Source organism: Rhododendron vialii, chromosome 11a (assembly GCF_030253575.1).
Source record: "Rhododendron vialii isolate Sample 1 chromosome 11a, ASM3025357v1".
Classification (NCBI taxonomy): domain Eukaryota; kingdom Viridiplantae; phylum Streptophyta; class Magnoliopsida; order Ericales; family Ericaceae; genus Rhododendron; species Rhododendron vialii.
Window position 1 is genome coordinate 1,539,949 of NC_080567.1, and position 66,305 is coordinate 1,606,253.

Genomic DNA, 66,305 nt, shown 5'->3' on the forward strand with positions numbered 1-66,305 from the left:
ATTCTCCCCTATGAAGGTCCCTTGGGAAAAGGCTCTCCGTCAACCTCTTCCGTATGGAGCTTCCTATACATGGGTCTGCCCACAGGCCTGAATCCAGGTGTAACGCCCCGAAATTTGGGTACGTTAAAAAGACATTTTATTGATAAAACCAAATGGAGTCTGGCTCTTTTTACATCATAATACTCACAAGAGTACTTTTTATTACACAAGGAAGGGAACTAAGGTTCCTAACTACGTCTTCGCCTGCTCCTCCATCTGAGCCAGCTCTTCAGCTCCAAAGGCCTCCAAGGTGTACAACTTACCTTGTTCATCTACAAAGTCTGACACATTATACCAGCGTCGCCACCGATATAATATGTGAGGGTCACCAAAGGTAACACCATGAGCTACGAAAGCTCAATAGAAAACATCCCATACCCACTAACCCATAACTTACAAAAAATAGGTTATAATAAAACATCGATTTCCACATGATACGTGTATACAGCTAACAATGACACATCCACATTCGTTAATCAACTATCGTTGGTGTCCTTGATTCTCTTTGTTTCTCTTACGCGACTCATTGTAGACCGTGTCAACATTTTCACATTTCATAAACGTATCACCTTTTCAGAAACTCGTTTTTAACACACCCAACCTCGGTTCCGCCGTTTCGGTCTCCCGAGTATCCTCACAATGGTTCCGCCGTCCCGGGTTCCCATTGGCACACAAAACTTGCATTGGCTCCTCTCCGCGGATAACCAAGCCACATTACCAATGAGGCTACCACGTCCGGCCGCATTGGCAATCTTCACAATGGGCTACCAAGTCCGGCCACATTGTGGTTTTCACAATCCACGCAATGGGCTACCAAGTCCGGCCACATTACAAGTTTTCATACACACAACGGGCTACCAAGTCCAGCCATGTTGCGGTTTTCACAATCCACACGATGGGCTACCACGTCCGGCCGCATCGTGGGTTTCCATACACACAATGGGCTACCAAGTCCGGCCACATTGCGGTTTCAAAACACAACTCATCACTATCCACACCCTAGGTGTCATGTTTCTACTTTCTCGGTTCTCGTGTCTCGTTTACATGCAAAGACTCCGCGGTAGGACAAAGTAAGCATGAATCATTCATTGTAATCTAACAAGATCATCCATCTATAATACATCACAAGTAACACAATCGATTTATGTATGCAAGCTCATACTTCTTGAAATGCGAATACTTCGATTCACATGGTAACGTTTTAACTTTTAAAAACCGTTCTTTCTTAAAGATCAAACAACATATGTTTTACTTGAAATAAGTAAGTAAGTGAGTAAGGATAAACTTAGAGTTAGGGGTAAGAAGAATCTACCTTGATCCGAAACTAGTCGGGGCCGAATAAGCTAGTTGGAAGATTCTACGGGTGGTGAAACTCGCAAATCTGGACCGAACTTTGGATGGCCGTAACTCAGTTAATCTTTGGCCGAATATGATTGTTCTTGGGTCGAAATCGAAGCTCTAGAAGCGCTCTACAACTTTTGTGAAGGAAGTTGATCCTAGAAACTACTTTAGGTAGGAGAAAAATGGGGATAAAAGAAGGGACAGTAAGCTGTCTGGATATGGAAATCCGAGATTTTTACTGAACTTTGGATGACAATATCTTTGTCATTTCTTCACCGATTGGGGTGGTTCTTGGGTCTAACTTCAAGCTCTCGAAGTGCTCTACAACTTTCCCGAAGGGAGTTGGTTCTAAAAATTAGCCTAAGCAGGGGAAAACTGAGGATTTACAAAGGGCAGTAGGCTGCCTGGAAAAACAGAAATGGTTTCTAGAGAGAAGTGAGAGCAAGAAGTGAAGGTGTGAGTTGAAATGCTTGGAATGGCTTGCTATTTATAGGCAAAACCTTGGCTCTCTCCTCTCTCTCAAGGCCGGCCCCCCACCCCACCCCCCCCCCCCCCCCCCCCCTCTCTCTCCATACTTCAAACTTTGACACTTGTCATGCACTCATGGAAGATCAAAGGCTAGTTGCTAGGCTTGCATGGCTAGGTTAGGCTAAATGGTAGGCTTGCATGGCTAGGTTAGTCCTTGGATGGGATTTTGGAAGATTTGTTGGAAGATTTGGAGACAATGGTACAAGATTCTTGTGTTAAACAATTGAAAGTTGTACAAAGGAGGATGATGGAGTTAAGATTTGGCTAGGAAGAATAACCACCAAAGATTTGAAGTACAAGGGAGATCAATGTCAAGGCATACATCACATCCTTCTTTCTCCTCCTCTCTCTCTCTCCCTCTCTCCCTCTCGGCTCACTCTCTCCTCTCTCTCGGCCTCTCTCTCCTCTCTCTTGCATGGTACACATACACATATATATATGTACTACTACTTCAAGAACACAAAATAAAATAATGGGTACTTTGGTACTTTGAAATCCAAAATGACTTAGGGTCAAGATTCACCTAATAAACAATTAAAAGGTACTAGTACTTTAATTAATATAGTAATGTACTTTTGTACTCTTGGGAATCTTAACAAAATATTAGTTTAATGGGTTAAGTACTTAGTTGAAAGATGAGCTTATTACCCAATGGATAATAAAATCCCTAACGGTTAATAACCAAAGGATAATAAGGTACGAGTACTTTAAATACTAAACTAAGTCTTTTAAAAGACTACATGTCCTTTTGAAATTTACACATGTGTTTATATATATGTACTTAGCCAAATATAATAAAGGAAAAGCTTTTGTCCAATGGGTAAAGATTACCCTAACAGTTATCGTCCAATGGTCCATAGCTACTAGGGTACTTTTATTAGTAAAATAATCGAAAAGTACCTTTAAAGTAATTATAAAAGTTCATTTTTAAAAGATCATAGTACTTTGTTCAAATCTTTCATTTTATTATAAAGAATTGGGTTTCTATTATCCAATGGATAATAGTTCCCCTAACATTTATCGTCCAAAGGATAAAGAATAAAATCAAAACAATAAAAGAAATAATTAAACAATTTCTAGTCTAGGGTTTGAAAAGGTTCAAAAGGTTCAAGATGGGCAAAACGGTCCATCTATGGTTAGGGAAAAGTAACTAGGTGACTTTCTAGTGTGGTTTCTCTAACAAGCCGGTTAGAAGCTAACTAGACTTGCTAAGTAGGGCTTAAGAGTCAAGAAATGATCTTTGAAGGGCTAAAGTGTAATTACGACAAGTTATGGAAATTTAAAAGGAAATATTAAAAGCAATCTAAGTAATAAAAAGAAAAATTCAAATATTTAACGAAATTTTTATTGACCAAAATTCAGGGGCGTTACACCAGGCCCTAACTGTTCCTGAAGCAAATCTAGGACTTCATCTCTCCCAATCATATTTGGCATTGGAAGCGGCCGTGGGCTTGCCTCCTGTGCTCGCAAATTCATGCCTGGGTTTGCCCCCCGAGTCTCTGGGGCTGAATGGGCATGAGACACATTCTTGTCTTTAGCAATACCCTGTCCTCCGTGAGGAGGCCTTTTGTCTGCCTTTTCAGGCCTGTTTTGGTGCTCCGCCAAAACGGCCCTTTGTTCCTTGTTCATTGGAGGAGTCGGTTCTCTTCCAATAACCACTCCTTTAGCCTTTTCTCCTGCCGGTGCAGGACTGTTTGACGAAGAATCCTGATAGAACACTTGTCGTGGTGGTGGTATTGGGTCCTTCAGACCTGTCTATTCATGGTCGTTGCCATAAACTCCGAACTGTGGTAGAACTTGTTGCTGAGGGACGAGTGGCAGCCTCTCCGTCATTGTGGCAATCATGTTATTGATTGCTAGAATCAAAGGCTCTATGGACTGAGACATCGTTTGTGACACGGTGTGAGAAATCTCCTGTCCTGCAAAAAACATGTCATTCTTGACACTATCCGTAGCGTCATGGAGATCTTGTGCATTGAGTTGAGGAGCAGCCTCCTTGAGCAGCGAAACGTCAAAAGCAACTCCTTCAGGACTGCCTGGAGGATTAGGCAGTGTTGGATCTGACGGTGGTGGATCTGATTGCGGCTGCTGATTCTTCTTTGGCGGCATGATTGAACCTTTGAACGACTAGGGTCCCACCAGGCATGCCAATGAAAACTCTCATTTTTGGCAAAGGCGTGAATGCGTTGAGCGCGGGCATGCCAAGACTTGTAGCGCCTAACTTTTGATGAAGATTCCCGTGAATCTTGACTTCTTACGTAAGAACGATTGCGTGTGACCCAAAGGTGTGAGACCTAGTTCTTTAAAAAAAAACGAGTAAAAATAAAAAAAATAAAAGGAAAAGTGAGTCTATTTTTTTTATGTGGACCCTTAATGTGATTTCCTAGAACTATTGGGTGTAGTTGTAAAAAAAAATGACTTTGTTGTGCTGTGTGTGCACGTGGCTTATATTGGATGAGTTAGTGTGCATATAGGATATGCATGGGTGAGGAGAGAGAGAACAAAACAAAAAAAAAGAAACAAACCTAGGACCAGAAAATTTGCCCAAGAGAAGAGGAAGTGAAGACTGAATTTCTAACTCTCAGATTGGTAAGTCATGTTTAAATTCTACTCGTAAATGTTTCTTTTTATGCTATCGAACTAAGCCCTAATACCCTGTTTTGTACATGGAAAGGAAATGAGAGATTCAAAATAAAAAAAAATGTTCTTTAAAGCTGAAAATGGTTGTGCTTCAGTTGAAATATCATCTAGGGATGCTGTAATTGAAGTTCTAACTGCTGTAAATAAACGTTAAGTGCTGAATTTCCTTGTAATCTGCTAGGGCGTTAGCCGAGATGCTAAATAATTGCCCAAGTGCTGAAACTGAGTTTATAGTTGCTGGAAATAAGAATTAGATGATGAATTTGACTAAGTTAGGGGATATGCTGTTGGATTTCTGTGATGTCTTGTGAAAATTGGACCAAAGAAGTCGTTCAAAGAAGAAGGGAATTTGGGTTGGTGTGAGGAGCAGGGAACGTGATTCTCCCATGGCTATTAGATGGGAATTTTATAATGTGTGGCAAGTGTACAAAAGTATATTGTAATACTAAGTTGTAGTTTGTTTAATCTGGTGGCTTTTGAGTCATGCAAACTGACTTGTTTTACTTCTTTTTCTTTCCTGTTCTTAAATGTGCTAAATGTTGTCTTGGGGTCTGTTTGGAAGGAGCATGATGCTAGAGTGATGGTTGCAATCCTTTCATTTTTATGAGTATCTTTATAATAATACTCATATGTGTTGAGTTATGTGTTGTACGCCAGGTTCAGAGGCGACGACGAGTACCGTGACTCCACGTAGGGAGTGAGCTCGTGTCGATACTTTTTTTGGCTGGACCTCGAGGTGGGTGTTCTTATTTTTAATAGCGGAAGATGAGACACTGTGTAGAGTTATTTTTCGTATTGAAATGGTTAACTTTTGGCTTTAGCTCCTAAGCGAGAATATAATCGTAGCCTTAGTGGCGTGGCCTTAGTGGCATTATTGAATATTGCCTTAGTGGCGTGAATAAATATTGCCTTAGTGGCGTGACGACTATTGCCTTAGTGGCGAAAAGAGTATTGCCTTAGTGGCGTTGATATGGAAATTGCCTTAGTGGCGTTATGAATATTACATAATGGAACGTTATTGTGGGCTGAATATTCTTGTTTAAATTGTTGATAGCACTTGTCTTTATTGCTTCTCTTATTACGGATAAGAACATTCACTGAGCGTGTTGATAGCTCACACCCCCACAGTGATTTCTTTTCAGGTGCGTGACGGCACGCGAGTCCACTGCAGAGTCTAGACAGGAGTTGTGTATATAGAAGTCTAGCTTTTTGACTCTTTTGATTATGTGCCTATTTTTGGAGCTTGTATATGTTGTAAATATATGTGGGCACGTCTTGTATGACAGTTGTTTCCATATATATGCAAGTTAAGTTTTTTTTTTATGAGTTGGATGCTTGGCTGGTGTTTTATTTACTGTATGAGTAGGGCCAAGGTGTGGGTCCATCCCATTTGGAAAATAATTTTAGTGTGGTGTTTTCCGGGATGGGGTGTGACAATTTTTGGTATCAGAGCCTATGGTTATTAGGTTCTGTAGACATTTTTGAGTCTAGAACTTGTAGTGGACCATAGGGAGTCAGTTGAGTTAGAGGTTAGTTTATCTTTGCTAGCATGATAAATATTGAACTGCAATGATATTTATTGCTTATCTTGAGTTCAATGGCAGATAAAGTTATGGATGGTCAGGAGAAAGATTCAGGGGGTCAAGCGGGTCAAGGTGAACTTAATACTCAAAGTCAATCAGATATCTTGCAGGCTCTTGCATGGATTATTGAGTTTCAAACGGGTGCACAAGCAAGCTCATCAAATCAGCCACGTAGTACCGTTTATGAACAGTTTATGAAACTTCAACCTCCAACATTCTCTGGTGGTGTGGAACCATTGGAAGCAGAGGAATGGCTAAAGAGGATGGAGTCTATTTTTGATGTCATGAGTGTTTCTGATGATCAAAAAGTTACTCTAGCCCCTTTCATGTTAAAAGATCAAGCTCGATTTTGGTGGGAAGCTACTAAAGGATTGTTGACTACACCAGCAATTGGGGAACCGGAGCCTTCAGTGCCGAAAAAGGTTACGTGGAAAGAATTTATTGCGGCCTTTAATGAGCAATACTTTCCTCTATTGTATCGCTATGATATGGAGCACGAGTTTTCAAGTTTGAGGCAAGGAAGTATGTCTGTTGCTGAATATGATGTTAAATTCATCAAATTATCTCGGTTTGCACCAGACTTAATCCGTACAGAGGATGCTAAGTGTAGAAGATTTCAGTTTGGTTTGGATCCCGACATTCGAGCTGGAGTTGCTACTCATGAAGCAAAAAGATATTCTGACTTGGTACACAAATCAAAGATTTCAGAAAAGAGTGTTAATGAAAAGAAAGAAAGGCAAGCACAATATAGGAGGGGTCGATTTGAGGCTGGATCATATAGACAGAGGTTTCAGGGATCTCAATTGAGCGGAGTGTAGGGTAGGCCACAACAGAATGTTCCATTTGGTGGTCACCAAGGTCAGAGTTCGCAGAAGCAACAACCTAGACAGCAAACCAGTGTTTCCTCAAGTAGTGGTACACGAGATATTACTTGTTTCAGTTGTGGAGCGAGTGGACATATGGCACGAGACTGTAAGGGAAAACAACAAGAGAGATGTTATCGTTGCAACCAACCTGGGCACAAGATTCGTGATTGTCCAGTGACATCTGTTTCTTCTCCATCGGTGGGTAGTGTGGCTGGTGGCAGTACAGCTTCATCTAGAACTCCTCAGAGAGGTGGAGGATCTTCCAGTGGACCTCGCACTCAGGCCAGAGTATTTGCTATGACTCGGCAAGATGCTCAGGCGACACCTGATGTTGTTATAGGTACACTTAATGTTTCTAGTAGGGATGCACATATTTTAATTGATCCTGGCTCTACTCATTCATATGTGTCCCTATCATTTGGCATGCATTTAAATCAGCCCCTTACATTATTAGATCATTGCTTATTTGTGTCTACTCCTATTGGGGAAGTGGTGTTGGTAGATGTGACATATAGGGGTCGTGTGGTACGTGTGGGTGAAAAAGAATTACTTGTGAATTTAGTGCCTCTTGACATACATGATTTTGATATAATATTGGGCATGGATTGGCTGGCGTCATATCATGCTTCTATAGATTGTTTCAAGAAAGAGGTAATATTTCAGGTTCCTAATGAATCTGAGGTTAAATTTTGTGGCGAGCGCAATGTTACTCCTACTTGTCTTATATCAGCAACTGAAGCCAGGAAATTGCTCAGGAAGGGTTGTGAATGTTATTTGGCGCATGTAATAGATACAGCAAAATTAGAGATTAAATTGGAGGATATTCCAGTGGTATGGGAATTTACAGATGTGTTTCCAGAGGAGTTGCCGGGAATTGTGCCGGATAGAGAGGTAGAGTTTTCTATTGAGTTACTTCCTGAGACTGCTCCTATATCTATAGCACCGTACCGAATGGCTCCTACCGAGTTGAAAGAATTAAAAATTCAGCTACAAGATTTGCTTGACCGAGGTTTTATTCAACCTAGTGTGTCGCCCTGGGGAGCTCCAGTGTTGTTTGTTAAAAAGAAGGATGGTACATTGAGATTGTGTATTGATTATCGTCAGCTCAATAAGGTAACAGTTCGCAACAAGTATCCCTTACCTCGGATTGATGATTTATTTGATCAGTTACAGGGAGCTACAGTGTTTTCAAAAATTGATCTCCGATCGGGGTATCACCAACTAAAAGTGAAAGATAGTGATGTTCCAAAGACTGCTTTTCGTACGAGATACGGGCACTATGAATTCCTGGTTATGCCTTTCGGGTTGACTAATGCTCCAGCCGTGTTTATGGACTTAATGAATCGGGTATTTCAGCCTTATCTTGACTCATTCATTATTGTCTTTATTGATGATATCTTGATATACTCACGAAGCAAGGAGGAACATGTGAAGCACCTACGCATTGCATTGCAGACTCTACGAGAAAAGCGATTGTTTGCAAAGTTTAGCAAATGTGAGTTCTGGTTGGATAGAGTGGTTTTCTTGGGACATGTGATATCTGGAGATGGAATTTGTGTTGACCCTGCGAAGGTGGAGGCTGTAGTTAAATGGGAATGCCCAACGAATGTCTCTGAGATTCGAAGTTTCTTGGGTTTGGCAGGTTATTATCGTCGATTTATTAAAGGTTTCTCAGCGATTGCTAGACCATTGACTAGATTGACTTAGAAAGCAGTGAAGTTTGAGTGGACTGACGCTTGTGAGCAGAGTTTTCAAGAGCTAAAGGCTAGATTGGTTTTAGCTCCAGTTTTGACTATTCCTTCTGGTGCGGGAGACTTTGTTATCTATAGCAATGCTTCACACCAGGGTTTGGGATGCGTGTTGATGCAGCGTGGAAAGGTTATTGCTTATGCTTCAAGACAATTAAAGAACCATGAACGTAATTATCCAACTCATGATTTGGAGTTAGCGGCAGTTGTGTTTGCACTAAAGTTGTGGAGACATTACTTATATGGCGAAGCTTGTGAGATTTTTACCGACCATCAGAGTTTGAAATATTTGTTTACACAGAAGGACTTGAACTTGAGACAAAGACGATGGATAGAGTTAATTAACGATTATGATTGCAGTATTCACTACCATCCTGGAAAAGCAAATGTTGTGGCAGATGCTTTGAGCAGAAAATCTTCAGGTAGATTGGCATGTGTTCAATGTACTCGTGTTGATATTTTTACCGAGTTAACTTTGATGGGTGTGCAATTAGCCATGACAAATACTAATGCTTTGGTAGCTCATTTTAGAGTGAGACCTCTATTGATTGATTGGATTCGGGAGACTCAATATCGAGATCGAAAATTGAAGAAGTTTATCGATGGAGTGAGAGATGGGACGCGGACAGACTTTGTTATTCGGGATGGGTTATTGTTATTTGAAAATCGATTGTGTGTACCTAGGGACCAAGCTTTGAAGAGAGAGATTTTGGAAGAGGCACATAGTTCAGCTTATACTATGCATCCGGGTAGTACCAAAATGTATCGTGATCTTAGAGAGCACTATTGGTGGATTGGGATGAAGAGGGAGATAGCTCAGTTTGTAGCTCGATGTTTAGTATGTCAATAAGTAAAGGCCGAGCATCAACGACCTGCAGGTTTATTGCAACCTATTCCTATTCCTGTATGGAAGTGGGAGCATATTACAATGGATTTTGTTACTGGACTTCCTCATTCTCAAAAAGGCTATGATTCTATTTGGGTGATTGATCGATTGACTAAGTCCGCGCATTTTCTACCTATTAATACCACATATACAGTTGATAAGTATGCTAAATTGTATGTTGATGAGATTATCCGTTTGCATGGGGCTCCAGTGTCGATTGTTGCCGATCGAGATCCTAGATTTACTTCCAGATTTTGGCCGAGTTTGCAACAAGCTATGGGTACTACTCTGAAGTTTAGTACAGCTTTTCACCCTCAGACTGACGGGCAATCTGAGCGGACTATTCAAACTTTGGAGGATATTTTGCGTGCTTGTGTATTGGACTTCAAAGGCAGCTGGGACGCTCATATGTCGTTGATGGAATTTGCTTATAATAATAGCTATCAATCTAGCATTGGTATGGCACCTTACGAGGCTTTATATGGTCGGAGGTGTAGAACTCCTGTATGTTGGAGTGAGGTTGGAGAAAGGTGGTTGTCGAAACCAGAGTTGGTTCAAGTCACTGTCGATAAAATTAAAGTGGTTCGTGATCGCTTGAAAATTGCACAAAGTCGCCAGAAAAGCTATGCAGATAAGCGGAGGAGAGACTTAGAGTTTGCAGTGGGTGATTGGGTGTTTCTTCGAGTATCACCATGGAAAGGGGTTATGAGATTCAAAAAGAAAGGCAAGTTGAGTCCACGATATATTGGGCCGTATGAGATCATTGAGCGGATTGGGTCTATGGCGTATCGCTTAGTATTGCCACTGGAGTTGAGTCGACTCCATGATGTGTTTCATGTGTCCATGTTACGAAAGTATATTGCGGATCCGTCTCATGTATTGACTTCTGAGCCAATAGAGCTAAAAGAGGATTTAACTTACGTAGAGCAACCGGTGGAAATTTTAGATCGCAGAGATCAAGTTTTGCGCAATACGACTATTCCATTGGTGAAAGTCTTATGGAAGAGTCACGCGATCGAGGAGGCAACTTGGGAGACTGAGGAAAGTATGAGAGCTCAATATCCACATCTATTTCCATAAGGTAAGTGAATTTCGGGGCGAAATTCTTTTAACGGGAGGATAATTGTGAGACCTAGTTCTTTAAAAAAAAACGAGTAAAAATAAAAAAAATAAAAGGAAAAGTGAGTCTATTTTTTTTATGTGGACCCTTAATGTGATTTCCTAGAACTATTGGGTGTAGTTGTAAAAAAAAATGACTTTGTTGTGCTGTGTGTGCACGTGGCTTATATTGGATGAGTTAGTGTGCATATAGGATATACATGGGTGAGGAGAGAGAGAACAAAACAAAAAAAAAGAAACAAACCTAGGACCAGAAAATTCGCCCAAGAGAAGAGGAAGTGAAGACTGAATTTCTATGTAACGCCCCGAATTTTGGGTACGTTAAAAAGGACATTTTATTGATAACATCAAATGGAGTCTGGCTCTTATTACAACAAAACTCCTACAAGAGTTCAATATTTACAAAAAATGAAGGGGGTTCTACGGTTCCTAACTACAGCTCCTCAGCTCCTCCATTCTTGCCAGCTCCTCAGCTCCAAAAGCCTCCACGGTGAACTGCTTACCCAGATCATCTACAAAATCTGACACATTATACCGGCGTCGCCACCCATATAATATGTCAGGGTCACCAAAAAGGCAACACCGTGAGCTACAAAGCTCAGTAGAGTAATCCCATACCCGCTAACCCATAACTTAAAACAAAGCTATAATACAACATCAATTTCCACATGATACATATATACGCAGCTAATCAATGACACATCCACATTCGTTAATCAACTATCGTTGGTGTCCAAGATTTTCTGTGTATCTCCTACGCGACTCGTCGTAGACCGTGTCATCATTATCATTTACAAAACAATCTTTCAAAAGCCATTTGTTTAACACAAAACATTTGCATTGGCTCCGTACCGCGGATAACCAAGCTACACACCCAACCTTTTTAAAATCATTTGCATTGGCTCCGTACCGCGGATAACCAAGCTACACACCCAACCTTGGTTCCGCCGCGCCGGGTTCCCAAGTATCCTCACAATGGTTCCGCCGCGCCGGGTTCCCATTGGCACACAAAAATATTTGCATTGGCTCCGTACCGCGGATAACCAAGCTACACACCCAAACCTTGGTTCCGCTGCGCCGAGTTCCCAAGTATCCTCACAATGGTTCCGCCGCGCCGAGTTCCCATTGGCACACAAAAATATTTGCATTGGCTCCGTACCGCGGATAACCAAGCTACACACCCAACCTTGGTTCCGCCGCGCCGGGTTCCCAAGTATCCTCACAATGGTTCCACCGCGCCGGGTTCCCATTGGCACACAAAAATATTTGCATTGGCTCCGTACCGCGGATAACCAAGCTACACACCCAACCTTGGTTCCGCCGCGCCGGGTTCCCAAGTATCCTCACAATGGTTCCGCCGCGCCGGGTTCCCATTGGCACACAAAAATATTTGCATTGGCTCCGTACCGCGGATAACCAAGCTATACCTCACCATGGTTCCGCCGCTCCGGGTTCCCATGGGAACGCACACAATTTAAAACCCTCGGTTCCGCCGCTCCGGGTTCCCGAGTATTCCCACAATGATTCCGCCGCTCCGGGTTCTCATTGGGTTTTTCAAAACACACCACACAATGGGCTACCATGTCCGGCCACATTGCGGTTTCCAAAACATCTCATTCTTTTCAAAACACGCCTTTTTATTAACCACACCCTAGGTGTCATGTTTCTACTTTCTTGGTTCTCGTGTCTCGTTTACATATAAAGACTCCGCGGTAGGACAAACGTAAGCAAGAATCATCCTAACAAGATCATCCAATTCTATATTACTCATTACGCTCAATTACTACTTATAGCATAACGCCACATGTACGGACGCCTTTGGAGTGTATCACTTATGCTTTATTCAAAGCACAACGCCACATGTACGGGGACGTCTTTGGAGTGAAATCACTTATGCTTTATCACATACCACAAGTAATACAAGCAACTCATATACGCATACTCATAATTATCTTAAAGATCAAAATACGAATACTTGGTTTCACATGGTAAATAACCTACGTATTCATCAAGTAAAAATGGTACCTACATTATACTTAGAGATAGTGTATATGGGATTCTACATATACGTAGAGATAGTGGACAAGGAATCCTACCTTACTTCTTGGCGGTAGTCGGCTACAGAAGGTTAGTCGGCTACGGAAAGTACGTCGGTGGTCGGGCGGAGTAACTTCCTACGGTGGTCTCAGGTAGCTTCGAAAGAGAAAGGTTTCTCTCGAAACTTCTACTTGACTATCACTACTCTACTTTATGGATCGAGAGGGTGGTCGAGTGGCGGTTTAGTGGCGGCCTAGGTTGAGTTTCTTGAAGAACTCAAGAACTACTCAAGAACATGAAGAACAAAAGAAAGAACAAAGAAAGAACATAATTTTTCTAGAGAGAGAAGTTGCTAGGTGAAGGTGTGAGTTCAATGCTTGGAATGGGGTCCTATTTATAGGAAAAATCTTGGCTCCCTCTCCCTCTCTAAGGCCGCCCCCCCCCCCCCCCCCCCCTCTCTCTCTCTCTCATTCTTCAATTTTTGACACTTGTCAAGCACTCATGGAAGGTCAAAGGCTAACCCTAGGCTTGCATGGCTAAATGGTAGGCTTGCATGGCTAGGATTTGTCCTTGGATTGGACTATGGGAGATTTGTTGCAAGGAAAGGAGACAAGAGTACAAGATTTGGTTTTAAACAAAGCATGGAGGTACAAATGGGGAGTTAAGTTTGGTTAGGGGAAAGATTCACCCATGGATTTGAAAGGACAATGGAAGATCAACCAATCTTCCTCTCACTTTCCTCCTCTCTCTCTCTCCTCTCTCCCTCCTCTCTCTCGGCACCTCTCTCTCTCTCTCGGCATCTCTCTCTCTCTCTCTCTCTCTCTCTCCTAGTACACTACACACATACATACATATATATATATATATAAATGCAAGAAAGAATAAGAAAGGTACAAAGTACAAGATTTACAAAATCAAGTAAGAATCTTAATTAAACACATGTTTCCAATAAATAAATAAACTAGTGTACTAATGTACTCTAGGAAGATCAACTCCCCAATAATTAATCCAATTGGGTACAAAACCCCAATACAAAATAATATTAAGGGTACTTTGGAAAATTTAGGCTTTAAAGGCTACTAAGTACTTTCAAAATAAAATATTGGTACTTCATCCCATGGGGTTTTTGAAAAAGACTAGTTTATTAAGCCCATGTACTTGGTTGAAAGAATAAGGCCATTACCCAATGGATAATAAATCCCCTAACATTTATTGTCCAATGGTCAATAGCTACTAGGAAACTTTTATTAGAAAAAATAATTAAAAGTACTTTTCAAAATATTTATAAATGTCAATCATAGTACTTTGTTTAAATCTTTCATTAAACCTTTTTAATATAAAGAATTGGATTTCTATTATCCAATGGATAATAGTTCTCCTAACTTTTATTGTCCAAAGGACCAAGAATAAAATCAAATTAATAAAAGGAAATAAATAAGTAATTTCTAGGGTTGAAAAAGGTTGACTAGTCAAATCAACTTTATTGGAAGGTTCCCTAGTCACATCGGTACTTTATTTGGTCAAAAGATTCTATTATCCAAGGGTTACTAACTTCCCTAGCGGTTATTACCCAATGGATAATAATTTCCCTTGCGGTTAATAACCATTGGACAAAAGAGTACAAGTACCTTTTATTTTAAAATAAGATTTTAAAAGACTACATGTACTTTTATAATAAAAAGTTTATTATGCAATGGACAAAAATTACCCTTGTGGTTATTAACCAATGGATAATGGAGGGGTGGAAGAATCCCCAATAAACAAAGAATAAATGTACTTTGCACATGTGTTTATAAACCCATTAAAATACTATATCTTGTACTTTACCAAAATATTTAAATGGGGGGCCTATTGTCCAATGGACAAAGATTACCCTAACCATTATGGACCAATGGGTAAAGGCAAAAGGTTCAAAAGTTTCAAAAGGTCCAAAAGGGTAAAAAGGTTCATCTAGTAACTAGGTGAGATGGTTGCTTGGTTCCCCCAACGAGTCGGTTGGAAATTAACTAAATTGGTCACGTAGGTTTTTCTAGTCAAGAGTTTAACCAAGGACCAAAATCTAACTACGACGAATATTAACAAGAAATCATATAGCCATTCAAGAGAAAATAAGTAATTTAAATAAAATTCAAATTTTTAACGAAATTTTTACTGACCAAAATTCAGGGTCGTTACATTCTAACTCTCAGATTGGTAAGTCATGTTTAAATTCTACTCGTAAATGTTTCTTTTTATGCTGTCGAACTAAGCCCTAATACCCTGTTTTGTACATGGAAAGGAAATGAGAGATTCAAAAAAAAAAAATGTTCTTTAAAGCTGAAAATGGTTGTGCTTCAGTTGAAATATCATCTAGGGATGCTGTAATTGAAGTTCTAACTGCTGTAAATAAACGTTAAGTGCTGAATTTCCTTGTAATCTGCTAGGGTGTTAGCCGAGATGCTAAATAATTGCCCAAGTGCTGAAACTGAGTTTATAGTTGCTGGAAATAAGAATTAGATGATGAATTTGACTAAGTTAGGGGATATGCTGTTGGATTTCTGTGATGTCTTGTGAAAATTGGACCAAAGAAGTCGTTCAAAGAAGAAGGGAATTTGGGTTGGTGTGAGGAGCAGGGAACGTGATTCTCCCATGGCTATTAGATGGGAATTTTATCATGTGTGGCAAGTGTACAAAAGTATATTGTAATACTAAGTTGTGGTTTGTTTAATCTGGTGGCTTTTGAGTCATGCAAACTGACTTGTTTTACTTCTTTTTCTTTCCTGTTCTTAAATGTGCTAAATGTTGTCTTGGGGTCTGTTTGGAAGGAGCATGATGCTAGAGTGATGGTTGCAATCCTTTCATTTTTATGAGTATCTTTATAATAATACTCATATGTGTTGAGTTATGTGTTGTACGCCAGGTTCAGAGGCGACGACGAGTACCGTGACTCCACGTAGGGAGTGAGCTCGTGTCGATACTTTTTTTGGCTGGACCTCGAGGTGGGTGTTCTTATTTTTAATAGCGGAAGATGAGACACTGTGTAGAGTTATTTTTCGTATTGAAATGGTTAACTTTTGGCTTTAGCTCCTAAGCGAGAATATAATTGTAGCCTTAGTGGCGTGGCCTTAGTGGCGTTATTGAATATTGCCTTAGTGGCGTGAATAAATATTGCCTTAGTGGCGTGACGACTATTGCCTTAGTGGCGTTGATATGGAAATTGCCTTAGTGGCGTTATGAATATTACATAATGGAACGTTATTGTGGGCTGAATATTCTTGTTTAAATTGTTGATAGCACTTGTCTTTATTGCTTCTCTTATTACGGATAAGAACATTCACTGAGCGTGTTGATAGCTCACACCCCAACAGTGATTTCTTTTCAGGTGCGTGACGGCACGCGGGTCCACTGCAGAGTCTAGACAGGAGTTGTGTATATAGAAGTCTAGCTTTTTGACTCTTTTGATTATGTGCCTATTTTTGGAGCTTGTATATGTTGTAAATATATGTGGGCACGTCTTGTATGACAGTTGTTTCCATATATATGCAAGTTAAGTTTTTTTTTATGAGTTGGACGCTTGGCTGGTGTTTTATTTACTGTATGAGTAGGGCCAAGGTGTGGGTCCATCCCATTTGGAAAATAATTTTAGTGTGGTGTTTTCCGGGATGGGGTGTGACAAAAGGTTAAAGATCACAATGTGGTTCGTTGCTTGCCACACGGTCGTGGACTTAAAATTTCCCAGTCGTATAGGAAATGGACGTAGAAACGTGAATTTTATTACTCCGGGATAATAAAGTTTGGTTACAAGAAAAGTAAAAATCCAAACTACTTGAAAAAGTGAGTTTGAATGGGGTTTGAGCACGAGGTACTCGATAAACTACTTTGCTGAAAGTAGGAAAGTATGCTTCGCTGGGAAGGCTTTGGTTGTAAGCATTGAGCTTTGATTGGTGTTGGACCATTTTTTCATCTTCGATTCTGCTATAAATAGGCGCTGCAACATGCTGATTCAGGCCTAAATCCGAATTCTTCATTGCACCATTAGCTGACATGTGTCCCATGATGCTCCACTTTTCATGCATGTTTGATCATGGGTAGTTTCTGGCAATTTGGAAGATCATGAGTGACATGGCAAGCAACTCCCCACTATCCCTCTTTTCATGCATTTGACACATGGCCAATTGACTTGGTCAATTGGCCTTTGAACTTGGAGGGAAATAACCACCTCGGCAGCAACCAAACCCCTAAAAACGTGGGCCGCACCTCATGGATCAGATCTGCTCCTTTCTTCATGGGCCCAACTGTGGGCTACCTTCCCAAAAAATCATGGGCCGTGCTCTTCTCATGGGCTGCGTTCTTCTTGGGCCCAAATGGGAAAAGCTCATGGCCCAATACTTAATCGCCAATCAATTACCTAGCTTCGGCCCAATTTAATCAAAGAATTAATTAAATGGCCAATCACGGCTAGCCCGATCCGTGGTGCCAAAAATGGGCATAAACAGGAGGACACTACGACACCTATCTATACCTGCCACGAGCGGATTAGACTTAAGAGTCCCGGTCCCTAGGGATTCCTCCCAAAATGCCTATATAAAGATCACACCTCCACTGTAACGACCCGGATTTTCGACCCAATTTTTTTTAATACAAATTTATATTGTTAAATTCCTAATTCAATAACTGATTAGATTGAATAATTAAAATATATTATTATGTGTACAATTGATATTATTTGCACTATTGTATAAGATATATATTTAAACTTTAGATATACAGGGAATCAGGGATTCATATTCATCTCTTATCTTTCCTATCTAAACCCTAACTAGAACTCTATTCAAACTAACACTCCACTTCTCTCTCTCACATCCTATACATACACGCGTCTATATACATTCTCACCCTATACATACACGTGTCCACATACATTCTCACCCCATACATACACGCGTCCACATACATTAGAATTAAAGAAAATCCCACCAAATGTGGCACTTGTCCCATATCCCTCTTATCATTATCAGTATTCCTCTCCTTCAATCTCCTTCCTTATTCCACCACGTCCATACTTATCCTCTCACCTTCTCACTACCTTATTCTCTCTCATTATACATACCCACATAAATCCAAAAATTGAACACCAGTATATTATTTCACTCCCAATTCTATTGTTGAGTCTAGAAGAGAGAGAGAGAGAGAGAGAGAGAGAGAGAGTTGTGGCCATGGGTGTGTGCGCACCGTGAGTTTCGTGGGCACACCGACGCTGCGGGCCCTATCGGAGTGCCGCCAGACGCCGCCTCGAGATTTCAGAACCAATACGGCGATCTACGAACACCGTACAACACTTATCCGGATTTAGAATCACGTTTGAGGTAGTTTTCCGGAAACCCGAAACCTTAATCTGCATTTTAATGGAGTTAGGACTTAGATTTAAAATTTATTGAAGATAATGACTTGCTGTTAAATTGTCAATTTATTTTTAGTCATATTTATATTAAAATTTAGTCCGATTGTGCTGGAATGATTAGTGTTATACCCTGTGAAAATTTATGATCGTTTAACAAATGTTTGATTGTGAAATTACTATTAATGATGCATTGTTGATTTGTATTTGAGTGGACTTTTACGTGTTTAATAAATTATTGGGGTAGATAAATGTTTATGAAATATTAACAAGAATATTTTATTAGTAAAAATTTATTTAGATTGTAAACAAAAAATATTTTAGATTATATATTAGTTCATCTTTAACTCTAATAAATATGCACTAGAATAGCCTCGCATAATTTTGTTGTTATGAAAATCTCATATTAATATTTAATATAGTTAGTAAATACTAAATTTAGAAATAAGTATTTTCCAATAAAAAATTAGTTTGTAAAATCTATGAATAATATGAGAGTTAAAGATAATGTTTAAATAGTAGAAATGTTTTATAAAATTTCTAAACGAGAGAAATAGACTTAATTTTAAGTGTAGTAATTAATTGTTTGACTGAATATTATTTTGTTACTCGAATGATTAGTTCTATGACAGGATTAATTTTATCGCATAGTTATGTGTTGTTAGCATGTTAGTACTTTTAGTTGAAATGTTGAACCGTGTGATATTTTTGTTGTGGGTGTAGATTGGACAAATAGGTTCCCTGGGTGGTTACGAGTAGTGATTCACGTAGACGATGTTAAGTAATGGAAATTGGTAAAGTGTTGAAAGTGTGATTGTGTGGATTGTGATTTGAGCCATGGTGATGGTAAGGGTAACCAATGGGGCCCTGTGTTGAAATGGGTTACCTGCGGGGCCCGGTGTTGTGACACTAACGTATGATACGTCATGGGAAGTTTCTCTTCGAGGAAGGGAATGGGTCCCATGAGACGGTTATAGTTAGTGAGACGCTAATGTATGATACGTCATGGAAAGTTTCTCTTTGGGGAAGAGAATGGGTCCCATGAGACGATTATAGTTAGTGAGACGTTAATGTATGATACGTCATGGGAAGTGTCTCTTTGGGGAAGAGAATGGGTCCCATGAGACGGTTATAGTTAGCGTGGGGTAGTGGATGTCCGACCCTAATGTACGATTCGTCATGGGATGACTCGATCCTCCTTTTATGGTCTTAAGTGAGAACATTCTCAGTACATAACTTAGTTGCGATCACCTAGGACCCTGGTACAGGATAAGCAGGAGGAAGGGTGGACCCATGAGACGGTTGTAGTTAGTGGATGTGGGAGGAAAGGATCTCGTGGAGATGATCCTTAGATTACATGTAAGATGATGGATAGTAAAGAAAAAGACGATGTGTTATTATTTTGTACCTTCTGTGTGTTATGAATTATTATATTGTTGATCTGCATACTGTGGTATTGGGTTTTAGGATTTCTACTTGGTGAATTATCACTCAGGATACGTTTGTATCCTGGCAAATTGTTTGCTTCGGCGTTCAATTTGCCAGAGTGTGTAGGATTCCACAGTGGAGCAGTTGATATAGGTGGGACCCCTGGAATGGAGTTTGGGCCAACGTTGCTTGAGATCTGTATTAAGACTAGAGTTGCTCTGAAGATGTTTAAATATGTTAGATTCTTTTTTTGTATTTTTTTAATGTACATTTTGTATAACGACAAATAGGGGCCTAGTAGTTTATAAAATTCAGTTTATTTTAGGGTTAATGCTTCCAAAATTTCTTAGAAAATCGGGGCGTTACCTCATAAAGGTATGCAATACTACAGAACTCATACTCAGTCCATACTCTATTCTAAAGCAAATCGACTAACTTAGGCATCGGAGGGGTGATGGCAAAAGCCACACCGGTGCCCATAGCTTTTCCGTTTTGTATTGCAGGTCGTTAATCGAGCACGCAGGAAGCCGTTTCATCCGCTGGGGGACTAGATGGATGGTTGAGGTACCCCTCCTCCAGAGGTGGCCAAAAATCGCTTCTTCAGTTGGCACCATCGATGGGAAAACGAGATATCATTCTCGACCCTTCACGGTGAACGGTTTCCACAATGGATATTTGATTAACGGCTTCAGAAAATCATATTCAATCGCGTCCAGAAAGCCACCAGAAGGATACCTCACCCATCATGACTCGATCTAGTGGCATTCGCCGCCTGAAACAAGCTGATACTATGCAAGTAGTAATCAAACCCTTGCAAGATCAAGTGGAAGTTTTAACCCAAGGGTTAACGGATGCGACACAAATGAATATGGAGTTAAACGAATAACTCACCAATTTGGACGAAAGTCCATGATAAGTATGGTAGACCTAAGGAGGTCAGCACTACAAGAATCACAGACCTGGGGAGTAGAAACCAGTCTTACTTGGACCTCTCTGGGTTATCTCATCTGAAGCAAAAGTCAGAGTATGCCAGCTCCGCTCATCAGACGAAGTTGTCATAAGGTCCAAGGACCAGCTCTGATCCATAGCTATAAAGGGAAGGGTAATATTCTTAATATTATCCAAAGAATATACTTATTCCAATAAAGATATCCCAATGGGATAAGGAAAGACCCAAATCCTAAGGGATAAAGGATATGCCATCAAACAAGATAAGCACAAAACATCCCTGATATATGTAATCAGAGATGTATAAGGATTCCTAGCTAAGGCAAGACCCCTCATTCCTCAAAGAGGAAATCCGAAATCTACGAGATACAGTCCTACAAGGACTCAATATTCCTCAAAGAGGTAATCTGGAATCTACGAGATACAGTCCTACAAGGACTCAACCTCCAATCAAAATGCCTATAAATACAATAGTAGAACTTCAATGAAGGGCATCGGAGGGTGGTTGGCAAGCCACCACACCGGTGACTTGAGCTCTTGCTTTGTTTTGCAGGATCAGGTCGGAGCTGAAGACAATGCTGATTCATCAGTCTACTTGAAGAACAAAAAAGGGATGGTAATACCAATCCCGAAAAGAGGCGGTAGAGTCGCATCGAGAGAGATCAAAAATCTCTCCCAAGAAGCCCTTCTATGGAGGTAAACCCAAATCGAGGGGCTGATTAAACAAGTTAAAGGGAAAGCTACCACTGCCATGGAAAAGTTAATCCAAGTCACCGATTCTCCCTTCACGGCCAAAATAATAAGGCCCTTGCTCCAAAGGGAGTTCGAGATGCCGCAGATGAAACATTCAATGGCACCATGGACCATTGGATCATTCAGAGACATATAAGTCTCTAACACATCTCTAGGCAATACCAGATGAGGTCATGTGCCGAGCCTTCCCTAAGGGGAAGCGCGCTCCCGAGATTTAACAAGCTCTAACAGAGTAACATAAGCAACTTCAAAGAGCTTAGTGAGAGCCTTGCAGGTTACTAATGGCTAATGTCATAGCAAACCAGCAACCCACCTCCTTACCATAAAGTAGGATAAGTGGAAATTGTTGCATGACTATATGTTTACACCCATTTTTGGCACCCAGTCCTGAGCAAGTGTTAGAAGGCCATTTAGTTATCTTTTAATTAAATTGGGCCAATAGGTACAGATGTATCGAACTAAAATTAATGGGCCAAAGCAGTCTTGGTTGGGCCTAATTAATGTTTAGCCCATTTCGGTCTAGAGTTTGGATTTGTGGGCTCTGGGCTATATTCTTAAAAGATCAAAGTGAGGCCCAGCCGGTTTGTTATGGGAATAAGGCCTTGTATATTTTTAATTTGTTCAAAAGGCCCAAGACCGTGGTAGTTAAAATGGCATTCTGGAAGGATCCCATGAAAATAGGAGAATGGGATCGTGGGGGTTAAAAATTGATTGGCCATTTTAACCATTTGACTGGGTCAAAATGGCCACTACTCTTTGATTCCCACAGAAATAGATGGTTGAAGAAATCCACTATCTCTGATAACTGCCCATGATCAAAGAAGCACATGTGCATTACTCTAATAACTTCCCATAACCGTTGCATTATGGAGGGAAAATTGGGAGATCATGGGACACTTGTCTCCACGAGGTGAAGACAACAAATCCTCTTGCATGCAAAACCGTGGATGTTCTTTGCCTATAAATACTAGAAGTCAAGAAGAAAAAAGGGTCCACACACCAATCAATCTCAATGCTTAAAACCAAAGCCTTCCCAGCAAAGCAACTATCTCATTTCTATCTCTCTTGTACCCCAATTTTGTTATTACGACATAACAAAGTTATTCCTATCTCTCTTGTATCCCCAACTTTATTATTACGATATAATAAAGTTATTCTATGTTGTTACTTCTTTTCCTACACGGTTAAGAAATTATTAAGTCCTCGTTCATAGAGGCAAAACCATGAACCAACACTGCAATCCAGCCCTTAGGTTTGCAGCACTTTCGCCCTCACGGTTAAGAAGTCAGAAAAGGGGCACTCAGTCCTTTATGTTGGATGCAACAAGTTCTGGCACGCCGCTCAGTCCTTGAGCCACTTCGGAGCCGAAACACTATACCACCAGATGGATAACATGGATGACAATGTCTCCATAAGCAGCCTGCATAACTAGGCTAAGCTCCGGTCAATTCCTTATTCAGGAACCCAAGGTGATCCTAACCTTAATGTCAATCACAGACATAGCACAGCTACGCAGTAAAAGAAGTTTAGGAAAATTTCCAAGCTCACAAACGTAGCATAGCTATGCACTAAAAGAAGCTTAGGAAAATTTTCAAGCTCACAGACGTAGCACAGCTATGCATTAAAAGAAGCCAAGCTCACAGACGTAGCACAGCCAAGCAACAAAAGAAGCTTAGGAAAATTTCCAAGCTCACAGACGTAGCATAGCCATGCAACAAAATAAGCTTAGAAAAATTTCCAAACTCACAGACGTAGCATAGCTATGCAGTAAAAGAAGCCAAGCTCACAGACGTAGCACAACTATGCATTAAAAGAAGACTGATAAGTAGAATACACTTAAGGAGCTCAGCACTACCAGGCCTGCAGACCTGGGGAGTGCAAGCTAACTCTCACTAAACCTCCTATGAGGGCCAACAGAGAATGGGGCAATGACCTTCCAGCTCCGCCTTTCAAACGAAGCAGAAGGAGGGAGTCCAAGGACCAGCTCTGGTCCCTAGCTCCCGTGAGAAGCGTAACGTCCACGGTATCCCAGAAAGATAAAAGATAAACTTAATCCGGTAAAAATGCCACGGCAGGAAGGATAAACCCTAAAAGGTAGGGTAAGGTTAAGATAAGCCCAAAATGCCAGAAATATGCATAATCATAGTGGACTATGGGATTCCTAGCCCTGGCAGGAAACCTGTGGATTCCTAGCTAAGGCAGGACTCCACACTCCTCAAAGAGGAGATCCGGAACCTACAAGGTATAGTCCTACGAGGACTCAAACTCCGATTGTAATGCCTATAAATACGACGGTAGAACACCAATATACGGTACACAACTCTAACGCAGAGAACTCCCGTTCCTTTATAACAAGTTTTCTACTGACTTAGGCATCGGAGGGTGGTAGGCACGCCACCACACCGGTGACTCAAGTTATCAGCTTTGTTTTGCAGGTCTAGGTCAGAGCTGTTGTCAAAGCTGCTTCATCAGCTAGCACCGTCTGTGGGAAATGATTTTTTCCTTATGGTGAACGGCTTTGTATGGTAGAGACCCGATCAAGCAGAACAACAATGGCTTCAGATCCCGAACGAACGGGTATCGACGATGCCGCAAAGGCCGCCACTGCTGCGAAAACTGCCATAGCAGCTGAAGTAGCAAAAGCCGCCAGGGCCGTTGCCATCGCCGAGAAAGCCGCTAAAGCAGAAGAAAGAAATTAGATGACCCTAGAAGCATTTGCCTATATGCAAGAGTAGATAAAAACTTTAACTCAAGGGTTACAGACTACAAGGCAGGAAAATGCAAACTTACGAAAGCAAATCTCCGAGTCAAGTATCCCGAGACTGCAAAACAGTCGCCATGAAGACGACGAGGACATAGAGGAAGGCAAATCCAGTGAAAAGGAAAGCCAAAATCAAAGAAAGTATAACAAGCCACCCCTAGAGAAGTCGCCCCACGAGCAGAAGGCGATACTTAAGATGCAAAACCAAATCGAAGGATTAATGAAGCATGTCAAAGCAGAAACCCCTACCACGGTAGAGGAGTTGGTGCAAAACACGGATTCACCTTTCACACCTGAAGTCATGGGGCGCCCCCTTCCAAGGAAGTTTAAAATGCCCCAATTGGAAACATTTAATGGCTCCACGGACCCATTAGATCATCTGGAAACATATAAATCCTTGATGCACTTGCAAGCAGTGCCAGACGAAGTAATGTGTCGGGCGTTCCCAATTACCCTCAAAGGAAGTGCCCGAGCATGGTTCAACAAACTCCCACCGGGAAGTATACATAGCTTCAAAGAGCTTAGCACAAGCTTCGTAAGTTACTTCATTGCTGGCCAGCGCTACGGCAAACCAGCAACACATCTCCTGACGGTAAAACAAGGAAGATTGGAATCATTAAGAGAATACACCACAAGGTTTAATAAAGAGGTGGTCCAAATAGATGAAGCTGACGATAACATGAGCATAACTGCATATATTGCTGGGTTGTATTCAGGGCAATTCTTATACCTTGTGTCTTAAGAGCCACCAAAAACCATGGCAGAGCTTATGCTCAGAGCTCAGAAGCACATGAAAGCGGAGGAAGCTATCTATGCAAGGCGTACACGTGATGGTTTCGATCCTTAGGTAGGACCATCACAACTTGGTGAATTCCACCCAACAGACAAAAGAAGCAGAAAAGTAAAACCAAAATTTTATTAATAAATCCACACCCTAAGGGGTGTGGACAGCTTTTTACATAAACAACTTTGTGGGTAAACCCACAAAGTTACAGCCTAATCACTACCTCCCTCCCTTGGAGGGGAGGGAATAGGAGGTGCCGGCTGCCCTCAGAAAGCTTCTAGCTGGTCCCAGTTGGCTATTAGCACCATGCAGACCGTCTTCTCCATGACAAAAATAGATTCTGCCATGGGCTTCATCTTTGAAGCCAGCCCATCAATGGCTGCCTTCAGATTTTGCAGTTCTTGACGCAAGTCAGAGGTTTGCCCTTCGTTCGCCATCACGAGATGAGAAGTAATCTCTAAGACTTATTGGTATTTATAACAAAAGATAGACAATTCATTAACCGCTTGCCGAACCAATTAGCACGATCATAATCAAAGCTGTGGGTAAAATCGCCACTTCAAACTGCTTAGAATAATGGGAAGTTAAACATCCGATTACCTCGGGCAGTTGAAACGACTGCTTTCAAATTAAAGCAACAAATTTAAAACCCCAAGGGCTAGTCTGGTATGTTATAAGCACGTAATTAATTTGACGTAGCACAGCTATGCAGAATAAAGAGCTCAGGCATAAGATCCAAGCTCATCGACATAGCACAGCTATGCAAAATAAAGAGCTCAGGCATAAGATCCAAGCTCATCGACGTAGCACAGCTATGCAAAATAAAGAGCTCAGGCATAAGATCCAAGCTCATCGACGTAGGACAGCTATGCAAAATAAAGAGCTCAGGCATAAGATCCAAGCTCATCGACGTAGCACAGCTATGCAAAATAAAGAGCTCAGGCATAAGATCCAAGCTCATCGACGTAGCACAACTATGCAACATAAAGAGCTCAGGCATAATATCCAAGCTCATTGACGTAGCACAGCTATGCAAAACAAATAGCTCAGGCATAATATCCAAGCTCACAGACGTAGCACAGCTATGCAAAATAAAGAGCTCAGCCATAATATCCAAGCTCATTGACATAGCACAGCTATGCAAAACAAAGAGCTCAGGCATAATATCCAAGCTCACAGACGTAGCACAGCTATGCACTCTACGAAACTGTAATTCACCCAATGAATACCCACGGGAAAATCAAATAAGCGTCTCAATTGTTTGAATACAAACGATGAACACACTTAGGGGAGTAGGACGTAGTATATCCATACAACAAAAAGCACAAAAAGCAAGGATTCAAATCAGAACTCCTAGCCCAACGGGCACATGAATCTGCAAAAGCAAAACACAAAGACTATATGGAATTACCATAGCACAAAATGAAAGTATTCCTTCAATCACCTATACCTGTCATCCAAAACAGCCTCTAACAGGCTCCAAAAATGATCTCATTAAGATCATCACCAGCAACCATCAAGTCAAGAGTTAAGGCCAAACCTAACGGCCACTCCTAAAGAAACACAGTCAAACATACGAAAGTATTGAAAGATGTTTAGTTACAGACCCAAATGAATTCAAAGTTTCAAAGTCCCAAGGTAGGACTGTCAACAGCCTACCCATCACCAGATGATAGGCCAGGAGGTGTTACCGCTGAAACTGGAGATTCAAGAGGAAGAGAGACTTTCTCTGGAGATTGGAGAAGGGATACAATTGCTGAACTCGGAATGGATGTATCTTTGGACGCTGCATCATCACCTTCCTCTTCCTCCCTTCGCCCCCCGTCAAAGCTAGAGGGCCCCTCTTCATCATCAACTTCAAATTTGGAAAGGCTAAGGCCGCTCGGCTCCTCATGGCTTCGAGCCCATCAAAATATTGTTGAGTTATGTCCTGACGGTACTCAGGGGACTGCAGGAAGAGTTCAATGGCTTCCCTTCGAGCATTCTTCACCTTCTCAAGCATCCCCTGGCTCATAACCCTGTATTTCTCCATCTCCACGTCCCATTCAGAAATCTTCTGCTCCAAACTTCGAGCAGCTGCCACGGCAGTATCTCTCTCCACCTCTAGCTCTTTCCTTAACTTCAAAGCAACGTCTCTCTCGGTTGTAGCCTTTTGAAGCTCGGCAGTCATGGAGGCACCTTGTTTTGTAAGTTTAAAGTTGGCCTCCGTAAGGGTAACCATCTGCTTGCCCAAGCTATGGCTCTGAGAGGTAAGATATCGACCATGGGCCGCAGCCTGCCAGAACAGAAAAAGAGTCAGAAAAGAAAAGCAACAGATCATAAAATGATAAGCCAGAGAAAGGGAGCATACCATGGCTAACTCAACTAACATCTACTCCCCAACCTCTTGAAGGGACATCTCCCCCATCAACTCTTTATCAGTAGTATAAAGCAACTCAAAAACACGCTTAAGAGCTTCGTGACTGTCACCCAAAATGGAAGGACCAACAGAGACCTTCGACTTCTTTGCAGAAGGAGTACTTCCCACTATTGTGCCCCTCGCTTTTCTCTTTAAATTCTCAACATCTTCGTTGACAGTTTGCTCGACTGCCAAGTCAGGAGCAGGATTGATGAGGAGGTCAACATCCAAGAAACTTTCAACATTCAACTCTTTCTGAAGATGAGAGCTTTTTCTTTTCGGAGCTACGGCCCCGGGCGACTACCTGGACCTCTCAGCTTTCAATTGGGCCAGTAGGGCTTTGTCCATCTTGGGTGCCATCTCTTTACCTTCACCTTCTTCTTCTGAAAAGGAAAGAAGTAAAAGCAATATGAAAATCAGCTAGAGGCATAGTAGCAAACCAAAATAGAAACTACCTCTAGAGAGTGCTAAGGCCTCACGAGTAGTCTCTGGGCCCAACAAATATGCGGCCAACGACTCTGAAGTCACAAGCAATTCCCAACTGTGAACTGAGTAGCCCCTGGCTTGCTGCAGCTCTGCTTCCAGGGAAGGGCTCAAAGGAAATGGGACTTTAGCTGCCAAAATAAAAGCAAATCGTGAGTATATGGATTAATTTGTAAAGACAACGAATTATAGAAAAGCAATGGCTTACAATTTGTAATGGGAATTCCCCATCTACTGGGAATTCGAGGAGTATATGTTCCAATCTCCCAATTAGGAAGCTCCCAACCGTCACCGCCAACAAAAAAGAATTTATCTTTCCAATTTTTACTCACAGTAGGAAGCTCTATGACTAGCTCCCCTCCACCAGGCCTCTTCGCAAAATAAAACCACTTAGAACCTCCGGGGGCTTCTTTAACGGAAAAATGGTTCAAGAAAGGTCCTTTCGTCAAAGAAATCTGCCCATCAGACATTGCTCCCCACAGCGCGGCACAGCCTATTAAGAGGCGCCAAGAATTGGGACAATCTGGCCAGGTGCCAAACCAAAAAAACTCAAGATATCACTACGGTGGGCAGGGGCAGGCGCAAACCCCCTTCTAAGGAACCAACATAAAGGCAAGTCCCATTCTCGACAAAAGAACAAGCTCGTTCTAACCCAGAGGGTTTCCTAAGGGAAACAGATTCTGGAATAGAATATCTAACTCTGAGAGCAGCTAACTCTTCATTAGTGATAGTGGAGGGAATGTTAGAGGTAGAGAAAGCGGGAATCCAACGAGAACCCCTTGACAAAGAAGCAGGGGGCGATGGATGTCTGACACAGCTAGACTGACCCTTGTCAGGCGAAGCCCTAATATTACTACGACGATGCATCGAGACCTCTTCTTCTATGGTCGACTCTGCAGCATTAAGAATCGACGAAAAATTAATGAAACCTTCCGCCATTAAGGTTCCGACAGCGAACCGTGGGTACAAAGAAGCAGATAGATAAAAGAGGTCGCAGAAAACCCTATTCTGAAGAATAAGAGAGTAGGGTGCAAAATCCTATATAATTGGAGAATGCAAATTGATACAAGAAAAACCAATCAACCTAGCACAGATAAACTCCCCAGGACTAACCCGCTTCGGGTCAGTAATTTCTATACTAGAAGAAGGATCCAGCATAAAAACGAAGAAAGAATGGCAAAGAGAGAGGAAGCGTACCTACGGGGGATGAGCTCTAACGGGATGACGGAGAAGAACAACAAAGGAAAGTCTCACACTGAAATCGCTTGAGAAGATTCGAACGCCGCTCTAAAGATGGGTGATCAAAGCAGAGGGAAACCTAAAAGATCAGCACTAGTCCCGAGAACGGCTCCTGGATCTTCGTCGTCCACCTCTTGAAACCGAAGTAGCAAGAAATCTCGTCACCTATCCCATGATGGGACCCGCGTGTTTAAAACTTTCTGAAGAATAGAAAAGAGCAGTAATCGCCATTTGAGCTTTTCCAATGTTCCCAACCTCTAAAGTGAACCTGGAGCTTAGGAACAGGGGAGTACCTGATAAGTAGAATACACTTAAGGAGCTCAGCACTACCAGGCCTGCAGACCTGGGGAGTGCAAGCTAGCTCTCACTAAACCTCCTATGAGGGCCAACAGAGAATGGGGCAATGACCTTCCAGCTCCGCCTTTCAGACGAAGCAAGAGGAGGGAGTCCAAAGACCAGCTCCGGCCCCTAGCTCCCGTGAGAAGCGTAACGTCCATGGTATCCCACGAAAGATAAAAGATAAACTTAATCCGGTAAAGATGCCACGGCAGGAAGGATAAACCCTAAAAGGTAAGGTAAGGTTAAGATAAGCCCAAAATGCTAGAGATATGCATAATCATAGTTGACTATGGGATTCCTAGCCCTGGCAGGAAACCTGTGGATTCCTAGCTAAGGCAGGACTCCACACTCCTCAAAGAGGAGATCCGGAACCTACAAGGTATTGTCCTACGAGGACTCAAACTCCGATTGTAATGCCTATAAATACGACGGTAGAACACCAATATACGGTACACAACTCAAATGCAGAGAACTCTCGTTCCTTTATAACAAGTTTTCTACTGACTTAGGCATCGGAGGGTGGTAGGCACGCCACCACACCGGTGACTCAAGTTATCAGCTTTGTTTTACAGGTCTAGGTCGGAGCTATCGTTAAAGCTGCTTCATCAAAGATGTAGCACAACTATGCATTAAAAGAAGCCAAGCTCACAGACGTAGCATAGCTATGCACTAAAATGAAGCTTAGGAAATTTCCAAGCTCACAGACATACCACAGCCATGCAAGAAAAGAAGCTTAGGAAAATTTCCAAGCTCACAGACGTAGCACAGCTATGCAGTAAAAAAAGTTTAGGAAAATTTCCAAGCTCACAGACGTAGCACAGCTATGCAGTAAAAGAAGTTTAGGAAAATTTCCAAGCTCACAGACATAGCATAGCCTTCAAAGCTCAAATACATAGCACTCCCCATGGTCGACAAAGCAAAAATGGGCCACGGCTCTTGACAGCTCCTTGCTCTAATGCCACGGAAAATCCAAATGCGCACTGAATGACGACAGTCCTTAAGAGGCGATGGTAAAAGGGGCAACCAGTCATAGGGCCAACGGCCCACAGGACACAATTACACAATCTACAAGTGTTAAGCTATTTTTCCAACACCTTAACACTCGGGGGAGTAGGAAGTATGGCTAGCTCAAAAGCTTAAAGAGCTTTGGAAGCAAGCCTGAGCTCAACCGACAAAGCTTACCCAGCCATAAAAAGCTTATGGAGCTTGAACAACCAATGGGTAAAGCCCACTCCCAAGGGAATTAAATCCTGAAAAAAATTGGGCACGGCCCACATACCTCAACCAAAAGTCAAAAGCAACACAAGTGTTAAAAATTTAAGCATGACCAACAAGCCTGCTCGGTCACAGCTCAAGGCCCCAAAATTAGACTAAGCAAAAAGTCAAATTGAGCAACCAAGGTCTGCTCAGAAGAACATAGTTGATAAGGTACGTGATGCTCTCCATAAAACAAATGCAAATGCAAAATTGTCACGACAATAACAGTGAATGAGTAACTCACCTCTACGGAAACATGAAAATTTCTAAGGAAATTCACAGATAAAAGCTCAGACTTGTTCAAAGAGCTGAGCATGAAAGGCAACATCGTCTAATCATCTTCGAGGATTGACATGGCGCCATCATCAGCCCAGCTATGTGGACCACCAAGTCACTCCAACAAAGGATCTTGATCGTCTAAGGTAGCTGAAACACCTCCTACGGGAGGTGACAAACATAAATTATCCTAAGGGATAACCCAGGACAGTGCCTCAAAATGATTGCTCCAACTGGACAATAGGGCCTGGCCCGTCAACTCCCCGTTTGGGTGTAGCCCAAAGGCCAACTCACCTCAAAGGATCAATTCAGCCATCCATCCATCGAATCTATGGATGATGGGATAAACCTGACCTCTTAAGGCCAGTCAACTTAGAAAACATCACATAGCTTGAATCTCACAGCTCTGATAAGAGCTAAGTTCAACCCAAGGGTTGAAATCTATCAAATCCAACCTACCAGGTAGGATACAGCAACTTGGCCCAACACAAGAGCAAGGACCAACCTAATGGAATTCCCATGGAAAAATAGGAATGTCCAAACATGATCCCATATGGACTAGCTGAGGGTTAACCCAAGGGTCATACTCAACAAGCTTGGCATAAACTCTAATTTTGCGCCTCACTAATTAAGTACTAGAAAAGGGTGTATGCCTTAGAACCAAACAAGGCCACAAATGAACACCATGGGCCAACTAAGGCTGCCCGACAAAAAAATCCCAGCTCAATTCTGAGCTCAGTAGATCCACGGACAAGATAATTGAACTCAACCTAACCCAATGAGGTCACTCTAGCACACCTTAATAGCTCACAAGCTATCAGGCCCAAAGGGAATGCTAAGGCAATCAAAGTAAGTCTCATGCTAAGGTGTGAGCAAAACCTCATGCTAAGGCATGAGATGTTATTCTAAGTCCCATGCTAAGGCATGAGCAAAACCTCATGCTAAGGCATGAGATGTTATTCTAAGTCTCATGCTGAGGCATGAGCAAACCTCATGCTAAGGCATGAGATGTGGTTTAAAGTCTCATGCTAAGGCGTGAGCAAAACCTCATGCTAAGGCATGAGATGTTATTCTAAGTCTCATGCTAAGGCATGAGCAAGTCTCATCCTAAGGCATGAGATGTTATTCTAAGTCTCATGCTAAGGCTTGAGAAAACCTCATACTAAGGCATGAGATGTTGTTTAAAGTCTCATGCTAAGGCATGAGCCAAACCTAATGCTAAGGCATGAGCAAATCTCATGCTAAGGCATGAGATGTTATTCTAAGTCTCATGCTAAGGTATGAGCAAACCTCATGTTAAGGCATGAGATGTTGTTTAAAGTCTCATGCTAAGTCATGAGATGTTATCTAAGTCTCATGCTAAGGCTTGAGTAAACCTCATGCTAAGGCATGAGATATTGTTTAAAGTCTCATGCTATGCCGTGAGCAAACCTCATGCTAAGGCATGAACAAATCTCATGCTAAGGCGTGAGATGTTATTCTAAGTCTCATGCTAAGGCATGAACAAACCTCATGCTAAGGCATGAGATGTTGTTTAAAGTCTCATGCTAAGGCGTGAGCAAATCTCATGCTAAAAGCATGAGATGTTGTTCCAAGTTTCATGCTAAGGCATGAGCAAACCTTATGCTAAGGAATAGAATAACCATTCTATGACAAGCATTGACGCTCAGCAATCCGTGAGCCGCTTGCCCTAGGGCTTATCAAATAAGCCTTGAAGAGTTAGAGCTTAAAGAGCTCTAGACTATAAAATTTGAAAAGTGGCCTTCGAGCCGGTCGCACCAGGGCTTATTAAATGAGCCTAAAAAGAGTTAGAGCTCAAAGAGCTCCAAACTATAATATTAGAAAAGTGGCCCATGAGCCGCTCGCACCATTGCTTATTAAACAAGCATTAAAGAGTCCCAAGGGGCTAAAAGTTCGAGGGACGTGGCCTACAAGCCCACTCAGCCAGGGCTAGGTGAGCTCTGAAATGCAAGTCCGAGGGAAGTGGCCTACAAACCCACTCGGCCGAAAAGCTATTGATGTGCCAAGCTTTGAGGCAAAATATCAACACAAGATCAGTCCTAAGAGGACACAAACTCACAAGTACCAAGTTGTTTTTCAGCAACTCCACACTCAAGGGATTGGGGGAGTACCAAAAATAAGCAAGTACCCCCACGTCTAAGTTATCCAAACGTATTCCTAAGGGAACTAACGAAGGAAAAAACTAATGTAAAGCTCTAGAATAAGAGCAGGCTTCACTAAAGCTTGTCCCTCACGAACATCAATATTTTTTTTTCTTTGCTCTACTACGAGCATTGCTGCTTAGCAATGCTAAAGGCAGACACCCCACTAGGTTGAAACAACTACCATAGATGGGTGTAGATCAAAGTAAAAGGGCGCGCTCTATTTAGCCCCCTGAACATTCTCATCGGTTTGCTATTCAACAAGGCCGGCAAGCGAAGCTGTTCAATAAAGTCAAACACCGTAACGTGATCATAGGGCTAAGGGTCCACAAGAATTCCCCTGAACCAAGCAATGGCTATGTACACCCCACCCTAGTGAACATCACACACGATACACAAGATAGGCAGGCATAATCATCGATTCCAAAGCAAATAGTGTTTCCTTATCTTCACTTATGTTCTTAGTCGGAAATAGGGGAGTAGCTGATAAGTAGGAAATAACCTCCCAAGGTCAGCCCAGACCAAGAAGCCTAGCACAATACGAAGGGCCATGTAGGGGACCTAGTGACGTGGAGCTTAGCTTGAAGAGCTAAGCTCAGTGGACAAGCCCATGGGCAAAGGTCATCCTAAGGTTAGCCAAAATCAAAGAGCTCACGAGCACAGGCCTAAGGGCTCAAGCTAGAGTCCCAAGAACATGAAATCTAGCCTATAAGAGCTAGCCTCTATTAAACCAGCCCAAGGACGGAGGCCAGCTTACGAGCACAGCTCATAGAAAGATATCGAGCTCAGCAGGTGAGCTCGGCAAATATGACAAACCTGTAGCTAGACTTATGAGACACTCCATGGGAGAGGTTCGTACAGTCTAGGGGACTCAGAGAGCAGTCGGACTCTTATCCCCTTTCTGGAATAGCCAAGGCCTTATCTCATCCCAAGGGATAACCATGAGAAACTCAAGGGAACTCAGGGACTAGCCACAAGCCTTATCTCCTCAGAAGATATCAAGTCACTGTCCACAAAGGATAACCACAGAGATCCATGTACTGCGAGGACTCCTAAACCTTACAAGTAAGCACAAGAGTCCTAAGGTGAGGAGGACACTCCATCACCAACCTATTCCCGTCATGTACGGATAAGCCCAAGAGGTCCCAGCACCGTAAAGACTCTTGATCTGGATAACAATCGCATAGTCCAAAGGTGAAGGGACTCCTCAAACCTGATAAGGATCAAGGGAGTCCTAAGGTGAGGAGGACACTCCATCACCAACCTATTCCTGTCGTGTACGGATAAGCCCAAGAGATCCTAGCACCGTAAGGACTCTTGATCTAGATAACAATCGCAAAGTCCAAAGGTGAAAGGACTCCTCAAAACCTGATAAGGATCAGGGGAGTTGTCACGCCCTCAATTTCCAATGTAAATAAATATTCCATTTCAATAAAAGATCCTCGCATATCATAGATAATACCCAAAAGAGTTCCCACCTGTTTATCTTTACAAAAGAGTTCCCAAGTTTAAGGAATTTACAACGTTGGCACTCCGGCCCAAATTAAGCTCAAACATAGGTATAAACAAGTTATATGGTTACAAACTGATTGGCCAAAAGAAATTCCTAAATGACTAGTTACAATCTCATCTTTACCAAAAGTAAATCAATTACAAAAGATGATTAAGTAACTAAAACAAGGTTAGCTTCCAAAAAGTCTTCACGTCCAAGCACACGAATGCATGCAATCTATTGTCTGGCATTTTGTCCTGAAAAGAAAGATTAGGTTGAGCTACACTAGCCTAGTAGGAAAATCTTTACCAATTCTATGTGCAAGTACGATGACAAGTGCAAATGAGGAAGATATGTGGATATAGTTCAACTCGTAGATATGCTAACGTCGTTACGATCTTTCCAAGGCATGCCATCACTACAATATGCCCTATAGATCACAAAACATTAACAACTCCAACAAACTCGACACGACTCACTATCACCAATCTCCACCGCCTGCATTTCCACCCCTTGCGTTACAGAGAACCCTATCAACTTGGATCACCGTATTACCACCCCTTGCGTTACAAGATCCACTTGAGTCTCCGTATTACCACCCTTTGCGTTACGAGACTCCATATCCCAACTTCCAACCCAAACGATTACTTTCTTACTCAATATGCAAACTAGGACTTTTTCATGATCACATTCATACATGATGCCAACAATGTCACCATTATGCCACAAATACTCTCAAGTAATCAATCAATCAACATGTTACATTTTAATGCGGTTTCAATCAAGTAAAAATCCTATTTGTTCCTTACTAATGGAAGGCCAACGGATCAAGGATAACATCAATCAATCAAGAGAAGTCAATTGAACAAGCTTGAGAAAGGTTAGGAGGTGTCAAAAAGGTACTAGAAGTGTCCGAGGTTCAAAACAGTTGAATCAGAGCAATATGGGCAAAACTGCCCAGAAAGCCAGGGAGTATCGATACAAACATTATTGTATCGATATGGCAAAGTTTGGAGTATAGATAGAAAAATTATTGTATCGATACGAGAACGTTATGGCAGTTTTTGAAGCTACTAGAATGCAGATTTCTTCAGCGTATCGATACGCAAGTACTTGTATCGATACGGGGACATTACGAGCAGCGATTTTGTGCAAAAAACTCAAAGGCCAACACAACGAAACAACCAACGATTCAAGGCACGATTTCTACACTTAATCAACGTATAAACACGTAAAAATGGCAAAGAAATCCCTACCTCGCGATGGAAGCTTCAAATGAGAGATCAAGCAAGCAAGCCCTAGACTTATCAACTCCAAAATAGACCAAGAACTTCTCTCCTAGCTTCACCCAACAAGATACGAGCCCAAAATCACGTAGAGGAGGTGAAGTGAGGGTGGATCCTTGAGGTTTTTGAGTAAGGTTTTGTGAGAGAGCAAGAGAGAGAGGTAGAGCCGAGAGGGAGAGAAAAGGGGAGATGAAATTATCTCTTACAACACATATTCCCCTATATATACTCACACACAAGTAAATCACACTCTCACCCCCTCTAATCTCTATCATTTCACTTATATCCCCAATCCAATTAACCATAAATAAACCATACTTTCTTGATTAAGCATTTAATAAACATTTCAATAATTAAAAAAATATATCTGGGTCTCTACAGGAGTCCTAAGGTGAGGAGGACACTCCAACACCTATCTATACCTGCCATGAGCGGATGAGACTTAAGAGTCTAGGTCCCAAGGAATTCCTCCCAAAATGCCTATATAAAGATCACACCTCCACCTCATAAAGGTACGCAATACTACAGAACTCATACTCAGTCCATACTCTATTCTAAAGCAGATCAACTGACTTAGGCATCAAAGGGGTGATGGCAAAAGCCACGCCAGTGCCCATAGCTTTTTTGATCTGTATTGTAGGTTGTTAATCGAGCACGCAGGAAGCTGTTTCATCCGCTGGAGGACTAGATGAACGGTTGAGGTACCCCTCCTCCGAAGGTGACCAAAAACCGCTTCATCACCTTTCATGTTTGGTCAATCCTATGTCTAGGTTGTAGTCACAATCTAGGGTAATTAAGGGCTAGGTTCTAGGATGATTAAAGGCTAGATTGTGTGCTTGAAGTAGTCTAGGAATGAGTTGTCATGTAATAATTAGGCTTGAGGTTAAGAAAGTATAACTTTCAAGGAGAAAATAGGCACATGCACACACACACCTCTCACTCTCTCTCTCTCTCTCTCTCTCTCTCTCTCTCTCTCTCTCTCTCTCTCAGCCTCTCTTACTCTCTCTCTTCCTATTTCCCATGTGTCTATATACATATATATGTGTATGTGTGTGTGTGTGTGTGTGTGTGAGACTAAGTATGTTTAGGTCTAAGTAGCCCTACAAGTCTAGGAGAAAGAGTAATGGTTATGGTTAAGGCTTTCAATACTAGTCATTGCCTAATGGTTAATACATTTCCAAGAAAGTGTGTGTGTATATATATATATATATATTTAGGTCTAAGTAGCCCTATAAGTCTAGGAGAAAGAGTAATGGTTATGGTTAAGGCTTTCAATACTAGTCATTGCCCAATGGTTAATACATTTCCAAGAAAGTGTGTGTGTGTGTGTGTATATATATATATCAGGGCGGTTCAAGGGACACCCAAAAAAATACCTAAAAAATCACCCCAAATCTCAATCTCATAGTTTCCGATCAAATTTTTATGATCCGAACCGTTCAATGTGTGCAAAATGTGATTTTAAGGGTGCCCGTGAGAAATTACCAAAAAAAATGATAGGAAAAAGCTTGATTTGAGCAGTTTTTATTTGAACCGTTCAGTAAAAAACTGTTCGAAACTGTTCGGATCAAACCCTTCCCAGTCATTTTTTTTGCTGATTTTCGCGAGTACCTTTAAAATCACGTTCTGATCACATTGGGCAGCTCGGATCATCAAAATTTGATCGGGAACTATGAAATATTTTTTTAGGTGTCCCTGGAATCGCCCCGTATATATATATATATATATATAGAGAGAGAGAGAGAGAGAGAGAGAGAGAGAGAGAGAGAGAGAGAGAGAGAGAGATAGGTATACTTAGGCCTAAGTAGTCCTATTAGGTTTAAGGAAAGGTAATGATTAAAATTAAGCTCTCAAGTGCAAAGCATTGTCCAATGGGTAAGGATTTTCTTAGGAAGTATATCTATGTATATATAGGCATGCTTATAATAGGTTATTAGGTATATATACATATATGTACCTAGGGAAAGATCTAGGAAAGCAACCTTGGTGGGTAATTAGGTTTAGGCTATGATCCTTAGGTTTGCATGCATGGCAAGCATAATGATTACTACTTTTGGTAGCATAATGATGACTTCCTTTGGTCCAAAAGGTTCAAGTAGGGTTGGAAAGGTTCGTAAGGTTCATCTAGGGTTAGGAGAATGTAACTTGGTTGAATGGGTACTTAAGTTTCTCTAACTAATCGGTTGGAAACTAATTCTACTTGGCAAGTAGGATTTCTAGCCAAGAAATTTAAAGATTTTATTTAACTCGCTAGGAAAATATACAAGTACCTTTACAAGCATACTTGTCTTTGGAAAAATGATTAGGTTGTCCGATGTTAAAAGATATAATTTTATAAGTCTCAAATCTAATTATGACGGATTATTAAGGTTGAGAATTTTTAAAGCAATTAAGCATTTTCAAATATTAAAACGAGATATTTATTTACTAAAAATCGGAGTTGTTACAAAAATTACATAAAAATTATATACTACAAGATATAAACAATTGAAAGTGGCACAAAAATGACTTCAAAAAGGACTATTGAATGGGAACAGAGGGAGTGTTAGGTTGTCATAGCATTTTTATGCATCACCATGTTTATTTGTATATATAATAATGGTCTTTGTTTATGAAAAATTCTGAGAGCATAGTCTAAAATTTTACAATTCAAAAAGTTGTTGCAAGTATTTGTAGAATATCATTATCAACAAATTTTGAGATTCTAGGGACATTTGGTTGACGATTTTTCAAAAAATATTATACTAGAAAATGTTTCTAAAATCGTCAACTACACATTTTTTTTCAAAAAATATATTAATTTTTCTGAAATTTTGTTGAGAAATCATCATGCCATTTGTTTATTAAAAGCCCTGTACCCATTAGAACTATTCTTGTTTGTTAATTCAGAGATTCATCCTACAATTACAAGTGTCGAATCCAAACTGGTAAAAGAGAAACCAAATTGGTCATTGGTCACGGCCCCATCATCATGGCAGAATTTTGGTCATAAACCCAAGGTTATTGCATGACCCATAAAGTAATATGTCTATTTAAATCATATTTGGGGGTTGTCGGAAGTGAATAAGTTGTGACAAAAAAATTGTTGCAATCAAGTTGTTAAGTGTTTTCGGTAGTAAATGAGTTGGTGAGAAATATATTTTTTTTTTTGAAAAGTTATTTTCAATAGTGAATAAATTGTAGATGTGTATATGAATAAAAAAGTTGTTGAGAAAGAATTGTTGTTGACAAATTATTATTTAGTGTGAACAATATGTTAAAATGATAAAATTTGTTAATTAGTGTGAACGGATAAAAACATGGCCTAAGTTTTTTTTCTCAAATTCTTACCGGAAACGCCTCCTACTATGATTTTCTTAATCTTTCCTTAAAAAAAAATTCATATCTATATATGATCATGAATGTGGTTGTGACATTAATTTGACACACACCCTTGTGACTCTAGAACAGTTACTTTAACAAAGACCTGAACTCCTAAATAAATAAATAAATATAATGTGCAACATCATGTCATCATATAATCACAAGCATATGCAGATCATTTTCTTCATCAGAAATATTAAAAAAAAGAAGAAGTTGTGGAGAGAGGAAAAAATGAAAAAGTCAAGGAAATTCCCCCTGCTTCTTTGTCCTTTTTGTTGTTGTCCTCTGGCTGATGGCTAGGTCCTTTCTTCTTCCTTTTTTTCTCAAAATTTTGCGTTTTTCAAGACCATTTTTGTGGGTTAGGAGTTTTTTTTGAAAAATTAATGTCAAAGCAGAAAAGTCTACAGTCAACAGCATATAGCAATAATATTCTTATACCACATTGTCCATCGTACGTAGGTTACAAATACGACTACTAATATTATATTATAAGACAATAAAAATAAGGGATTTGAAAGATTTCAATTACAATCAAAATAAAGCAAAAGAAAGCTGAAACATTTACTTCATGTACAATACAACACAACAAGAAAGAGGTCAATACACAGAACACAAACCCCCTTCCCATTTCCATTTCACCTTCTTCCTTTTCCAACCATTTATTAGATTCCTCCACTGGACTTTTCCCTTTCCAATTGGATTGTACAGGTGCCCAAGCAGAGAAAAATAGCCATCTGAATCCCTTCATTTCTTGTTCAGTTTTGCTGTTTTCAGTGGTTCTTCGCATACTCTAAGATACAAAACTCTTCTGGGTTTTTGTCTTTTTGTTTCTCTCCAGAACTTCCTCTGGGTTTCCTGCAAAAATCCCTTCCATTTATACGCTATAAAAGGGCTGTAGAAAATAATCATATTTTTTTTCTATATTTGCTCAATTTTGGGCTAACTTTTTCTCAAGAATTAGCCAGCCACGCCCCCCGCCCCCCCCCGCCCCCCCCCCCCCCCCCCCCCCCCCCCCCCCCCGCTCTCTCTCTCTCTCTCTTGGTTTTATTTTCCCTGCAATTTTCTTTGAGATTTTATTTTTTCAAAAGAAGGAAACTAGAGAAATAGAGACCATGGGCAAGCATGGACCTTGTTATCACTGTGGTGTCACAAGTGAGTTTTTGTTCCTCAAAATTTTTCCTGTACATTTGAATATATAGAAAGATGGGCTCTTTTTTTTTGCAATTCATTTCTTAGTTTTTCATGAGTTTTTTTTAACATACTGCAATGGGTTTCTTGCGCATAGATTAATTTGTTGAACGATGGAAGAGAGTACAATTAACTGGTTTATTTCTAAGAGGATATTACCTGGGCAAAGAAGTAAAGAGATATTATGTGCTGTTATGTATGTTATTGTGCCTGTAACTGTAACGCCCCCAACTTCGGGTACGTTAATAGACAATTTTATTGCAACTTCAAAATAGAGTCTGGCTCTTTATTACATCACAACCTCCGTAAGAGTACTTTCATTACACAAGGGAAGGGAAACTAAGGTTTCTAACTACAGCTCCGCCTGTTCTTTCATCTTAGCCAGCTCTTCGGCTCCAAAAGCCTCCAAGGTGTACGCTCACCTTGTTCATCTACAAAGTCTGATACATTATACCAGCGTCGCCACCGATATAATATGTCAGGGTCACCAAAGATAACACCATGAGCTACAAAAGCTCAATAGAATAACCCATTCCCACTAACCCTTAATTTACAAGCAGTAGATCATAATACTAACGATTTCCGCATAATACATGCATATTTAACAAAATAGTTCACAATGACACATCCACATTCGCTATTCAACTATCGTTTGTGTCCATGGTTTTCTAAGTTTCTCCTACGCGACTCGTCATGGACCGTGTCACCATTTTCCATTTTTCATTTTCCAAAATCGTTTTTACACACCCAACCTCGGTTCCGCCGCTCCGGGTTCCCGAGTATCCACACAATGGTTCCGCCGCTCCGAGTTCCCATTGGCACACAAAATTTGCATTGGCTCCTCTCCACGGATAACCAAGCCATACCTCGGTTCCGCCGCTCCGGGTTCCCCAGGATCCTCACCATGGTTCCGCCGCTCCGGGTTCCCATGGGAACGCACACAACCTCACAATGGTTCCGCTGCTCCGGGTTCCCATTGACACACAAAATCATTGAATTTGGCATTGGCTCCTCTCCACGGATAACCAATCCACAATTCAAAACCCTCGGTTCCGCCACTCTGGGTTCCCGAGTATCCCACAATGGTCCCGCCGCTCCGGGTTCCCATTGGGTTTTCGAAAAACACACCCACACAATGGCTACCACGTCCGGCCATTATGTAGTTTCAAAAATATTTTATCCAAGTCAAAACACACCTTTTCGTTAACCACACCCTAGGTGTCATGTTTCTACTTTCTCGGTTTTCGTGTCTCGTTTTCACGCATGGACTCCGCGGTAGAACTTTTCCCATAAGTACACATAAATCATTCATTGGAATCTTGAAACTAAACTAACAAGATCATCCAACTCTATATTACTCAATCATGCTCATAACCATCATAAGATCAAACTACGAATACTCCTTAATCAAGTTAATATTTTCAAAATCCATACTTTTCTCCTTTGTGGAAAGTTCAATACAACATATGTTTAATGTACTGAAAGTCATTTATTCAATATAACAATACTACATTTAGCAAAATAAGCTATCATACATTTCAAACATACAAACAACATACATATTTCTATTTATACTTGGGGGAAGTAGATAGGGATATTCTACATATACTTAGCGATAGCGGATAAGATGATTCTACAAGATCGTAATTTCATTTCAAGATTTTAGTAAAACGAGCTTGCTAACTATTTCTAATACATTAAATTGCCTTATCATAAGCAAAAATAACTAAAGTTATACTAGGGAGAATGAGTAGAGATTAATCTACCTTGATCCGAAACTAGTCGGGGCCGAATAAGCTAGTTGGAAAATTCTACGGGTGGTGAAACTCGCAAATTTGGACCAAACTTTGAATGGCAATAACTCGGTCAATCTTTGGTCGAATATGATCGTTCTTGGGTCGAAATCGAAGCTCTAGAAGCGCTCTACAACTTTTGTGAAGGAACACTACAAGAAAAATTGCATTGGGTGACGAATGAAAATTGTCACAAATTGCATGTTTTTGTCACAAATAGTATGCATGACGAAAAGAAGTTTGTCAGCTAAAGGTTGTCGAGGATTCCTACCTCGTGACAAAATTTGATTTTCGTCACCTATGGTGTCTTTTGACGACGAAAAAATCACTTGGTGACGATTTTTTTTTGTCACCTATTATCCTTTTTTATGACGAAATATTTTGTCAACATTCTAATAATTATTTGTCACACATTTTCAATTTCGTCACTAATTGTGGCAAATGAGTGAACAATGTACATAGGTGACAAAAAAAGTTTCGTCACCAAAGAAATTAATTAAAAATAATAATTGTGACAAAATATTTTATCACCTAAAATTTCCAATTAAAGCCAATTAGTAACGAAAGATATAGTCATTGAAAAAAGTTGATCAAAGAAACATTTTTGGTGATAAAAAAAAAGTCACCTCAAATATGTGTATAGGAAGTAAAAGTGACAATAAATTGTCACTAACACTCTTCTTACAAGACAATATTATCCTATACAATTTGGAATTCAATACTCAGCCAAACAAATAAATTACAAGTTACATCGTAATAGCCAACACATCTTCATAAACCAATATAATCATGTGTCAAATTAGACATCCATTAACCACAAGAACTATGTATTCTACACCAAATGTCCATTCAACCATAGGATCTAAAGCATCAATGTTCCCATGACAAAAACATAAAAGGTAGATCATACCATATATGTTCATCATAGTTCGGTAGCATCATTAAAATGAAAAAAGAAGACTCAGAACTTCCACCAAAAAAGGAGTCTTCATAAAAGCATGTATCCAGAAAAGAAGACTTGGAACTTCATCCAAAAATGGAGTCTTCATAGAAGCATATATCCAAAAAAGAAGACTCGAACCTTCATCCAAAAAAGGAGTCTTCATAGAAACATATATCCAAACAAAGTCTTCATAGAAGAGCGTATATATACCATCTTCCCCGCTACCAACCTTATGCATATTCAATCTGCACACATAAAAAGAAGGATAAAGTATTTTGGTTATGATGTTGATAGAACACAAAACATTATGGAAACTTAACAATCTGCATACACCTTATGCGTATTCAATCTGCACACACAAAGTATTTTGGTTGTGTGTTGGGTGCGTTGTGTCCACTAAAGGTGTGTGTTGGTGTGAGTTGTGAGTGTTATGTCCACTAAAGGTGTGTTGTGTCCTCTAAAGGTGTGGAATGTTTGTTGCTGTGCATGTGTGGATTTCATTACTGGTGTGTGTTGTGTGGGTGCCAAGTTAGTTGGAATGCAAAAAAAAAGCCAAAAACCATCAGCAAAGATCACCCAAGCAATCCAAAAAATTAAGAGCAGCAACAACAAACATGAGCAGCCAAAAACCACAATCACACCACTTGATGCAACAGCCGAAAGACAACAAACAGAGCAGCACCCCCCCCTAACAACATAAAACCAGCAACAGAAATAAAGAAACGCAGACCAAACATCACACAAAGCAGCCACAAGACCCATACTAGAAAAGCCGAAAAACACACTCCTCTCACCCTGCCACATAAGTCTATCCAGCCAGAATAAAAAACCTCAAGCTAACTCATCCACAACCAACTCCACACCCCACATCCCTCCGAAAGCACCCATAACACAATGAATGAAAATGAAAAAATTCATCGCATGGGATGATTAATGCACAGTTCCAAATTTTTAAAGAGATAAAAAACCTCATACTCTTGTATAACTTGGTCATCTATTTATTTGTGAAGTGTATGTCTAATAGCCATGTTTGATTGATCCAATGGAATAGTCAGATTCTAAACATAGTTGTGCTATTATTGGTAATATTTGTGGGAGCCTTACCCATGCCCGTTTGGAAAATTAAGGCCCATATTTATAGTCCTTCTGTACATAACTGCAGAATGTAGAATAATAAAAGGGTTGTTATAAGCTACAAGGTTTTATACACCTAAGGAGCTATGTCCCCATATATGTCGTGTCCCCCATGTGTCCATGTTGTGTCCCCGTCGTAAAGAGGTGGAAACCCCTCTATTTCAGGACACAAAAGCCGTTTGGGTACCCTTATACAGAGAAAACAAATCAAAAGCAATTAGAGAGAGAGAGAGAGAGAGAGAGAGAAAAGAGAAAGAGAGAGAGAGATGACGTGGAAGTTGAACCAGCAACCTAGAAGTGCAGCCGTCAGACCTCTATTTAGGTGTCCATTACTATTACTCAAGACGGTGTTATGTAACTAGACTATTTTAGTGTAACCATTGGTTAGTGCCATTGGTAGACCATTGTATGTAGATCATTCATAGAGTCATGCAAACGGATTAGTTATGCTAAAATTTTGTGTGGAAATAAACACATCTTCTGCTTTGCCTGACAATTTTGACTTAACATTACCTTCTGGGGCTGTTTTTAATATCAGAGTGTGGTATCCTTGGAGACCGTTACGATGCAAGTCCTATAAGGTGTTTGGGCATAAGACTTGTCAATCTAAGGCTATTCCTATGAACTCTAAACCACAAGTGTGGGTTGTAAAACCAGCTCATGTTGCTCCTATTGTTGCTGAAGTTCTGTCACCTATAGTGAATGATGTGTTTGGTGTTTGGTGTTTGCTGCGTCGGCCTCTCCTGTTTCGGTTTTCGTAGTGCTGACGGGGCGGTTGAGAGGATTCCTACAATTGTGAACATCAAGAAGAAGGCTGGGATTGTTGGGGCCGCTTCTCTTAAGGTGCTGGATTCTTTGGTGTCTTCTTCTGGTACCAAAGTTGTGAATAGTTTCTCTGTTTTGCAGAATTTAGATAGTGGTGAGGATAAGCCAGACTCAAGGGCAGAGCCAATCACTTTGCCTACTAATGAGGAGTTTGCTGATGAGTTGAATCAGGAGCTGATCCTTCAGGTTTCTCCCCCTAAAAAGAAGGGAAGGGGTCGCAGTAAGGGTGTTCAGAAACCTGTGCAAGCAGTGGTTAAAGGTTCTGTTGGTCCTCCTGGTAAGGGGAGGGGTGATAAAGCGTCTTCCTCTTAAATATTCAAAGTCGGAGCTTGGAATATAAGGGGGCTCAATAATCCCCTTAAACAGCAAGAGGTTAAATCCCTTATCTTGTCTCATAAGTTGTCTATAATGGGAGTGGTAGAAACTAAAGTTAAATTAAGTAACATCTCTTCTACCAAGTTTATCTTTTAACTAGCTCCCAAGACAATTCAAGTAAAAAAATTAGATAAACACAACTAAGTTAACGTAAAGAAAGTCTTGTGCCTGGTCAAGAAAAATTTAGAGTTCATATCTAAGGAAACTAAGTTGTGTCCCAAAGCCTATCAAATACTATTTTGGTAATAAAAAATCTTTAAGGGTCAATTCAAGTTCCTTTTCATAATTCTTTCAAAATACAATCTGTTCTATGTCTAGAAATGCAGCTTACAAGCTACAACAGTTCTAAGTCTTATCAATATGTTCCAACAGACAACAACTTCAATAGAGAGCAAAAACTAGCAATATAGTTGCAACATCAATACTCAAAATCAACATATAACATCATATGGATAGCAGAACCAGCAAATGAAAGCACCAACAGATCTCATGAGTAGCAACAACAGCTGTACACTTAATGAAACATGTAGCGTTCAATTTCAGCCAATTCCAATCTAGCAACTGATTTTCAGTTTCCAACAATTTGACAGCACAAAATCTGGCTTACAAGCTCTCAACATTACAGTGACAGCACAAATTCAAGCAGCTTGCTACCTATCTCTTCATATATACACTCCAAGCTTTTGTGGAACCAGCACAAAAGTTTGAGCAATACATCATCCAATAGCCACTAATGCACAAGGTTTTGAGCTCAATGGACTCCATTCAATGATCTCAAAAGAAAGAAAATCAGCTAACTCAATGTACTTGACTGATTTTCCTGTACAAAGAGTCTATTTGGATACATGTAGATTCCAAACAAAGGGATTTGACATTATTATTTTGATTTATTTATTCACCAAGAATAACCCAAGTTTAGACTTTGATTAAATACGTAGGGATTTCGAGATTTGGTCGGGGAGCTTCCTGGCCAACTTTCACATCAATGTGACAAGTAAAATGTCATGTATAAGAGTTTTGCTGCTTACCATGTGCTCATGGACTTAAGGAAAAGAAAAGGAGAATAAGCTGACCTACTTGTTTGCAAATACGAACAACTGCACCTTTCAACTCTTCTTCCTGACCAAAAACAAAATGATGCAAATTTGTGTTAACTAAAGACGACTGGTGTCACAACATGGAAAAGAGGAGCACTGGAAATGCCAACACTAAAGGCCAATCGGTGGCCAAAAAAGGGGATAGTATTTACAACTCATAAAATGAACTAAAGAAAAAAATTAGCACTGCCTCTTTATTTCATACTAGTGAGGAGATTGCATGCGAGGCATGCAATTGAGGCCCAACAGAAAGGAATTGGAGGCACAAAATGAACCATTAGGTAACAAAATGAAGGCACAATGCCTTGAGCCTGCTATTACAAATTAAGTATTATTATTGTTATTAGATATATACAACATTTGTTACCAAAATGAAGGCAAAATGCCTGTCTGTAAATTCGGCTAGGACTTGGGTCTCTTTCTTGGGCGGGACATAAGGATGAATCGCTTCCGAAAATGAATCTATTGATTCTCTGCCAATTGGTTGGACCGTAGGTGCGATGATTTACTTCACGAGCAAGGTCTATGGTTCAAGTCCAGGATGGCCCAGCTGCGCCAGGAAAAAGAATAGAAGAAGCATCGTGATTTATTGACTATCCGAATCAATAAACATGAACGATTTGGGCAGTTTCAATATAGGTGAATCTAGTACATACCGACCACAAACAACTTCATAGGGCCAAACGATGATGCTTGAAATTAAGCTTGATGTTGGTCACATCCCATTTCAGCAACTGGAAGTGGATTAAAAAGCGGAAAAAATACCTACCTAATGGAAAATTAACTTGGTGGGTTCTCTTTTGTGGACAAGCAAAACAACATAATATTATTGCTCCCAAATCAATCTACTAAACTCTAACAAATGAAAAACTTTAACAACATCCAATCCTCACAAAGCATAGACTACTAAACTCTAAGCATTTTAAGAATAATAGAGCATCAATCTTTTGGTTGAGCTCATATACTTAAAATCATGTATGAGCCTTCAAAAAGACTTCCATTCGATTACAACCGCAAGGAGTTAAAATAATAGCATTGATACAGTTCTAAAAATACCACTAATCCCTATGTGCTTCATTGAAGATACGAAAATGAATACAAAGCATACAAAATAGTTAAAAGAAAGCCTACACACACAATCCCTATATGCAAGTTTTTTTCCTCCTTAAGTTGGCAACGTTAGAGACATAAAAGTCAAGTGACAGAAAGAGGGAAAAGGAAAACAAATTAAATTCCACAATCATGATTGGTGCATAAAACTTTCAATCACCAAGGAAAGGCTTACTAAACAAATTAGAGCTATAAGTATCCCCTGCAACTCGATGCACCACATTTTGCTAATGAGCTAACATGTTTTTTTCCCCAACCCATGCAATATCTGATTCTTAAACAAACAAATTCCAATCCAACAAATGAGCAATGGCAGGTCATATTGCTCAAAAGGAAATGACATTAAATTAAAAAAAGCTAATGGCAATAAAATGAGTAGCTTTACGAAGAATGCTTTGCTGCGCCACATGGCACGTCGTCCTTCCCTAAAATGGAACTTTCATGCTAGTTCTTACTTCAGCATGAAAGTAAATCTAGTACAACCAGCGCGGTTCTTCTTATGTCATTTTCTTCTTCTAAGCCATTCTTAGAAAGCACTCACTAAGTTCCTTATAGTTTATTTTCATGTTTACCATTTATCGTAGAACTTCCTACACCAGTTATGTATAATGCGATAAAGGACGAAGTTAGTGGACAAAGAGTTGGTGCCCGTGAGTCCAGTGGCAGAACAAGGATTTTAATTTGGGGGTGGCGCTGCTTTAATGGAAGTCCACTTGTATTGTCATATTTTATTAAAAACAAGCAAAGGTTTGAGTCAACCTCCCGTGGTCCTTAATTTGAAAGCCATTTAGATATTTTTTTATGATTCGAACACTCTACATTTAAATCTCTCTTTTTTCATCAGTTGAGTGAAAAATCTAGTTCTTTGAGTACAAATAAGTGCCTAATCCATAAGTATAAATTAACACTATTCAAAATCGGGGGGTGGCCTGTGCCAAGACTAACCCTTCGTTTCATATTATGTAATGAGCTACTTTAATTTTGTGAGTTCCTTGGGAAAAAAAATTGAACTTAGAAATGGATCATGGCATCCGTAAAAATAACCCTATATTTTCATGAATATACTTCGGCAGACAACATTGGGCCTCTTCAAACCAATCCATTGAAGGACCTCTTCAAAAATATGGCCATGACAATAAGAATACTGAACATGTCTAACAATCCAATGAAGCCTTCAATGACAACTCATATTTTGCCAAAAAAAAAAAAAAAGACCACTAAAAATCCCCACTTTATGTTGCACTTTCGATTTTTGACAGTCCCATTTTTTGTTTTGGTAAATTATGACAGTATCTTACGACGGTTGAGATGTAGCTGATCATGCTGTTCACGTTATCGCCTAAATCATTGTCACCAAGACAATTCAAAGTTTTCTTGAATGTCTTTTTTCTGTCCTTTTTAAAAAAAAATTACTTGAAGTCCTCTCTTGGAAAAGGGGCTGGTTCTCTGTAAGTTTGTTAGAGAGAAACTTCCAATAGTGTTCCTCTTACATCTCTAGAGTTTGAACTACCTGGGCTTTAATTTCGTCCTGAGTTTTGGATGATTTTGGAAAGTAATACTCATTGAGGCAATCAAACAAACAGGGGGTGCCCATCGTTTCTTTATACACATGAGATTGAAGTCTTCAACATGAATTGAACAAGCCAATTGAAGCCAAGTGTAAGAAACAAAGCAGCCTTCATTGATATTGATCACTCTTACTAGAGGATAAGAATATTCGTAACTAAGAGACTGGAATTAAAAAAGACCTGCATGAATTTTTTCTTTTAACAATATAAATGGTACGTGCAAGCAAACAGAAGCCCAAAAAGAGAGAAGGAAATTGCAATTTTCAATATGGAATTTGAATTCCAGAGTGCAGCAAGTGAACTGACCTGTGAGCCTTGCCAGCAAAAGCAAGCAGCGTAGAAGAAATGAGTAGAAGAGAACATTAAACAGCCTTCAAGAACGTCACTCAGGCGAGGGCACAACCATGGCATCTCTGCCTAGTATGCGTGGTTCTGCATTTCGTAAAGAGGGAACTGAAAACTTGTGAAAGAGCAAACTGGAGGGATATTGCTTTTACCTTTAAGTGCATGACTACATTTCATACTCTAATGCCCAGATCAAGAAATTGTGATATAAAAATGGATTCTTTTAATTCAAAAAAAAGAATGACAACTCTAAACATGATACAGACACTGGACATGCATCTAAACTGTTATGGGCACAGCTTACTTCCAACAATTTCAGAAAATAGAAACTGGTGAACTCATAAGTATTGGAAAATGGCATTTGAATCAAACAACCATTCACCAATAAGATTCTTAGGATTGCACCACTTTATCATGCACACCTTTGAACGTTTTAGAAATTATGAAAGAATTAGTAAACCAGCAGAAGAGGAAATAGGGCCTACATCATTGCTCTTTTACACAATGTATTAAGCACTTGGTAGGCATAAAAATAAAGGATAGAAGCATAATTGCTCTTCTACACAATTTATCAAACACTTCGTAAGACACAGAATTCACTTACCAGCATAAAAATGCATATACACCACCATCTGTACGAAATTTCCGAAAGCATTTGAATCGAAAATAAGAAACCCCTTCATATAACAGAGTACGGATGCATAACCCCTTTCCACCATGAACATGCCTCAGATGAGTGTAGATCCGATTCCAAAGAAGATTGCAAATGCATCATACGGGATGAAAAAAATAGAGTTCAAAACTTTGAATTTAGGAATAACAGATATACAGAGTTATGTACATATGTACATGGATACATATACGCAAAGAGAGAGAATGGAGTATGGGGGACGAAACATATATACCCGATGGCTCAGAACCACTGCTAAACCCTCCCCCAATTCTTGAAACCCTAATTTCTAAGCAACCAAACAAAATCCCAAACCCTCGAACTGAGAATCTCAGTCCACCTATACATACGCGATGTTCCGAGAGAGAGAGAGAGAGAGAGAGAGAGAGAGAGAGAGAGTCGATGTACCTCAGCTATGGTGTATCACCAGAGACAATAAATGTGGAAGAAATTGAGTATGGGTGTGAGGGCATACGCAGGAAGGAGAGAGAGCGAGAGAGAAAGAGACGACGAATTTGGGGATTTCTCTTCATTTGGGGGAATTTGTTTTCAGCGCACCATATGGGGGAAAAAGATAAGTTTTCGGGGGAAATGAACAGATTTTGGGGCTTTAATTATTTTGGAGAATTAGTGCCAAAATATTAAGTGCCCTCATATCACCTAGTACGAACAAATTTTATACTTAATTAGTCAATTATATTTTAACAATAGTCGATCTGAATTATCAGGATTTCACCGTCATACTGATTCCATCATTATCACCAAAATCGAAAATCATTGGATATCGGTGACTGCCTGATCGGACAACATTTGATACATCTCAAGGCATTAAAGTATTAAATTGCAGTACTCGACCCTGTTTGAGTTTTTTCTTTTCGATCGGAACCGTCCGCCTTTTACATATTATGGAATACATCAGCCGTACCAAAAACGAAGTCAATCAGGTATTGCTACACACTCGATCGGACAATTGTTAATGAAATCGTGTCTCGTTAAAGAAGCTTTCAAAAACACGATCGAAACAAATTTTTACGAGAATGATATAATCAACAAGGAAATCAAAATCAACTGTCTGGATCTTCGTAATTTTATCCCGATCGAATGGCTACCGTACGTTTAAGTACAACACAAGACTTAGTTTGTTAACAGTTGCATTGAACGTATAGAATTTAAAGGAAGTTACCAACTCATTTTTTACAGTGGTCGATCTAAACCGTTAAGATTTCACGTCTCACTTATTCTGCTATTGTCACCAAAATCGGAGATCATCGGATGTCGGCGACCACCTGATCGGTCAACATTTGATGCATCTCGAGTCATTAAAGTATTAGATTGCAGGACCCGACCCCACTGGAGTCTTCATTTTTTTATCCGAACTGTTTATCTTTTAGATATCACGCAATTCATCAATCGTACCAAGACTGAAGTAGATTGGGTAATGTTACACATTTGATCGGACGATAATTATAATCCAAAAAACTAATTGCGTCCCAATCAGGGAGCTTTCTAAATCCATTCGAGTAAAATTTTCTACGATAATAATCAATAAGCACAACGATATCAACTGTTAAGATTGTTTTATTTTATTGAGATCCGCTAAATAATCATAGCGAAGAGTATTAAAAATGTATAACATATAGTAATATTATTAGATTTTGGTAGATCAAATTTTTTTTTTTCATATGGTCTATTCCAGTGCTTTTTCTAAGCGTTGGTAAATTGGGGTCTATTCCAACGCTTTTGCTTGGGCTCTGGGAAATGGTCAGCCTATGCCAACGTTTTTGCTTTGGGCACTGGGAAAGCCTCATTCTAGCAACGCTTAGAAAAAGCGTTGGTGTATACCTCCTATTGTAACAGTTTTTGCAAGCATTGGTAGAAAAAGCGCTGGTATCGTTTCCATTTTCTTGTAGTGGATGGCCGTGTGAGAGAGAAAATAAATCCCCTGTTGATGGAGGGGGGAGCTTTGGGATGAACGCCCAAATTTTTCTCCGCCCCTAAAACCTGCCAAAAAAAATTCCCTCTTTATTTTTTTTAAATGTCTAAATCCCCTCTTTAAAATGGAAGACAAAAAGAATTCGTCACCCAAAGTATTTCCTTTTGTGAGGAATTATTTCGTCACGAAATAGTTGCAAGTATATGTGGAAGAAACGGATTAGCGACGAAATTTATTTTTTCGTCACCTTATATTTTTTTGTCCACTCTTTTGCTAACAAAATTTATTTTTTCGTCACTGATTAACTGTTTTGGGCGACAAAATAAAATTTCCTCACCTTAAATTTTTCTGCCCTCTTAATTGGTGACGAAAAAATATTTTCCTCACAAAGTAGGAATATTTGGAGACAAAAACTACTTTCCTCACCACCATTTCGTCACATATTCTCATTTTTCTTGTAGTGGAAGTTGATCCTAGAAACTACTTTAGGTAGGAGAAAAATGGTGATAAAGGAAGAGACAGTATGCTGTTTGGAACTGGAAATCTGAGATTTTTATTGAATTTCGGATGTCAGTATCTTTGTTATTTCTTGACCGATTAGGGTGGTTCTTGGGTCTAACTTCAAGGTCTCGAAGTGCTCTACAACTTTCACGAAGGAAGTTGGTTCTAAGAACTAATTTAAGCAGGAGAAAAATGAGGATTTGTGAAGGGCAGTAGGCTGTCTGGAAAACGAAAATGGTTTCTAGAGAAAAGTGAGAGCAAAGGAGTGAAGGTGTGAGTTTAAGCTTGGAATGACTTGCTATTTATAGGCCAAGGCTCCCTCTCTCTCCCTCTCACCCGAAATCTCTCTCTCTCTCTCTCTCCATATCTCATTTTTTATTCAACTTGTCATGCTTTCTTTGAAAGATCAAGACCTAGTTCTAGGCTTGCATGGCTAGATTTAGTACCTTGGATTTGATTTTGGAAGATTTGATGGAGGAAAGGAGGGGTTGTACAAGATTTGGTGATTAAAAGAACATAAAAGGACATTGGAAGATAGATTTTGCTTGGAGATATATATAACCATAGATTGAAAGGATGTAAGAAGATCATGGAAGATCAAGGCAAGTACAACCAAATCTCCCTCTCTTCCTCTCTCCCTCCCTCTTCTCTCTCTTGGCCATCTCTCTCTCTCTCTCTCTCTCTCTCTCTCTCTCTCTCTCTCTCTCTCGTACAATATACATATATATATGAGTATGACCAAGTATATATAGAAGTACATAGGTACTATGTGATCTACTAGATTTTAAGTCAAGATTTTCCTATTAAACTATTCTAATAAACACATGTGTACTTTGTAAAAATATAAGTATATCTATATATACATATATAAGTCCAAGTGTATATATATATATATATATATATATATATATATATATATATATGTATATGTATAAAGGTGTGTACCATGCAATCTAGGTAAATTTCCCAATATCCAATAAAAAATTATACGATCAAAATCCCTTATTAAAATAGTCCAAATTGACACATGTTTCATTATAATACTAGATTATGTACTTAGAGTATCATAGGGAAATCTAGGGTTTATTATAAAGTACACACATATATATTTATACAAATATATCATCACATGGAAAATCTAAGAAATGATTATTAAATAAAACCTTAGTACTTGTTGATAAGACTAATACTATTATCCAATGGGTAATAATTTTCCTAGCGGTTATTGACCAATGGATAAAAGGGTGAGGTAATATCTACTTAAATAATGTTTATATAACCTTTTAGGCATGTGTATATATACCTATATATAACTATATCCTTGTACTTAACAATCTAGCATAGATATCTTTTTAATGGAAAGTCTATTGTCCAATGGATAAAAGTTTCCTTAACTTTTATCATCCAATGAGTAAAGATCCAAGATGACAAGTATGACTTGATTGACTAGTCATATATATATGTGTATGTATATGTATATAATAACCTAGGTCCAAAAGGTTTCATTAGGGTTTGAAGGGTTCAAAAGGTTCAAGGAGGTTCAAAAGGCTTATCTAGGGTTAGGAGAAAGTAACTGGATGAATTGGTAGTTAGGTCCCTCTAACTAATTGGTTAGAATCTAACTATACTTGCCAAGTAGAATCTCTAGCCAAGAAATATAATTTTAAAAGACTAAAATCTAATTATGACGGATTATGAGAAATACAAAAGGAATTTTTGGAAGCGAATCCAAGTATTAAAATAAAATTTAAATTTTTAACGAAATTTTTACTTACTAAAAATCAGGGTTGTTACAGTAACTGTTGTTATTTGTCTCTTAATTGTACGATTTTTTGGTTGTAAAGCTCTTCAATCTTTGAACATGGGATCTTGTTTGATTAGGTTATGTGAAATTGGTTGTTTTTGAATGTTGCTTTGACTCTATTGCACCATATATCACCAGAGAAATTTTCCTGGAGTCTTTGGAGGACTGGGTAATTTCAAACTCTATATTTGGTCCTCTTTTGCTACCTCCTTGCCTTGGAGGCCTTTCTGTAGGATATCAATCCCACCACTGAGTCAAACCATAATTTCTTTCCTCTAGAGAAATGTACTTTCTGAAATACTCAAGTTTTGATTGCATTTTGTGTCAAATCTCGTTTTTGGTTGTTTTCTAGCTCAAACTGCTGCTCTATTGAAATACACTTCTGGCAATACTCACTGCCAAACCATGAATTCCAAGATGGTCCAAATGCATATCTCTATTATTTTGGAGTTCGTAGCGCGATTCGAGATTTAAACTTACACGAATGTCTGTTCCAGTCATGCTCTTATGTAATTTTCTACAGCACAGCCTCCGCCTTCAAATTGGTCAATATAATTTGTACGAGGGATTGGCTTGTCTTAAATTTAGTTGTGGACATTCAAGACTTCATGCCATTGCTTTCTTTGTCCTTGTGGAATTTGATTTTCTTAACCGTAGTGTGGCTAATAGTGTGCACCATATGGAAGTTTTCTTGTCAAAGCTTGTTGCTGGAACACTTTTGTTTAGTATACTGGACAAGATGGGACATCAACAACTCCACTCCCATTTGATTTTTGACTATGCAATGCATTTCTGGTGCAACTTGAAGTGATTGTTAGTTCGAAATCTGTCCTTGGTTTGTTTATTAACTTGTTGCGAAAATGGTAGCTCGGTCTGGAGAGGTATAATTTTGCTTCCAGTTACCAACTATGTTTTCTGCTTGAATGGTGCCCCATTTTCATTGAAAGACAGTGGCCAAGTCCTGGGCTCTTAGTTTATAAACTGAAAGGAAGTCTCAGTTTATAAACTGAAAGGAAGAACCCCAAATCTTTTTCTTGAAACATTATTGTTCGTCGTCTGTTCAGCTGAGAATCACCCCAATGCCTTCAACCTAAAAATGAGAAATTCCATCAAGGAGAATCATCTGAAAGTTTCTAGTATTACCTAAGTTGGTCGTATCAAAGAAGACCCTTTCAATAAACTTTTGTTGCATAAGGTGCCAAAGTAATGAAACAGCCCTAAAAGCTTTGAAAGTAGCTATCTTGCATGTGCTTCTGAAGTGAATCTTATGTTATTCTCACCAATGAGAGCCTTCTATTTCCTTTGGCTATGCAATTGTGCTTGGTGAGCTCTGTCTTCTGAGCTCAGTTAAACCGTCATTCCTGGTCTGGGGTAATGCTCAAACACAGTTATTTATTGGATTAGTTTCTAATGTCAAATTACTCAAATTCGCTAGAGACATCAATAGGACTGCAACAACTGCATTGTGGTTTCTGAGGTCAGGTCAGTTGATACCATTGCCCCTTTGTCTTAACAAGTGCTAGTTTCGACAAACTAGAGAGAAGGAATTGTTGTTTGCAGAAACTTCTTGCGAGTGTGCTCCTCATTCGATGTTTGTCGTGAACATGACAATCACGTAAATATATGGTCACTGCAACTTCAAAAATTGCCGAGTTACGTGAGTAATTTTTGGTATGTGAAATCTTGCAAAGCGGTAAGTTGACTTCACTGTAATAATGAACATGTAATGGTGGTTCAGTAAAGGAGGGTGTGTATACTTGTTATAAGATACCTCTGTACAGTTTTAAGCACTAGTCTTGTCATTTTTTGAGTGTGGTTGGATAGAATTTCAGCGATTTGCCAGATGAGCAGTTCATATTTGTCATGCTTGTTTATCTCTCTCACTTAGCGATACTTGTACCTTGATAGCTTGTTGTCCTTAAATGCCTGACAATAAAGTGGTGCTACAGGCACTCCTCTTTGGCGTAATGGGCCACTAGAGAAGCCAATTCTGTGGAATGCTTGTGGATCCCGGTGGAGGACAAAAGGAACACTCTACACACCTTTGCATGCCAGGGCAGAACCTGATGAATTTGAGGATTATAGGGTTTCAAGAGTGAAGAGCCTATCTATTAAGAACAGAGAAGCAGAGGTGCTAAAGAGAAAGCAAAATCATGAAAATGAAGTAGTTGGACGGGTTGCTCTTTAATATGACCAAGGTTCGCGTAAGGGATTAGATGACGATTGCAGTAATAGATCAAGTTCTGGCTCCGCCACATTTAACTCTGAGAGCTGTGCACAATTTGGATGTGCAGATGCAAGTGATTTGACAAGTTTGTCTGTCACTATATCTATGTTTGTTTCCCTCTCCACGTTATATCCTTGTTTGCTATCGCAATCTAGTTTTTTTCCTTAAGTGTTTATTCTACGTGAAATGTGGATGATATTGGTACGAGAAATGGGAAGGAGAACAGGAACGGGATTGTGGTACAACACGTGTCCTAAATGATGGTACAATTGGAGTAGGCTTCTAGAGTTTGTAAAATTAGGATGGAATTATTTAAAGGGATAAGGGATCAACATCCGACAAAATAAATATTATTCTCCGAATTTTGTGGGATAACACATTTCTAGGAGCATAATAACCAATCTTTTAATCATATTTCCATGCTAAACTCTGCTCTCTAGATGTACAACATAACTAACCGCTTGTTATCTTGCAAAGTATAATTGCCAGCCAATTGGTGCCAAAGGTAAATATGGCAAGTTAGCTTGTGGGAGAATGATTAGTATATTTTGTTAAAGTATCCAACTCAAAACCAATTGGCAATGAGAAGAGAGAAAGCCCAGGCTCATATAGTTCTTTTGGAGGTTTTAACTTGTAATTAACCAATGTAGCTCCACACGTGTGACTCTGACCTGCACGTGGAGAGGCAAACAACAGATCCATAACATTGGGATCATAACAAAACAAGTTGCACTTATGGCATAAACAACAGGACAATCAATCAAGAATCTTGCCCAAAAGGCTCATAAAGCCTAGCTCTGATACTTTGTTAAAGCATTCATCTCAAAACCAATTGGCAATAAGTGGAGGCTCATATACTATCTTTAGAGGTTATAATTAACCAATGTGGACAAGCTCTGACATACGTCAAGGTGGCATAATAGCAATGGTGTTTGATTTTTTTTTATTTTTAAAACCTTTGAGGATTGCTTTAGATTTCAAATGCACCTTCTTGGAACAATTCTTAAAATGCATTCCAAAATGTAATTTCCTGGAGTATTAGTGTTGCCTAGCAACACAAGTTTCTTTGCTCAGTATTTCTTACTCTCAAGCTACATTTACAAAGTTGCTATGCTTGCAATATTGTGGTTGGTATGATTTGTTGAAGAAAGATTTTGTTCTCTCATTGATTCTCCTTTCATGTCCAGCCCAGATGAATGTATGGGATACGATGGTACCTTCAAGGAAGAGGACTTGTGTCGGTCGTCCAAAGCCATCACCAGTGGAGAAGCTTACTAAAGATTTGTATACAATCTTACATGAACAGTCCTCATACTTCTCTGGATCTTCAGAAGAGGATTTGCTTTTTGAGAGCAACACACCAAAGGTGTCTGTTGAGATAAGACATGGAAGTGTTCTTATTCGGCATCCAAGCTCCATAGCTCGGGAAGAGGAATCTGAAGCAAGCTCTATCACAGTTGATAACAAAAGAAACTCATTAAATGAGGCTTATTCCCATCTGACTGCCCGTCATGTAGATAATGGTAATAAGGGCACCAAATTTTCAAGTCAAGGGATTGATAAAGGCAAGAAGCCTGCTGGGCTGGGGATGCAACAAGATCAAATCAAAAGGTACATAAATGCATTCAATTTACTTAGTCCGTTGAGGGAATTCTAACTTTCAAGGAGATAGGTAGTAAATGCATTCAATTTCAAATCGAAGATCTCACGTTTGAGTGTATCCATAGCAATTTGTAAAGGGTAGTTTTGGCTAACATAAATGTTTTTATAGTACTTCTGATTTTTTAAAAGGGGACTAACTATTTGGTAAGATGGACCAGCAATCTGTGCTGGAAGGAGTACAAATGAATATGGATGTCTTTGACACACCGAACTTCAATTACTTTGGTATCAGCTGCAATTAAGAACACCTACACACGATTTTTGCCTATTAAGGATATAACTATATAAGGTCTTCTATTTTACGCAGTAGCTCCCAAGGAAAAAATCGTCCTGTGTAATGTTGTTAACCAGGAATGTAGATTCTCTGTTGATTTGGGTCCTAGTGTCCTGATATGCTATGAAAACAAAGCTCAGGGTAGAGTTAGTGAGTTACCACTTTAGTCTTGCAAAATTTCGGTAGGGGCAATCTGAACATCACATGGGTGATGGGTGCACATCGTATGGCATGTAGAAAAAATTTCAATTCACCAGTTTGGGCCTTGGGGAGAAATCGGTATCTGATGCTTCTGATGTTTGATCTGTATATGCCTATTTACTTGGTTTATTGTTGGGATTGTAGGGAGAAGGCTCAACATGAAAAACTACAGATGCTGGGAAATCATAATTCACCACTTTCTTATGTAGACCTAAAAGTAAGTAGCGTCTCTTCAAAGTCTCCGATGTTATATGTAGAAGCCAATTTAATAACAATATGTGACTAAGCCAAGGTTGCACTGAAGGGCTTCATGTTGGGTGCATTTGTCAAGGTCATCAAGACGAAGATCTTCAGATCTGTTCCTTATTAATGGGCTTTTCCATTTAGTGTGAACTATGCATGTTCTTTTATGATGATCAACTCTTCATGACAATTGCAAGATTGCTTGAACAGTTGAACTACCATTCATGTTCTTGATTTCTGGACAATTGGCCTCTTTGTTATTTCAAGAGTTGTCATTTTTGCCCAAAACTCATTTTTTTTGTGAGGATAACACCCTTTTTTTTTTTTTGCATTCCATCAAAGGAACAAAACTATTTTTCCCTGTTGTCTCAACATAATTTTGAAAATAATTCTTCCTTGTTTCTGAAAAATGAACCGGGAATTCGAATCTCTTCTTGCTGTCAGGGTATATTCTCTCTTAAACTTGCTAGACGTGTTCTATGCCCATATTTGGTGCAGTATATTGTCAACTTTGATGAGTTTAGTGGTCACCTGACAAATGAAGAGCAGCAGCAGTTGCTGAAGTATCTTCCTTCTATCGATACTGCCAAACTTCCTGACAGGTTTCTATCAAATTTTCATTTCAACTCAACTGCCTTCAAATAGAGAGAATATAGCATCCAATTGATAGGTGCATTGCTTTGCAACAACTAGTAAGATTTCCTGACTACTGACAGGAGAAGATTTTCTGTATCCTTTAGCAAAAATCCCATATAGCCGATTTCTTTGTCAACAAAAGCTTGTGCATTCTCAAAAATCAACAAGAGTTCATCCCTCTATTATTAGAATAAGAAGTCAAAAACTGTCTCCGATGCATCTTGAAGTTTCTAAAATTGTCATAATGCTTCAAAAAGACTCCTCTTAAATGCTTTGTTGGCCAACTTGATTTTTCTTTTTTGCAACTTCAATGTTGTCTCCTAATGGGACGAACACGTTATGGACCTCATGGTACTATGGTAGTGAGTCTAGTGACTTTTAGTTTCTTTCTCTTCTTTTAGTGCTTCTCATTTATCCCTAATATTCCATATCATCTTGAGAGTAGTTTATATCTTCCAACCTTCATGCACACATCTCAAAAAAAAAAAAAAACAGACTGCAAAATAAGATATCTGGAACTAATTGGCCCACTTGCCGGTCTTTGTTGTTCCATTTCAGCCTTAAAAATATGTTTGCTAGCCCTCAATTTGAGGACAACCTATCCTCCTTCCAAAAGCTGCATGCAGAAGGGGTTTTTGATCTTTCTTTCTCATATGTGAAAGCGGAAGAATATAGCACATTGAACAGGCTTGCACTGTGCAATTTGACCAAATCAAAGTGGGTGGAACAATATAATCTGCTCAAGGTTTGAATTAAATCTGGAGTAATGAATAAGATGCCATGAAAAGTTGCCACTCGTCTTTGTAAAAGGATGTCCAACCATACTGATGCTAGTAATATTCTGTTTGTAGGATGGAAGGGTCAGAGTGCCAACTGACAATCTGTAGTCCAAGGAGGACCTATTGCCATTGCATCTGGTAAACCAACAAATGTAAAGAGATTGCATGACCGCCAACCTCGAACTTTTCCAGGTTAGCCTATTTGTTGCTGTTGAAGTAAATTTTTTTGTTGTCGCTGTTGGAGTAACTTATTGGATGGTTTAGAGCTTAGTTGCATGAAATGGGGGTGGGGGTGGGGGTGGGCAAGTGGTGGATCATAGAAGCTCCTCGCTTGGGAGCACCGGGGAGCATTTAGCCGATAATTTACAAAAACGCACGTTGATTAATGTGGCCTTGCAATCTTATATGGAGCCCAAGCTCGGCAAAACCCTCCCAATTACTCAATTACAAATCACAGAAGCTCCATGTTTGGGCGATCTCTGCAACTAAGATTTGTAGTCAATTGCATAAATATTTTTTGCCAAATATAAGTAAATCTTATGTCTATATACTTGGAAACCACCCCAAACCAAGCCTTGAGAGTTGAGCCCAAATCAATTTGGGTTCTATTTTCTTCATTGATCTCTGTTGAGGGCATCGTGTCTTGCAATATTAAAAAAACTTAGATCCTTTGACGAACTACAGCCTCTAAAGTCAGTTTTGGTCCCCTTAATACTTGAGTAATTTTGAGTAAATAGTTTTCTAGCATCTTGTCGATATGAATTAAATGTTTTTCTAGTATTATATAGCTACTTCATATTCTCCTTTGCTTGGTAGTTCTTTGCTTATTTCTTTTAGGATTCAAATGCTTGAAACAACTATTTTAGTTGGGAATGCGCTCCTTTCTGCATCATAGCGAGTTCCCTTGGTGGTTCTAACTTGATAGTGCAAGAGCGAGGTTCTGAGGTGGATTAGTCTGTCTGACTGAAGGATCCTAAAACTAAGTTGGACTTTGTTTGTGCGCTACTTTCTTTTAGAAATGAAGGCAGCTAAAAGTTGAATCATGCAAACACTTTCGAATTTGAATAATCAAGCTCAACTTTCTGAAATCTGAATGAGAAATTTGGACATAAAGGGAAAAGGTATTTTTCTATGTCTGGGATTTTTGTACCCAACTGTGATGCTTTTCCTTACAAAGTTACACTGAATAATCATTGTCTCCTTTGCAAGAACAAAAACAACAATCAAGATCCCCAAAAGGGTTACAAAGGTTGGTATCTATGAACACAAAGAACTCGTGGACAACGATGGCTCTTGCTTTAGTCCAAGAAGTCTATTCGCGTTGCCTCCTGATAGTAGCTCCCTAATGCTCGACTCTTTCCAGTTTATGGATGAGAGTTCCGACCAAGATTTGTTGCTGGATGTTCCATCCAACAACTCCTTCCCACAGGCGGAGCTCCTCTTTCCTACTTCAAGTTTTGGTGCCCAATCAAGCACCAGTAGTAGCTCCATACAACCATAACTTGTCCGACCCTCAAAACAATGTTTCGAAAACAGTACCCTTAACTAGGCTATAATTCGAGATACTTATTTCGAAATATCCTTCCACCCATTCTAGAAATGCACTTGGGAATCAAAGTATTTTGGGCATGGAACATACGAAAGCCTTTGTGAATTAAGGTTTGGTGGTGGTTGATTTTTCCTTTTATTTGCTTTTAAATTAAACTTATAATGCTAAGGGGATGGGTGATGGGAGGTGGGGTTTTTGTATAGGTTGACAAAAGATTGTAATATATACTAGTTCAAAATGCAGAAGAGGTGGTAAGGCTCTGACTTATGAGTTTCTGTACACAGTTTAGCTGTTAACTTGCAAATTAGTACTGGAATAAACTGTCTGTTAGCTGCTGGTTTGGAGGGTGATATTTACCCTTTTGGTTTCTTCCGAAGCTAAAAGGAAAAGGTTAAAATCTTGTTGGGTGCATGTGATCTTATCTGTTAGGATTTGGTGTTTCAACTTTCATCCAAGTCAAAAGAAAAAAAAGATTTCAAGAAGATGAGCTAATGCAATGTGCATTCCAATATTTTGCTTTGAAATTGTCCTTCATTTTGTGTAACAACTTCGATTTTTAGTAAATAAAAATCTCGTTTTAATATTTGGAAAATGCTTTAATTGCTTTAAAAATTCTTTTCAACCTTAATAATCAGTCATAATTAGATTTGAGACTTATAAAATTATATCCTTTCGCACCGGACAATCTAATCCTTTTCCAAAGACAAGTAGGCTCGTAGAAGCACTTGTATATTTTCCTAGCGAGTTAAAAAAAATCTTTAAATTATATTTCTTGACTAGAAATCCTACTTGGCAAGTAGAATTAGTTTTCAACCGATTAGTTAGAGAAACCTAAGTATCCATTCAACCTAGTTATATTCTCCTAATCCTAGATGAACCTTACCAACCCTACTTGAACCTTTTGGACCAAAGGAAGTCATCATTATGCTACCAAAGTAGTAATCATTATGTTTGTTATGCATGCAAACCTAAGGATCATAGCCTTAAACCTAATTACCCACCAAAGTTTCTTTCCTAGATCTTCCCCTAGGTATATATATGTATATATACCTCATAACCTATCATAAACACGCCAATATAACCATATATGCTTTCTAGGAAAAGTATTGACCATTGGACAATGTTTTGTCATTTAAAGCCTTAACATAATCATTACCTTTCTTTCCTAGACTTAGTAAGGCTACTTAGACCTAAGTATACTTAGACATCATAGCCTATTATAAGCATACTTAGCTATACACTTTCTAGGAAAGGACTTACCCATTGGTCAATATATCACACTTGAAAGCTTACCTATAATCATTACGCTTTCCTCCTGGGCCTAATAGGACTACCTAGTACTTAAGTATACTTATATATAGATATATACATATATGTATATCCACATACATAGTACTAAAGAGAGAGAGAGAGAGAGAGAGAGAGAGAGGAGAGAGTGTGTGGTGTGTGCATGTGTCTTGGTACACTTCCACAAGCTACCCTTTTAGCCTTAAGCCTAATTACTACTTTCCAACCTATTCTTAGACTACTTTAAACATAAAATCCTAGCCTTAATCATCCTAGATTTACTTACAATCTAGCCTTTAATCACCCTAGAAATTGACTTGCAACCTAGTCTAGGATTGACTAAACATGAAAGGCTATTCTTTAGCCTAATCAACCATATCTTTAGACTTGTAAGACTTGCTTAGCTAGGGTATAATTACCTAGGATTTTCCCTAAAAAGCCTTAAAATCCTACTTGATTATATAGCCTTATGTCTAAAGATAGAAATAACAAGTGAGAGAAGGCTATGTCTTGATAAACGGTAAGATTAGACAACACATGAAGGAAACAAATCAAGAGAGAGAGAGAGAGAGAGATAGATTCGGCCAAGGAGGGGAGAGAGGGAGCCAAGTTTTTGCTATAAATAGGACCCCCTCATGCCATTCAACTCACACCTTCAAGCCTTTCTGCTTCTCTCTCTAGAATTCTTGTGTTCTTACTTTGTTCTTGAAGTTCTTCCTTTGTTCTTGAGTTCTTCAAGAAACTCATCCAAGGCTGCCACTAAACCCCCACTCAACCACCTTTTTGATCCAAAAAGTTTAGTAGTATAGTCAAGAACTAGTTTTGAGAGAAACCTTTTCTCTTTCAAAACTATCGTAAGCTTACCGTAGGAGGTCATTCCGTTCGATAGCCGACGTGCTTATCTTTTTCTGTAGTCGTCCCTACCGCCAAGAAGAACGGTAGAGTGTCCTTACTCTCTAACTCTAAGTATAAGTAGATTTTCCTTACTCACTACTCTAAGTATAAAAGTAAAATGTTTATTGCTTGTATTGTTTGAATTGCATGAGGATTGAAAAGTGTTTTATTAAAGGCTTGAAAAGAAATATGATTACGTTGAATAAATCGACTTAATTTTCTGGAAAAACATATGTTGTTTTGAACTTCCCAAAAAGGAAGAAAGAATGGATTTTGGAAATTTAAACTCGATTAAAAGTATTCATATTTTGATCTTAAGGATGGTTATGGGCATGTATATGTGATTACTTGGATTACTTGTTTGATGTGTGATAAAGCATAAGTGGTTTCCACTCCAAAGGTGTCCGTCCATGTGACACGATGCTTTAGCTTGTGTGCTAAATATTTGAATATGATTGCGTGAACTTAAGGATACGATGAGCATGATAAGTAATATAGAGTTGGATGATCTTGCTAGTTTAGTTTCAAGATTAAAATGAATGATTTATGTGTACTTACGTGAAAAGTCCTGCCGCGGAGTCTATGCATGCAAACGAGACACAAAAATCGAAAGTAGAAACATGATCCTAGGGCAAGATTAATGTTTTGAAACTGCAATGTAGCCGGACGTGGTTCCTCATTGTGTGAATTGTGTTGCCAATGGGGCCAGACGTGGTAGTCTCATTGGAGGTGTGTCTTGGTTATCCATGGAGAGGAGCCAAGAAAAATCGAAATGTGGCCGGACGTGGTAGCCCATTGTGTGAATTATGAAAACCGCAATGTGGCCGGATGTGGTAGCCCATTTTGTGTATGAATTTGGAAACCGCAATGTGGCCGGACTTGGTAGCCCATTGTGTGTGTGTTGCCAATGAAGCCGGATGTGGTAGCTTCATTGGTAACATGTTTGACAAGTACTTTTCGAAATGTTGATTTTGTAAATGAAAATGAGACATGGTCTACGATGAGTCGCGTAGAACAAACACAGATAACCGACACCAACATTAGAATAGGGAATGTGGATGTGTCATTGTGAATTGCTTTATTGAATATGCATATACTACTTGGAAGCCATGAGTTGTATACTATTTGTATGACCTGCTGTTTGTAAGTTATGGGTTAGTGGGTATAGGATTATTCTGCTGAGCTCTCGTAGCTCATGGTGTTACCTTTGGTGACCCTGACATATTATACTGGTGGCGACGCTGGTATAATGTGTCAGACCTTATAGATGAGCAGGGTGAACACTACACCTTGGAGGCTTTCAGAGCCACAGAGCTAGCTAAGATGGAGGAGCAGGCGGAGCTGTAGTTAGGAACCCTAGATTTCCCTCCCTTTGTGTAATTAATGAACTCTCATGGGAGTTATAATGTAATAACGAGTCAGACTCTATTTAGAAATCCAATAAAATTGTCTATTTAACGTTCCCAAGATTTGGGGCATTACATTTTGGGTATAGACCCCCCTTTTTTTTTTTTGGGTAAAATGGAACTATATAGAAACTAAAGGGGGCGTTTCTACCAACTAAAAAGTCGTAGACCAAAATTTTTTGGATTTGTCCTTATTTGAAAATTTTTTCCAGTTAGTTTTGCACCAAACTTTCACGTATTATTGGATCGTCTTAATAAGAGCAATTGGAAAAGTAAACAATTTAGAAATCTCATGGGAGTTATAACGTAATAATGAACCAGACTCTATTTAGAAATCCAATAAAATTGTCTATTTAACGTTCCCAAGATTCGGGGCGTCACATTTTGGGTATAGACCCCCTTTTTTTGTGTGCGTAAAATGGAAACTATATAGAAACTAAAGGGGGCGTTTCTACCAACTAAAAAGTCGTAGACCAAAATTTTTTGGATTTGTCCTTAATGGAAAATTTTTTCGAGTTAGTTTTGCGCCAAATTTTCACGTATTATTGGTTCGTCTTAATAAGAGCAATTGGAAAAGTAAACAATTTAGACTTTTACACAAATATCCAAAAAAAAATTCAAAAAGTAGGTTTTTTTTAATATTATTTTTGAATATTTTCAAAAATATTTGTGCGTCATAATTTTTTCAATAATGCTGTAAGGACCGATGACCTCAATCGACGAGGTGC

The 66,305-nt window shown here is 39.6% G+C and overlaps 1 long non-coding RNA gene and 1 pseudogene across 8 annotated transcripts; one reads left to right on the plus strand and one right to left on the minus strand.

Moving 5' to 3' along the window:
• The first annotated feature begins 40,174 nt into the window (after positions 1-40,174).
• On the plus strand, positions 40,175-60,634 carry LOC131308098 (GATA transcription factor 26-like; annotated as a pseudogene).
• On the minus strand, positions 42,869-50,756 carry LOC131308099 (uncharacterized). 8 transcript variants are annotated; one of them, XR_009194297.1, is made up of 5 exons: positions 50,116-50,756; positions 49,473-49,598; positions 46,856-47,038; positions 46,465-46,510; positions 42,869-43,302 (listed from the first exon to the last, which is right to left on the minus strand). It is a non-coding gene; the product is annotated as an uncharacterized LOC131308099 (long non-coding RNA). The 8 variants fall into 8 exon arrangements; XR_009194294.1 differs by having other exon boundaries at positions 46,469-47,038; XR_009194293.1 differs by having other exon boundaries at positions 46,465-47,038.
• Positions 60,635-66,305: the final 5,671 nt, after the last annotated feature.